This window comes from Triticum aestivum, chromosome 2A (genome assembly GCF_018294505.1).
Source record: "Triticum aestivum cultivar Chinese Spring chromosome 2A, IWGSC CS RefSeq v2.1, whole genome shotgun sequence".
Classification (NCBI taxonomy): Eukaryota; Viridiplantae; Streptophyta; class Magnoliopsida; order Poales; family Poaceae; genus Triticum; species Triticum aestivum.
The window spans coordinates 52,295,715-52,367,803 of record NC_057797.1 but is presented as its reverse complement, the minus strand read 5'-3'; the positions used below and the strand labels follow the sequence as shown (position 1 = coordinate 52,367,803).

Genomic DNA, 72,089 nt, shown 5'->3' with positions numbered 1-72,089 from the left:
GCCTGGTGTATCAGGTGAAATCCATCTAGTATATTTTTTATATATTGCTTTCTTTAAAAAGTAATTACTCCGGCTTGCAAAGTTATCTAATGCAGGACCCTAAACCGCCATATTGGTGCAAGTTTAAAGGCCATCAGAAAATTTTTGGCTTAAAAAAGAAGGATTCCGGTTTGAAATCCGGTTCAAGGGAAATTTATCTCCCAAGCTTTGAAGCTCTCAAATCCGGTTTAAGAATTTCCGGTTCAAAAAGGAATTAATTTCTCGCAAGTTGGACTTTAAAGGCCGTCAGAAAATTTCTGGCTGAAAATGAGGATTTTGGTTTAAAATCCGGTTCAAGGGAAAGATGTGTCCCATAAAGCTTTGGAGCTCTCAATGTCCGGTTTAAAATCCCAGTTCAAGAAGAATTTATCTCTTGCAAAAAGTTAAAAGTTGCTGAAGAGGACCCATTGCCATGATGTACGGTTCAAACATGGGTATCCCGCCTTATTGGCTTATCATATTATTGATCACTTGGGGGCTTGGTCGTATTCGAACTATAGCTACACCTCTTGATCGGCGCAAGGCCACCAGAAAAATCACTAGGGAGCTTGGTCATATCTGAACCATAGCTACACCTCTTGATCGGTTTCAAACCACAAAAGGGATATCACTAGGGGGCTTGGTCATATCTGAACCATAGCTACACCTCGTTATCGGTGTAAGGCCAATATGAATTCACTTCGGGGCCAAAGAGAGTGTTGCAAAAAGCACAAACTCAAACATGGGCACCCACTGAGCACAACTCAAAAAGATACTTGGGGGCTCTTTGTGCAAAGCAACAAAGAGTTTGAAAGGACCCTTGTAATTGGCTATCAAGCCAAGGCTTGGAAGGCTGGTGTATTCACCTAAAACCCCGGGTTAACCTGCCTTCATCAAGTAAGCCACTCCTCCTGTCCAGGTAATCCTGGTATGACCCGCCGAACATTTGACAAGTCAATATTGTACAGACCCTGAACTTGTCAAAGTTAAAATGACGATTGGTTAATTGGAGGCCCATCTTAAAAGGCTTTGTTAAATGGTTTAACTCAGCGGCCTGGCAGCCCATGAAAAGCCTCGATTTGGAGCCTGGCAGCTCGTAAAAAGCCTCGCATGTTCTCTTTGAGTTCTATTTGCCAAGTTTTTTCGCCTTTGTTGAGGTTCATAATATCTTCTGGTAAACCGGCGTCCTTGACCCGGCTTGGCTCTCAACTACAAGTTGTCACTACATGATCAGTTATAATCCGGCATTCATTAACCCGGTCTAGTTTTGACTAAACAAGTCGCCAGTATTATAAGGAAAATCTGGTGTTTATTATATCCCGGTGCGGTTTATTATCATAATCCGGCAAATTAAGGAAGGAGTTCTCAATACTCAAGATTGGGGTTACCACCCTCACTACAAAGTTGGTTAAACCAACGAGGTGATTCTATGTCACAGGTATCATCTATGTCATATTTGATTATCTTCAATTACAGCTTTGGTTAGAAACCCTGGCTATATGCTTGGGCATTATGACCCGCCAGCCGGGTTATAAGAATTACGGCTTACAATGAATGCGCATTCAGTTGCCATCGGCCAAGAGCCACCGAGTATTTCAACTCCGGATTTATTTATCAACTCGTAAGGTTTTCAAATCTTTAATAGCCAACATGGCTGGATTTTTATTATGGTTATCAATAACCACTATTATGATTAAAGTTTTCAAAGTCGCTTCAGCGCAATGGCTATTATTTTATCAATGGATATGATTTATTCTACAATTGAAGGAATAGTCCCAAGTCTCTACATGCTTACGACCCAACACTTAGGGGCTACATTATTCAAGTTGGGATTATATCAAATACACAAGTCTCATGTCGCTGCAAGCATGCACCATGACACTTGAGGGCTAATACAAAGTCATTGTTTGCTCACTTATTGAAGACCCAATACATCACATCGTAATAAGCCGGCCCGTGGGGGCTACCAATTGCTCCTGTCAACAATTCAAGGTACATAGATTTTCATCTATTATTGAAGGATCCACTGCTCAGTTGGTAAAGCACAAGGCTCTTAACCTTGTGGACGTGGGTTCAAGCCCCATGATGGGGGTTACATCATATGATGTTATTTTCATTGAAGAATATATCAAGTCCCAGCTCAATATTATCTTATTGAGCCGGCCCTTGGGGGCTACATATCGCTGCTGAAGTTTACATGATCATATTTACAAAGTCTCTACTCATTATTGCATAATAACCCGGCCCTTGGAGGTTTTCAAGTCCCAGGTTGCTGCAAGCATGACAACCCGGCACTTGGGGGCTACATATGTGGAATACTCAGTTCTGACTGGTGATTGAAATGAACAACCTGGATTTCTTCAAGATTGTGACATTCATATTGAAGAAAGTCTTAAGCTGTTGCTATGTTACCTTCTTAATACTTGGGGGCTACAAGTGATAGGCATATAAGAGGTATATTTTCAAGCTTGATGTTAACTACAATTATGACCTGGTGCCATCAATATTTATAAACCGGTAATGATAAACCGGCAAGTTCAAGTCTTAAACCGGCACAGTTTTACATTCTCAAACCGGCAAGTTCAAGTCTTAAACCAGCACAGTTTTACATTCTCAAACCGGCAAGTTCTACATTCTTAAACCGACTGCAGATCAGATGAGTATTTCAAAGGCCAATATTTTTTGTTAAGCATTGGAAGCTGAAGTCAAAGGAGTTATTCTTCACAATATTTATCTATGACAAACCAATGTCAGCAAGTTGATTATGAAGCTGGTCTATTGACTCGGATTTTCTACAAGGAAATGACAAGGATTTAAAGATGCTCAGGATCAGTTTAACACGGATAAATCCAAATTAAACTGGGGGCTAATGTCAGGGATATACCCCGCGGTATGACCTGGCTGGAGTTGTAAACCGGCTGGGACTTGGTAAACCGGCGGATGGTAAACCGGAGAATCAAGACAGATGGCTAAGATAGACGGTAAACTGGCTGGTGTTAAACCGGCAGATAATGTTAAACCGGCAGACAATGTTAAACCAGCAGACAATGTTAAATCGACAGACAATGTTAAACCGGCAGACAATGTTAAACCAGCAGACGTTAAGAAGCCCAGGAAGGGAAGTCAAAATAGTTTAAATTAAAGTCTGAGTTGGACTCCACATGTAACCCGCCCCTTCAACATATATAAGGAGGGGAAGGGCTCCTCAAAGGGAGACAAGCTACAAGCAAGAAGAAACAATCTTAGGGCTAGACACAAAGAGGAGAGCCGGTTTACGGTGACTCCCTCGTGATGATAATGAGACCTAGCCTCAAACAGCACATAGGGTTGTTACCGGATGATGTTTCCTGAGGCCCGAAGCTGTCTAAATCCCTGTCTTGTGTTTCGTTTCTCGATCCCGCTCAACCCCTCTCAAGCTACCACGAAGATGCGCTGGCCTCACGACTAAGTCCTCACCCTAGGACATCTGCCGTGACAACTCCATGACACCTGGTGTTCGGAAGACCGCACTAGGGGCTCTATAAGCACCTGATCGGAAGAAAAGCCGATCCATCGCATGCTGCATTGGTTATGGCATTATGCAGGAGGAACCCTTAAAGATTTTACAACCTCTCAAATAGCTGACCAGCTCTCGCCGTATCATGATAGTCAGTTTTTGGCTTTCTCTACTGAGGTGCTTGTCCGGAAGAACCGGTACACAATCGCAGTAGTTATCCCTGTGCCGCCTTAGCCGATATAGCGGAATGTAAGGTAGCAAAACATGGGAGCCGGGCAAACCCAACATTTGACCCAAGACATGATTCGGAGCTGATGCATATAATGCTATAAGTTCGTTCATGGGTTTCCCCTCCACCCATTCGTTCGTGACATCATGTATTACTATGGGATCGATTTTCATGATCTATCCCCCCAATTCCTTCCGCAACATCTCGACGTTCATCGTCATGTGCGAGGCCTTTCTACGCATCTCGCCACACTTCGGCTTATGGCTGAAGATCTTTAATGTGAAGCCCAAGGTAATGGGCGGTACTATGGGTAAAACGAAGCCCCTGGCATATTTAAGGCATATCGCGGTGTACGGATGCCATTTGACAAAAGAATTTCAATAAGAGATAACGGAAGATAAGCGTCATATAAATTCACATGTCGTATTTAAATAATACGTTGATGCGTATGAGTACATGTAAAGTAATAAAAAGAGAAAGTGACTGCGGAACATACTGAGACCAGGCGGGAAGAAGCTGTGTGCAGATCCGGAGTGCTGTCGGATGGTCATCGAGGGGAATATCTAAGAGTTCCCTTGCCCGTTCGAGCTGTTTCCCTGTCGTCGATCCTTGCCTGGGCAAAAATGAACCTATACAAAAAATGCAGGATGTGTTTGTGTGCCGCAGAGCAGTTGAGCCACGGTATGTGCCCTGTCCTGGCTTTTGCCGGAGTGTTTAATTGAGCTCTGGACGAGCCGGGCTATCCTGCCGCGAAGTAGTTCAGAGTCCTTTGGTGGTGTCCGGGAGCTTGTCCGTCGACTCGAGGTTCGATTGAAAGGTGCCACTCGTTGCTTCTGCTGTTAAAGCAGCGGTATACTCTTTGGTACCGAGGGGGAGTTCAGCCTTGCCATTAACCTTGATGACGCCATGCAGACCGGGCACCTTGAGCTTACGGTTGGCATAATGTGGCACTGCGTTGAATCGAGCGAACGCTGTTCGTCCGAGCAGTGCCTGATAATCACTGCGAAAGGGGACGATGTTGAAGATTAACTCTTCGACACGGTAATTGTCTGGTGATCCAAAGACTACCTCAAGGGCGATGGAGCCTGTACAACTGGCCTCCACACCTGGTATAATACCTCTAAAGGTGGCTTTAGTGGTCTTGATCACCGAATGATTGATGCCCATCTTGCGCACTGTGTCCTGGTAAAGCAGGTTTAGACTGCTGCCTCCGTCCATAAGGACTCGTGTGAGGTGGAACCCGTCAATTATTGGGTCGAGGACTAGTGCGGCTGATTGCCCTGATTGGTGTTAACCGGATGATCCGTGCGGTTGAAGGTGATCGGCCCTAGTTTATAATGTGGGACGACTGGTTCCGTTAAGTCGACATCCCTAAGGGTGCGCATCCGGTCAGGGTTGGGAGTGTGGGTGGCGTTTACCACGTTCACCATTTGGATTTGCGGGGGAAATTTCTTTTGCCCTCATGTATTCGATGATCTGGGCTCCTCGTCGCCATCATTGCTTTGGGACCCCTTATCTTTGTTTTCAGCACCTGACCTGCCGGCTTGTTTGAAGACCCAGCATTCTCTGTTGGTATGATTGGCTGGTGTTCCTGGGGTGCCATCAATTTGGCATGGACGGTCAAATATGCTGTCCAAACTGGATTGTCATTTTTGAATGGCCTTTTCTGCGGACCGGACTTAGAGCCACTAAATCCAGCATTGACTACCGTATCTTCGGTGTTTCCACCATTCGTGCGATGCTTGTGTTTGTTGCGTCGGGGTTTGCCATTGCTATCTCTGGCCTCTGATGTGCCAAGATTGCTTGCTGTGTTGTTGCTACGGGCCAACCAGCTATCCTCGCCCGCGCAAAAGCGGGTCATGAGTGTCGTGAGGGCTGCCATGGATTTTGGCTTCTCTTGGCTGAGCTGTCGGGCGAGCCACTCATCACGGATGTTATGTTTAAAGGCCGCTAGGGCTTCAACATCCGGACAGTCGACAACTTGGTTCTTTTTAGTTAGGAACTGAGTCCAGAATTTCCTGGCTGACTCTCCGGGCTGTTGTGTTATGTGACTTAAATCATCAGCATCCAGTGGTCGCACATAAGTGCCCTGGAAGTTGTCCAGGAATGCGTCTACCAGGTTCTCCCAACTTCCGATGGAGTTTGCTGGCAAGCTATTCAGCCAATGCCGAGCCGACCCTTTGAGTTTTAGTAGGAGATACTTGATGGCGTGTAGATCATCCCCGCGGGCCATGTGACTGTGGAGGAAGAAATCCTCTATCCATACCGCGGGGTCTGTAGTACCATCATATGATTCAATGTTCACGGGTTTAAACCCTTCTGGGAATTCATGATGCATTACTTCATCAGTGAAGCATAGGGGGTGTGCGGCACCTCTGTGCCGGGCTATATCACGACGCAGTTCATACGAGTCTTATCTGCCGTATTTGGCCCGACTGGATTTGTTTTTAGTATATCTGGCATGACGGTCATCGTCACGCATTGGGGTGCACCCCCATGATCCGTAGATCGATCTTGTATGTCCTGCTTTGTTTTCCAATACGTCTCGCAGGTCCTGCGTGTAGCCCTGGGCCTTGGTGTTTTTGTTTGACTGGCGACGGGGTGCGGGCTGGACTTCCGGCTGATATGCCGCTTTGTCTCGGCCACAAGGTGGCTGGTCAGCCACATCATACTCTGGTAGTGTAGGTTTTAATGCTTCCTCCTCGAGTTGGGGTAGCAACCCGCACTTTGGGTAACTTTTGGTTGGGCGCTCGGGTTCGTATTCGTCGGCTGCCACGACCTCGGTCCATCTATCCGCTAGCAGATCTTGATCAGCTTGAAGCTGCTGCTGCGTTTTCTTTAGGCTTTTTGCTGTGGCTATAAGTCGGCGCTTGAAGCGCTCCTGCTCGACGGGATCCTCAGGCACGATGAATTCTTCATCGCCGAGGCTCGCCTCGTCTTCGGAGAGGGGCATGCAATTGTCATCCGCTGATTTTCCATCTGTCGCCTGTTCCTTAGGGCTCGCTTGCCCATTCTCCCGCTCGAAGCCTGGCTGGAGGGGATTGTCTTCATCTTCGGCACTGTCCGCAGTGTTATTGTCTCTTGTGCCGGTATCGCTGCTTTTGCTATGGCGGGGTGAGGGAGTCCTGGATTAGGGGGTCTCCGAACAGCTGGACTATATCCTTTGGCCGGACTATTGGACTATGAAGATACAAGATTGAAGACTTCGTCTCGTGTCCGGATGGGACTCTACTTGGTGTGGAAGGCAAGCTAGGCAATACGGATATGTATATCTCCTCCTTTGTAACCGACCTTGTGTAACCCTAGCCCCCTCCGGTGTCTATATAAACCGGAGGGTTTTAGTCCGTAGGACAACGGACAATCATACCATAGGCTAGCTTCTAGGGTTTAGCCTCTCCGATCTCGTGGTAGATCAACTCTTGTAACACTCATATCATCAAGAATAAATCAAGCAGGACGTAGGGTTTTACCTCCATCAAGAGGGCCCAAACCTGGGTAAAACATCGTGTCCCCTGCCTCCTCTTACCATCCGCCTTAGACGCACAGTTCGGGACCCCCTACCCGAGATCCACCGGTTTTGACACCGACATTGGTGCTTTCCTTGAGAGTTCCTCTGTGTCGTCACCGTTAGGCTTGATGGCTCCTACTATCATCGATAGCGATGCAGTCCAGGATGAGACTTTTCTTCCCGGACAGATCTTTGTGTTCTGTGGCTTCGCACTGCGGGCCAACTCACTTGGCCATCTGGAGCAGATCGAAAGTTACGCCCCTGGCCACTAGGTCAGGTTTGGAAGCTTAAACTACACGTCCGGTATCCGCGGAGACTTGATCTTCGACGGATTCGAGCCCCTGCCTTGTGCGCCGCACGGTCACGATGAGTACGATTTAGCTCTACCATCGGACAATGTTCGAGGAATCGCATCGGCAGCCGCTCCGACCTTCAATTCGGAGCCAGTTGCGCCATCCGTGGATGATTGGATAGACCCCGCTACGGAGGCCTTATCCTCTGCGGTGACCGAGCCGGATATTGACCTTACCCTTCACAAGAGTCGTGTTGCCAAACTGGCGGATCCTTCTCCGACCACGGGCTCCGAACCGCCTGTGCCCGTTCCTGTCGAATCCGATTGGGCGCCGATCATGGAGTTTACCTCTGCGGATATTTTTTAGCACTCGCCTTTGGCGACATACTGAACTCATTAAGGTCTCTCTCCTTGTCAGGAGAGTCCTGGCCAAACTACGTCCGGCAGGATTGGGATGCGGATGACGAAGAAATTCGCCGCCCACCCACCACCCACTTGGTAGCCACTGTCGACGACTTAACCGACATGCTCGACTTCGACTCCGAAGACATCGACGGTATGGACGACGATGCGGGAGGCAAAGAGGAACCACTGCCCACAGGGCACTGGATGCCCACTTCATCACATGCCGTATACATGGTGGACACACCTAAAGAAAATAACGACGAGGAACGGAAGGACGTAGCGGAGGGTTGTTCCCTCGAGAAGCAGTCAAAGCGGCGGCATAAACGCCGCTCCAAATCCCGCCTGGGCAGAAATAACGATCACATAGACCCAGCGTTAGAGCAGGGTGAACCATTGCCCGACCACGGCAACACGAAAAATCAAGCCAAACAACCCAACCCCGTCGAAGATAACAGTCCGGACGACATCACACCGGACAGGCACCAGGAGCAACATAATGCCCACCAAAGGCTTGTTGCCATGGCGAGGAGTTTGAAAAATAGAAGCAAAGGCTCAAGGCTGCACAATACACACTCAAAATCAAATGGAGTGAAATACTCAACACTGCAGCAAAATACGGCAATAATCGCCACACCAAGAGCTACCCGAAGCGAAAGTTGCTACCTGAATTTGATGAGGAGGCCTTAGATCCTCCACAATTAAAAAATAAAATGGCCATCCGGTCGGATAGACAACCTCATAGCCAACATAAAGCGGCAATTGACGCCACACATACACCAGTACGCGATCCACGTAATGGCTTGCATCAAAAGGACGGCGCAACCAGATCCATCTATGGACCACACAGGCGCGCTCCAACATACAATGCAACACAACAAACATCCGAACACCACGGTACACCCAAATACAGGGGTGCCGCACACCCTCTATGTTTCACCGACGAGGTGCTGGATCATGAATTTCCAGAGGGATTCAAACCCGTAAACATAGAGGCGTACGACGGAACAACAAACCCTAGGGTCTGGATTGAGGACTACATCCTCCATATCCATATGGCTCGAGGAGATGATCTCCACGCCATCAAGTACTTACCCCTCAAGCTCAAAGGGCCAGCTCGACACTGGCTTAAAAGCCTCCCTGAAAACTCCATCGGAAGCTGGGAAGAGCTCGAAGACGCCTTTCGAGCAAATTTTCAAGGGACATATGTCCGACCACCGGATGCAACAATTTAAGTCATATAACTCAACAGCCCGGTGAGTCAGCCCGAAAACTTTGGAACATGTCCCTCACTAAAAAGAACCAAATAGTTGACTGTTCGGACGCCGAAGCCTTAGCAGCCTTCCAGCATAGCGTTCGAGACGAATGGCTTGCCAGACACCTCGGTCAAGAAAAGCCGAGAACAATGGCAGCATTAACAAGCCTCATGACCCGTTTTTGCACGGGCGAGGACAACTGGTTAGCCCGATGCAGCACCAGCGACCCAAGTACATCCGAAGTCAGGGATGGAAATGGGAAATCATGACGCATCAAGAATAAGCACCAGAATAAAGAAGATAGCCCGAAGAGCACGGCGGTAAACGCCGGATTTAGAAGCTCTCGGCCAGGGCAGCAGAAGCCGCCCTCCAAAGGCAACAGAGACAAATTGTCCAGCCTAAACAAAATTCTGGACCAAATATGTCAGATCCGTAGCACCCTTGATAAACTTGCAAATCATACCCACAGAGAATGTTGGGTCTTCAAACAGTCCGGCAAGCTCAACGCCGAACACAAGGGGCAGGATACACCAAGTGAAGACGAGGACGAGCCTCGCAAGCAAAGCACAGGGGAACAGAAGAAATTCCCACCAGAAGTCAAAACAGTCAATGTGTTACACGTGATAAAAGGGAGAGACAAAGCGGCACCTTTAGAGGAACATGCCCCAGGGCCTATCACTGCGGAGCCCGGCCACTGGTCATCCCAACCGATCACCTTCGACCATCGGGATTACTCGGCAAGTATCCGGTGTGAGGATGGGCTGCCTTGGTACTAGATCCAATAATTGATGGATACCACTTCACCCGAGTCCCGACGGACGGCGACAACAGTTTGAATCTGATATATCAGGACACATTCCGCAAAATGGGGATAGACCCAAAAAAATTTGCCGCAGCAATGCTACCTTTAAAGGAGTAACGCCAGGCCCAGAGGCTCACTGTAGGGGCTCCCTGCTACTAGAGGTTATATTCGGCTTCCCCGACAACCTCCGTAGCAAAAATCTAACTTTCCACGCCGCTCCGTTCCAAAGTGGCTATCAAGCACTACTCGGACGCGAAGCTTTCGCTCGCTTTAACGCAATACCACATTACACTTCCCTCAAGCTCAAGATGCCCGGCCCACGCGGCATCATTACAGTAAATGGAAATATTGAGCGCTCCTTGCACGTCGAATACGGTGCGGTCACCTTGGCCGCCGCACACTAAACGGCCTCACCAACTCAAGCATTTGACAGGTCGTTAAGACCATGGACACGGCTAGACGAGTCCGGATCAGCTATATGTAATTAATACAGGTTTGATGGCTATACCCCTATTACAATATAAGGGGCTCAACGCGCGCGCAAAAGTGGCAATAAGGCTCACCTTTACTCATTTTCAACTATATATTGTTTATTTAGTGTACCCTAACTTTTGCATGGCAACTTTTCAATTAAGTTCCTCTCTTTTTCAGATGGCCATCGTACTACACCCGTCCAGGATATGGCACAACGGAGACACAGGCGCAGACGTGCAGCAGGGACCCGTTCCAAGGATTCTTTGTAGATTAAGACCCTGCGTAAACCTTTTTTTACTGTCTCTTGTTGATTTACATCCCTCGGATTCTCATTACAACCGAGAAGGATGCTGACGTCTTGGCATGTGGCCACGCCAGAATAATGCACGTACCTGGACACCAGGGGCTTATTACAAAGGGTACTGTTTAGACCTGATTTACACCATAAAGACTGAATACCTTAGGGAGTGTTCGGCATCGCGAGTTTGTCCTTATATGCATCAGCTCCGAATCATGTCTTTGGTCAAATGTTGGGTTTGCCCGTCTCCTATGTTTTGCTACCTTAACCGCTCTATCGGCTAAGGCGGCACCAGGAGAACTACTACGATTGTGCCCTAGTTCATCTGGACGAGCACCTCAGTAGAGAAAGCCTAAAATGACTGTCATGATATAGCGTGAGACTGGTCAACCACTCGATGACCTATTGGAATCTTCAGGATTCCTCCACATTAATGAAGGGCCGTTTCCTGGCCAGGCATGTACGCACCCGAATCCAGACGAGTGCGAAGCCACCAGGGGCTATATAGTAGCCCCACTGTCAAACTCCTATGGCTAAGTGAAAGTGTTAAAGCATATAGTCCGGTTGCCTAGTTCGCTGAGCTATCACCTCCTTATTAGGACCAAGACGTTAGATTAAGTGTGGATACGCGTATTCTGCAAACACCCCCGCATTATATGCGTGGAGGCTGAAGCTGACGACTACAATCTTTCAGGTTATATACATGTATACATAAACGGCCGCACATGAGGCATCACAATACTTTCGGGCAAAAGTATAAATACAACCTTGTAAATTCAATAAAACGTTGTTTTTATAATGGGAATACATGTCACTCAAACATAACATTCTTCGAGCACCAGGCCTCTATCGTACGAGCGCCCTCAAGAACTTCTTCAAAATAGTGCTCGGCAGCCACTCGGCCTATGGCCGAACCCTGTGCCGCGACAGTGGTGGCATCCATTTCCACCCAGTATGTTTTGACACGAGCAAGGGCCATCGCGAGCCTTCTATGCACGCCGACCTCTTCATCGCATTAATGCGTGGCACCACACCAAGGAACTGCTGCACCAAGCTAAAATAGCTGTTTGGCTTTGGCCTTTCTGGCCACAGATGATCCACGACAGACCTCATGGCGAGTCTGGACAATCTATTGAGTTCGGCCCATTCAGCAAGGTGATCAGTCGATGGAAGCGGATGCTCTGGAATGTTAAATTGCGACCAGAACAGCTTGTCCACTTCACGATCTGTCTGATCTCGGAAGTATTCGGCCGCATCGATAGCGCTCGCCGCTAAGTCCAGATATGCGTCGGCTGAACTCCACAGCCAATCCAGAGGGGCATACCGCGGATTGCCGAACTTCCTCCACAGCATAAATGGCTTCCCAGCAACAATGTCCCCGGCTTCACGCAGTTCCTCCTTCTTTGCTCTCATTGCAGAGCGGGTGTCTTTGGTCGTCATTGTGGCCTTTTCAAGGTCCGTAGCCTTCGCCCGGTTTTCTTCTTCAAGAAACTGGCAGCGGTCGGCAGTGTCTTTTAACTTCACAGCCATTTTGGCCATTTTCTCTTTGCTCTCGCTATGAGCGGCCTTCTCGGCTTTCAACTCTTCGGCCGCCTTCAAAGCGGCCGCATTACTACTCCTTGCTTGCTCCTTGGCTCGGGCAAGGTCTGCCCGCAAGGCCTCCATGGTGGCAGCCAAAGACAACATATTAAAGATACTGGGCCTCGTCAAGCCGCTTGTTAACAAGCTCGATGTCGGCATCCGCCGCATCCAGTTGCCGCTTTAGTTCGGCAACTCCATCAGTCCGGCTAGCTACTGGAGCTCCATACACCTGCACATAAAGGCGGTCTGGTTATTACTAGGGACTACAATTCTCTATTCGCCGCCGTTTTCAACGACAACCAGAGTCTTAGGTGCTACTATCTACACAGGGCACACCTAAAAATGTGCGGATGCATATCATTTCACGTACCTCAAAGACCGTCAGTAGACTCATAAAGGCTTCATGCAACCTGCTTTTGGCGGACGAAATCCTTTCAATCACCGTAACCATCAATGTACGGTGCTCTTCTGAGATAGTGGCTCGCCCTAGCAGATCCCTCAGTGCGTCCGACCGCATACCAGACGGTGCCGCATTCTTTTGGTTGCTCTCTTCAAGAGCCAGATACTGAGGGCTTCGGGTGACCATGGGATTACCTTCTGGCCTTGCCGGATCCGGAGAAACTCTCCGTGATGACACTTCAAGGTCGCCCGATTCTTGAGCCGGGGAGTCCGGGGGAGGCGTTTCGCTCTCCATCAACTCCGGAAGAAGATCCCCTGAAGACGAGCTCTGCTGAGAAGGGCTCATATCCGAACTGCAACATAGATGCTTCGGTTATCTTCCTCGGAAGTAAGGTAGAATATCTTCACTATTAAGTACCTTTTGATTACTTACAACTCATTAGAGGGCTGATCCCCGCATGGACTCTGTGCGGCAAGAGCACCCTCCGAGGTGGGACCCTCTGGTGGAGTTTTCTTCTCCTGTTTGGAAACCCTGGTTTCCGGGTCATCAGAGGTAGTCCTCTTCCTCCCCCGGGGCGAGGGAATATCAGATTCCTTCCCTTGGTTATCCTCCCTCATGGAGGCGCTCATTCCCTCGGTTGGAATAGGTAGCGGTGGGGGCCCGCTTTCGCCCTCTTTATTCCCCCTTCATCTTCCTTTGAGGGCACCAGGCAAGGTGCTGGCTCGAGCATCTTTTCCGGCACCGGATTTTCCAAGCCTTCGGGAAGGGGGCTGAACACCGTATCATCTTCTCCTTTGTTATCCAGTCCTGGTCAAAAAGCGGCTCTTCAGAATGACGTCATGATAAATGAAAGACAGTGTGTTCAGCTAGAGGATTACTTACTTGGGCCGCGGTGCGGTTGCTGCTCAGGCCCGCGTCCTCGAAGGTGTTCGGACACTCTATTTGGGGTCCGAAAAACGACTTGTACATCTCCTCGTGCGTGAGGCCGAGGAAATTCTGAATAGCGCGGTCCTTCTGGGTTGAATTCCCACAGGCGGAGGGGCCGGCGTTTTCAAGGCTGGACTTGACGAACCAGCATGACTTGCACTACCATAAGCAAACTAAAATCTCCCTCGAAGAGATCCCGGATGCGGCTCTGCAGTATGGGCACATCCTTGGCTGGACCCCAGCTCAGCCCCCTGCTGATCGATGACATCAGTTGTGGTGGAGGGCCCGAGTGGAAGGCGGGGGAAGCTACCCACTTGGCACTTCCGGGAGCGGTGATGTAGAACCACTCCCGTTGCCATAATCCAGACACCTGTGGAAAGGAACCTTTTGGCCACGGAGCTCCGGCATTCTTGCTTATTAATGCACCCCCACACGCTGCATACTGCCCTTCGACCGTCTTCGGCTTCACATCAAAGGTCTTGAGCCACAGGCCGAAGTGAGGGGTAATGCGGAGGAAGGCCTCACATACGACAATAAATGCCGAGATGTGGAGAAAGGAATCCGGGGATAGATGGTAGAAATCAAGCCCGTAATAGAACATCAAACCCCTTACGAAGGGATCCAGAGTGAGGCCTAGTCCTCGAAGGAAGTGGGAGATGAACACGACGTCTTCGTTGGGTTCAGGAGTAGGGACGACCTGTCCTCAGGCGGGCAGCCGATGTGAGGCTTCGGCGGTCAGGTATCTTGCCTCCCTCAACTTCTTGATAACCTCTTCCGTGACAGAGGAGGGCATCCACCGGCCCTGGAGGCTGGATCCGGACATGATTGAAGGTCCGAAGGACCTGACCTAGGTTGTTGGTGTTAGAACTCGAGGTGGGGGAAGGATTCGATTGAGCACGGGAGGAAAAAAGTAAAAGCCTTGACCCTTTATAAAGAGGGTGAATATCAAGCGTCCTCCTCGTGGCCATTTGGTACTTACCTAAAATCTAGGAGTCCTAGGCGTGGTTGGGTTACCCACGACCGTATTGATGAGAATCCCGTAATAAGGGGACACGATCCCTGCTTTGGCAAGATGTGTCAAGAAACTGCCTCAGGTTATGTGCGGGCTGGTTAAAGAAAAACGGTTCGAATAATCACCGGGCCATGGCATAATGTCATGTTGCCAAAACGTGTCAGCAGATTAGATTTGTGAAAATATTATTTTCTCTATGGTGGTGTGTGGAACTTATTTTGTAGGGTCGGACACTATCCTTGTATTCAAATTCTTCTGTGGTGTGTTTGGAGGAGGAACCCGCCTTGCAATGCCGAAGACAATACTGCGCGCCGGACTCATCGTCATTGAAGCCTGGTTCACGGGCTACTGAGGGAGTCCTCGATTAGGGGGTCTCCGGACAGCCGGACTATATCCTTTGGCCGGACTGTTGGACTATGAAGATACAAGATTGAAGACTTCGTCTCGTGTCCGGATGGGACTCTACTTGGCATGGAAGGCAAGCTAGGCAATACGGATATGTATATCTCCTCCTTTGTAACTGACCTTGTGTAACCCTAGCCCCCTTCGGTGTCTATATAAACCAGATGGTTTTAGTCCATAGGACAACAGACAATCATACCATAGGCTAGCTTCTAGGGTTTAGCCTCTCCGATCTCGTGGTAGATCAACTCTTGTAATAGTCATATCATCAAGAATAAATCAAGCAAGATGTAGGGTTTTACCTCCATCAAGAGGGCCCGTACCTGGGTAAAACATCGTGTCCCCTGCCTCCTGTTACCATCCGCCTTAGATGCACAGTTCGGGACCCCCTACTCGAGATCCGCCGGTTTTGACACCGACATGGGGCTTAGAGCAGCGTCGATGACCCCTGTGCTTAGATTGCTTCTCGAGGGGGTTATCATCCATTGCCTTATTGCCATTGCTTTCTTTGGGGGTGTCCACCATGTATTTATCATATGATGAGGTGGCTGACCAGCACCCTGTGGGCGATGGTTCCTGTTCTTCTCCTGCATCGTCATCCATACCGTCGATGTCTTCGGAGCCGAAATCAAGCATGTCGGTTAAGTCGTCGACAGTGGCTATTAAGTGGGTGGTGGGTTGGGAATGAATTTCGCCGTCCGCTTCCCACTCAAGCTGGACATAGTTCAGCCAAGGATCTCCTGACAAGGAGAGAGACCTCAATGAATTTAGCACGTCACCCAAGGGCGAGTGCTGAAAGATATCCACGGAGGTAAACTCTATGATCGGTGCCCAGTGAGATTCGATAGGCACGGACGCAAGTGGCTCGGAGCTTGTGGCCGGGGACGAATCCAAGGGTCTGGTAACACAGGTCTCATAGGAGGTGAAGCCAGTATTCAGCTCTATCGTTGCTGAGTGTGCGGCCTCCTTGGCAGGGTCTATCCACCCGTCCTTGGATGGCATGATCTGCTCCGGATTGAGGGCCAGAGTAGCCACAGGTGTGATCTCCCGAACACCGTCCGACGGCAGATCTAAGTCATGCTCGTCGTGACTGTGCAGCGCACCTGACATGGGCTCGAATTCGTCAAAGATCAAGTCTCCGCGGATGTCGGCAGTATAGTTCAAGCTTCCAAACCTGACCTGACGGCGAGGGGCATAGCTCTCGATCTGCTCCAGATGGCAAAGCGAGTTGGCCTGTAGTACGAATCCACCAAATACGAAGACCTGTCCGGGGAGAAAAACCTCACCCTGGATTGCATCGTTGCCGATGATCGAAGGAGCCATCAAGCCTTTATTGTGATGGCATACTGGAACTCTCAATGAAAGCATCAATGTCGGTGTCAAAACCGTCGGATCTCGGGTAGGGTGTCCCGAACTGTGCGTCTAAGGCTGATGGTAACAGGAGGTGAGGGACACAATGTTTTCCCAGGTTCGGGCCCTCTCGATGGAGGTAATACCCTACTTCCTGCTTGATTGATCTTGATGATATGAGTATTACAAGAGTTGATCTACCACGAGATCATAGAGGCTAAACCCTAGAAGCTAGCCTATGATTATGATTGTTGTTGTCCTACGGACTAAACCCTTTGGTTTATATAGACATCGGACGGGGCTAGGGTTACACATAGTCGGTTACAAGGGAGGAGATCTATATATCCGAATTGCCAAGCTTGCCTTCCACGCAAAGGAGAGTCCCACCCAGAGACGGGATGAAGTCTTCAATCTTGTATCTTCATAGTCCAACAGTCCGACCAAAGTATATAGTCCGGCTGTCCGAGGACCCCCTCAGTACAGGAATCAGCTATTTTGCCGTCTGCCACGGTGGACGGCAAAGGCCTTTGCTGTCAGCCGCGGACGACAAAAGGCTCCGGCAAAGTAGGCTACGGTAAACAGCTACTTTGTCGTCTGCTTCCTGGCGGCGGATGGAAAAGGCCCTGTGCCGTCTGCGGCGGACGGCAAAGAGAGCGGACGGCAATAATTGCGCTGTCAGTCCATTAAGTGGCTAACGGCAGGCCTTTGCCGTCCGCCGCTGACAGCAAAATTTCTAGTGTCTTTGCCGTCCGCCGTATGATGTCATCTACACGTCACTACATGGCAGGTTCTTTGCCGTCTGCCACTGATTGCAAAGTGCAGGTTCTTTGCCGTCTTCCACTGTAGGCAAACTGACCAAATGGGTCAGCTCCCAGGAAGCACAACTGGATGCCACGTGTCTTCTTTGCCGTCCGCGGCAAACGGCAAAGAGCCCGTTGCCGTTGGTGGCAGACGGCAAAGAGCCTGCATATTGGCTCTTTTATCTGTTTTTTATTAAATCCAACAATTTTCATCACAAATATATATGACATATATAGATATATTTCAAAAGGCCATTACAGAGCAAACATATAAGATATCCAACACATAACTTCATCATCCAACCATATATATTACATGCATAGTTCCATCATACATAACAAGTTCAACATAGAGGCATCCAACCATATATATTACAATAGTTTCATCCAACCATACATGCATAGTTCAACGATACAAAAGAAACAGAGAAAGGGATAAGGAGCACTCCATCTATGCAAGCTTTCGTCAAGTGAATGAAATCTGCAAAATGAAAAATAAGAAAGTTATAACAAGAAGAGTAGATCAGGAAGAAGAGTAGAACAAGAAGAAGACTAGAACAAGAAGACTAGAACAAGAAGAATACTAAAGTCAAATGGATCGTTTTTGAGGTAACTAAGGTGAAATGGATCGTTTTTTAGCTAACTTAGGTGAAATGGATCATTTATGAGCTAACTCAGTTGAAATGGATCGTTTTTGAGCTAACTTAGGTGAAATGGATCATTTATGAGCTAATTTAGTTGAAATGAATCTTTTTGAGCTAACTTAGGTGAAATGGATCATTTAAGAGCTAATTTAGGTGAAATGGATCGTTTTTTAGCTAACTTGGTGAAATGGATCGTTTATGAGCTAAATTAGTTGAAATGGATCGTTTATGAGATAACCTAGGTAAGATGGGTCATTTTGGAGTTAACCTAGGTGAAATGGGTCATTTTAAAGCTAACGTAGGTAAAATGGATCATTTAGGAGCTAATCTAGGTAAAATGGGTCATTTTTGAGCTAACTTGGATGAACTGGATCATTTATAAGCTAACCTAGGTAAAATGGGTCATTTTAGAGCTAACTTAGGTAAAATGGATCGTCTATGAGCTAACTAAGCTAATTATGCAATTTTTGACATAAGTAAGCTAAGTACAGATCGTTTTAGAGCTAACTTAGGTAAAATGGATGGTTTTGGAGGTCAGTAAGCTTATTAAGTCATTTTGGAGGAGAAGAAGCTAAGTCTAGGTCATTATGGTAAGCATTGGAGGAAATAAAGCTAAGTCTAGGTCTTTATGCATGTGTTAAGCAAAACACTAGATAAACTTACCAAGATCCAGGAGGTGTAGGAGCGGGGTGGCTCGTGTCGGTAGCTGGAGAAGGATCGTGCGATGCTTGTCTGGAGTTACACTGCACCAAAGATCATTTCCAATGTCTTGTTAGCATGATGACACTCAAATGTTAAGACTAGCAAGTGATGTCCATTCAAATAAAACTCACCGTGGTCCCAAGAGCAATCACTGGCATCGGCAGAGCGGTCTGACCTGTCTTCTCGCACACAGACTGCACATTTGGTTTTGACGACTCAGTCATACTAGTTAGTAATGAGACAAACACTACATGAATGTTTTGGCTAATCTGCAGAAGAAACTTACCACAAGGAGCTCGTACATGGCCCTTGCCTGCATGTCATTCCGTGCCCTCTCCTCCTCCATCATCTTTGTCGTCCTCTCCTCCAACTCCCGCTGCCTCTCCGCCGCCTCTGCCAGAAGTTTCTCCGTTCTATCTCTCTCAGTCTGTATAGCAGCCTGCAACACCACTCACATGACCATTTGTATCATTGATGGAAGCACACACAATGTAATGGAGAAAGATAACTGAGTACGTATCACTAACCTTGATGGCGAGTTGCACTGGCCGTTCACAAGGCCTTATCTCAGGAGCGGAGCTCGACTGGCGCGCCTTGATCTCCGGGAGAGTGCTAGGACAACGGATAAGTCCATCTCCAATGGCTATGGAGCCATGGGACCTCCCGCCACCAGATATCATCACCAGCTCTGGATCAATGGGACCCTGGCTCGGGTTAAAGTCCTCCCCTTTCCTCGCCTTCCCCTCATATCTATATCTCACGAGCTTGTTGTGGGAGGAGATGTTGGTGAAGTTGTTTGCATCATCGAGGTCAGACTGAGAGAAAGCCTTGACTTTCCTGAAAGAGGCAGTGTGGGCCATGGCATACAGGTCGTACACCTCTGGCACCTTATCCGCCTTATTGTAGCGTGCCTGAAAGAGAGAAACAATGAAAATTAGTAATTAAAGGGCTTAAGCTAGCATGATGAATGAATTGCATGAATCCTGAAGCAAACCACATACCCAGTTGCGCCCGAACTGATATAAGTTGGAGCTGCCTTGATGGTGTGGCACACCTTCCATTTGGGCACGTTTGTCCTTGGCCTCGTTGTGGAGGTCTAGCCATTGTTTTGAGCACCACTCATCGACCACACCTCCCAACAATCCATCCGATCCGCACACCATCTCGGAGGCGCCTAAGTTAGCAAATAGAAACTTGAGCGCTACGGCTAAGAATTACTAAATGAAGGAACTTAAGTAGAGAAGGCCTTAAGAATTACCTTCATGTACTGCTCCTTACTCAGGAACTTATCGCGGCACGCCGGCTTGGTCTTCTTGATATCACGCAAGGCATAGTAGTCTCGAACAGCCTGCACCCGAGCCTCGTACCGTAAGTTCTGGAGTAGGCGCTTGCAGACGTTCTCGATAACATGTGCCGCATCCTCCTCGTATCCCTCCTCACACCTGTAGAATGTCTGCAATCAAATGAGACAATATTGATTAGTACAATTAATAACTAGCTAGTTGAAGATTTTTAAATGTGTAAAGGAGAAATTACCCAGAACTTTCTGATCACCATGTCTGCCCTCGTGTCGCACACGACACCGTCGATAATCTCATCCGGCGGGGCCGGGGCAGCCACGTAGTGCTCCCAGCTCAATTCAAGCTCTGGAAGCCGACCCTCACCAGGCAACGTGACAAACCCCGGGAAGTTTTGCCAGCAAAGAACTCCAAGGAAGAAGTTGGGCCGGCGGACACTATGATGGTGGTCCCAACCCCTGCATCATGACAAGGCCAACACATTAGTTATTTGAAGAAACGTGAATGCACAAGGTACAAAAATATTAAATGCACTTACGTACCTCTCCCCATCAGGGAAAATCAACCACCTTTGCTCGCGGGTCACCGGCACGGACGGGAGCCGTGTAGCACCACGCTGGTAGATGGTGCCCCCCTCCTCCTCAAGATCAGTCGGCTCCCCGCCATCATCAGCATGGCCACTCGGCTCCTCGGGCTGATCCGGCCAGGTACCCCATCCGGACGTGTGCTCCTCCGGGGTCTCGTGGGCTGAACTCTCGTGGGCCGAAGGCCAGTCGACCCGAGGCTCGTGGGCCCAAGACCCATGGACTGGAGGTTCGTGGACCGGAGTCCATGTAGCCTCCTCCTCGGACGAGTCCACCCTAGCAGTCACGTGCTCGGGTGAAACAGCTGGGGGTGGCGGCGAGGAAGGCACCGTAGCAGTCACCCTACCTCCTCTCCCACGACCACGTGCCCCACCTCCTCTCTTCCTACCTCGTCCCCTGCTGGGCACCGCGGTCGACGAAGAAGGGCCCGGCGGTGTGGCCATACTGTCCAGCAACGCTCGGCGGAGAGGTGCGTCTATAATGGAAGACCTCAGACCACGCGCCGACGAAGAAGGGGCCTTGGCGCGCTCCCGACCAGCGCCGACCATCTTTCAATACCTGCCATGACAAACAGTAAACGAAATTAGTACAACATAAAAAAGACCGACATGAATAATAATATGTGTATCACTTAAGTGTATCATCATCAAGTACAACATAAAAAAATTTAATACCTGACACTACTAATAATCTCGATCAGTATCATCAATAAATGCATAATCATCATCATCACTATAATCAATGACGGGCTCATAGGGTTCATTGGCATCAACATGTGCATGGCCACCTTGACGTAGTCGGTCAAGCATTGACAGGTCATTCGCAGCAGTAACCTCTTCTTGTTCCGGCTCTTCTTGTTCCTCCTCTGGGGTGATGTCGGATTCATTGTCGCTGTCTACTTCAATGTTTTGGGGTGAAGTATAGCGGTTCTTGAAACGCTTTTTGGAAAGACGTGTCTCTTGGAAGAATTCTCCTTCATATGTGTCTGGGTTAATGTGAGGTTCACAATCCTCTTCCTTTGGGGGAGAAAGTCTAGCACATGGCGGCACTTCATAAACGACATCCCAACCTTTCAGATTTGGATTAGTTTGGCAGGCCCACGGTAGATAGAATACTTGGGTCGCCTGTTGGGCCATAATATAGACATCAGGAACATCTAAATGAGTGCTTTGGTTGATTTCAACTAGCCCTATATGTTCATGATTCCTTCTAGTCTCCTTCGGCTGAAACCAATAACATTTGAAGACTACGACATTCGGTGGGTTTTCACCATAGAACAGAAGTTCATAAATTGCTTCAACTCTCCCATAATACTCGGTACCTCCTTCGCCGATAGCAGATACACAACAATTTGTAGACTTTCGGTCAGCCATAGATAGCTCTTTGCCATAGGTACGAAAGCGATACCCGTTGATGTCGTACTTGTCAAATGAACGGACCTTATAGTCAAAACCATTAACGACTTGTCTCAATTCGGCGTCCATAGACTCTGAATTAGCCTACAAGTTTAATATGAAAGGATTGTTGCATTATGCACAAATTAGCAAATGAAATGAAATTGTCTAATAGAAATTACCGTTTGTTTGAACCAAGAGATGAAACCGGGATAGCCACCTCCTTGCTTTGCAAGAAGCTCATACTCTTCGATGGAATCCTTTTGGATCTCCGCTCCATACGAGAATATGGCGATGTATCGACTGTATGATATATCCAGGAATAAGAGTAGTTCAAAGGAAATAGAAGTTGCGAAACAATGTACCGAGAACTTACTCGATGTACGGCCGCACTTCTACCAGGTTGTTGAAGATATACAACGAAATGGTCCGCCATTCTTCGTTATCCAAAGATACTGGATGTGAAACACTAGCTGGTGCAAGATTCCCTTTGAATAGACTGAGGTTGGATCCACCCTTTTTAGGCTCGTCAGCATTGTACCGAGGCTTCGGATTATGCAAATGACGATTTTTGGCTTCGTAGTGCGCTGTTACGAAGTTTGCTGCCTCCTCTGTGATGAATGCCTCAGCCATCGATGCTTCAATTCTACGTTTATTTTTACATTTTTCTCGAAGCGTCTTCTGCATCCTCTCAGTTGGGTAGCACCAACGATCTTGCATGGGCCCCCCCAATCTTGCCTCGGTCGGGAGATGCAAAATCAAATGCTGCATTGGATTAAAGAAGCCCGGTGGAAAGATCTTCTCTAACTTGCAGATCAACTCCGGCGCCAACTCTTCCATTTCTTCTAGCACGCCAGGCGATAGTTCTTTCACACAAAGAACACGGAAGAAATAGCTGAGTTCTGCCAGTACTAGCCATTCATCCTCAGGGATGAAGCCACGCAACATCACCGGCATTACCCGCTCAATCCATATGTGCCAATCATGACTCTTGAGACCAAATATCTTCAGTTTATCAAGATTCGCTCCCCTCTTTAGATTCGCTGCATACCCATCGGGGAACATCAACTGCTGTTGCACCCACAAGAGAATTTCCCTCATAGCTGGCCTTCCAAGATTCAACCATGCCTTTGGCTTCGTCCAGTTCTGCTTTCCTTTCGGTTCTTTCATGTTTTGTAATGGCCTATCACATAGCGCCTCCAGATCGACTCTAGCCTTAGTATTATCCTTTGACTTCCCATCTATGCCGAACAATGTACCAAAAAGTGCCTCGACGATATTCTTCTCAATGTGCATCACGTCGATGTTGTGTGGGCAAAGGAGGTCTTTGAAGTAAGGCAGATCCCATAAGCATGTTTTGTGAGTCCACGCGTGCTTAGTATTATACCCCTTGAAGTACCTTGGACGTTGTGGATCTGGCTCGAGAGCGTTTAACTGATCCAGGGTCTGTTGGCCTGTCAATGCAGGTGGTGCAGAGTTTTTGACAACTCTACCCCTGATGAAGTTCTTCTTGTCTTTCCAGAACTTATGGCGAGGATCCAGGAACTGTCTATGCATGTCGAAGCAAGAAAACTTGCGACAGACCTGAAGCCAATGAAACTCAAGAGCTCCCTTGCATGTGGGGCACGGGAACCTTCCATGCACACACCAGCCAACGAATAGCGCATACGCCGGCAAGTCATGCGTCGAGTACATGTACCAGACACGCATTATGAAGTTCTGTTTGCTAAAGGCATCGTATGTCTTGAACCCATCATCCCAGGCTTCTTGCAATTCGTCCTTAAGCGGCTGCATGTACACATTCATATTTTTGCCCGGATAGTTGGGTCCTGGAATTATCAACGTCAGGAAAATGTTCTTTCTTTCCATAATCTGTCCGGGGGGAGATTGAGTGGAAAGACAAATACGGGCCAACAACTGTATTGGGCTGCCATCATACCAAACACACTGATCCCATCCGTGCTGATGCCGACTCGAGGATGCCTCGGATCTGCCGCTTTGTCAGCATGTAATTCATCAAACTTTTTCCACGCAACACCATCCGATGTGTGTACCATCATCAGATTCCCATCTGCATCTAGTTCGGTTCTTTTGCCTGTTTTGTGCCATGTCATCTGTCTAGCCGTCTCTTCGACCATGAAAAGACGTTGAAGTCTTGGTACGATTGGCATATACCGTATAACACTAACGGGGATTTTGGTCTGTGTCTTCTCACCCATACCGTTGTCTACCACAATATACCTGGAAGACTTGCAAATGGGACAATAGTTCAAGTCCGCATAGTCAAGCCTAAATAAGGCACATCCTTTCTCACAGGCATGTATCTTCTCATAGGGCATCTTCAGTGCACGGAGGATTTTGTCCGACTGGTACAGGTTTGCAGGCATTACATGGCCTTTGGGTAGAAAGCATCCAAATACTGTCATAATTGCGTCATAGCATTCTCTGCCCAAGTTGAACTGAGCCTTCAGAGCCATTACTTGTGAGATGGCATCCAACTGACAAAGCTCAGTGTGCTCGTGGAGCGGACGTTTCGAGGACTCCAACATTTCATTGAAGGCCTTTGCAGATTCCTCCATCTCCTCGTCCGAATCCCGAGCATCATCATAGCCTTGCACCATGTTTTCCATCTCGGTACCATGCTTGTCGGTGCGACGATGATCCACCTCAGCTCGGTCACGTTGGGCAGACTCACAATGAAATGTCCACACCGTATAATCGGGCGTAAAACCACTCTTCTGTAGGTGTTTGCCCATTTCAGCCTCTGTCTTCTTTTCCCAATTGCCGCACCGGAAACAAGGGCACCAGGTTTTCTTTTGGCCGTTTGCAAATGCGGCTTGCACAAACCCCTTAGTTTTTGTGAACCATTCAGTGCTCCATTTGTTCTGACCAGTGTGACCAGTATACATCCAAGCACGGTCACTCATCTTGACTTTCAGAGCTACTGGACACACAACAATTATATATGTAATTCACCATGTATATATTCATCAGTTGATCTACTTTGTCAATTTTATTACGTCCATGCAACCTACACTTTAATAGGTAATGATAGGTCCTAATCCCACCCGTGCATGTGTAGATTGGGTTCATTTTCCCATGCTATGCTCCGGATCCGACGCAAAATTTCGGCAGCACCTCCCCGCTGTTCTCCTGATACACGTCTCTGCAATAAACAGAGAGGATGTGTACCCCAAGAACAACAGGGGAGGCACTGACGAAATATATGCGTCGGATCCGGAGCAAAGCATATGGGAAAACGAACCCAATCTACACATACTCGGGCTGTCCATGGATAGCGTTGGACAATTCGAAAGAATCAAGGTTATAAATATGCAAATGCATGCATATTTATAACTATGACGCTTTCGAACGGGAGACACATATTGGTTACGCATACTGATGATTCAAGACACATATATAGCTAGCTAACAAGTTTCATCGGAATAGATCAAATAATTAATGGGGGAGGAGGACTTGTCATTTGTGCTCACCCACGAACGAAGGGGCAGAGCTCGTCAAACGCACGGCGAGGTCGTCGAACACCAAACCTCGCAGCGATGAAACAACTGCACATTTAAAACTACACGATCAACACAATTATATATGATGTTTTTCATAACAAAATCGAAAAATATATGACCTAACTAATAATTCACAAATATATGACCCCGTCGGCCTCTGGAAGGCCAAAGAACACCTTTTCGGGAGGTGTCGGTGGTCGGGGTGTCCTGTCGGTGTCGGGGTGCCGTGTCGGGGTCGGGGTGCTGTTTCGGGGTCGGGGGGTCGGGGTGTCGTGTCGATGTCGGGGTAGTGCCGTGTCGGTGTCGGGGTGTTGTTTCGGGGTCGGGGTGTGGTGTCGGGGTCAGGGTGTCGGGTCAGGCTCGGGGCCGGGGTGTCGGGTCAGGCTCGGGGGGTCGGGGTGTCGGGGTCGGGGTCGGGGTGTCGGGTCAGGCTTGGGGGGTCGGGGTGTCGGGGTCGGGGTCGGGGTGTCGGGGTCGGGGTCGGGGTCGGGGTGTCGGGATCGGGGTCTCGGGGTCGGGGTCGGGGTCTCGGGGTCGGGGTGTCGTGTCGGGGTGCCGGGTCGGGGTCTGGGTACCGTGTCGGGTCGGGTTTTTTTCCTTTTCTTCTTCTTCTTCCTCTTCTTCCCTTTCTTCCTTTTTTTCCTTCTTCTTCTTCTTCTTCTTCTTCTTCTTCCTCCTTTCCTTTTTCCTCTTCTTCTTCTCCTCCTCTCCTCTTTTTTCTTCTTCTTCTTCTTCCTCTTCTTCTTTTTTCTTCTCCTCCTCCTCTTCTTCTTCTTCTCCTCTCCTCTTTTTCTCTTCTTCTTCTTTCCTAAAACTAAACTAAACCTAAACCTAAAACTAAAAAACAGAAAAAGGAAAAAACTAAATCTAAACCTAAAACTAAACTAAAACTAAACCTATAAACCTAAAACTAATCCTAAAACTAAAACTAAATCTAAACTAAACATAAACCTAAAACTAAAAAAACAGAAAAAAGGAAAAAGGAAAAAAAAGGAAGCAGAGAATCACCTGGGTGGAGGAGGGGGGCAGTGCGGCCTGGGGCGGCGGAGGAGGGGGGCGGGGCGGCCTGGGGCGGCGGCGCCGGGCCCGGCAGGGGCGGCGGGGCGCGGAGGTGCCGGGGCGCCGGGCGTGGCGGCGCCCAGACGGCAGGGCGGCGGGGGCGGCGGGGGCGACGGGGCGGGGGGGGGGGGGCGCCGGGGCGGCGGTGGGGTGGTGGGGCGACGGGGCGGGGGGCGCTGGGGCGGCGGCGGGGTGGTGCGACGGGGCGGTGGCGAGAGGTGGGAGAGAAAGAGAGAGAGAGGGGGGTGTGGGGCGCGGCCGTTAACGTTACGTGGGGCCCTCCCTCTTTGCCATCCGCCACCCTTTGCCGTCCGCCTTCTTGCTCTTTGCGGTCCACTAGCGGACGGCAAAGAGGGGGGCCGTTAGGTTTTTTTTTGCAGCTCGTCAGTGGGGCCCCTCCCTCTTTGCCGTCCGCTAGCCGACGGTAAAGAATCTTTGCCGTCCGCTAGCAGACGGCAAAGAACTGGCTGATGGCAAATTTGGTCTTTGCCATCAGCCAGTTCTTTGCCGTCTGCTTTTTGGAAGCTGATGGCAAAGAGCTTCTTTGTCGTTCGCTAGCGGACGGCAAAGAACTGGCAGATGGAAAAGTAGCTGATTCCAGTAGTGCCTAATCCAGGACTCCCTCAGCGGTAGCGATAGTCGTAGAAGCAATAGTTGGCGAGACTACAACGATGCTATGATGGAGATCAAGGTGTCGCGCCGGTGACGATAGTGATCATGACGGTGCTTCGGAGATGGAGATCACAAGCACAAGATGATGATGGCCATATCATATCACTTATATTCATTGCATGTGATGTTTATCCTTTATGCATCTTATTCTTCTTTGTTTGACGGTAGCATTATAAGATGATCTCTCACTAAATTTCAAGGTAAAAGTGTTCTTCCTGAGTATGCACCGTTGCCAAAGTTCGTCGTGCCGAGACACCATGTGATGATCGGGTGTGATAAGCTCTATGTTCATCTGGAATGGGTGCAAGCCAGTTTTGCACACGCAGAATACTCAGGTTAAACTTGACGAGCCTAGCATATGCAGATATGGCCTCGAAACACTGAGACCAAAAGGTCGAGCGTGAATCATATAAGTGATATGATCAACATAGTGATGTTCACCATTGAAAACTACTCCATCTCACGTGATGATCGGACTGTTGGAAATATGCCCTAGAGGCAATACTAAATTAGTTATTATTATATTTCCTTGTTCATGATAATCGTTTATTATCCATGCTAGAATTGTATTGATAGGAAACTCAGATACATGTGTGGATACATAGACAACACCATGTCCCTAGTAAGCCTCTAGTTGACTAGCTCGTTGATCAAAAGATGGTTACGGTTTCCTGACCATGGACATTGGATGTCATTGATAACGGGATCACATCATTGGGAGAATGATGTGATGGACAAGACCCAATCCTAAGCATAGCACTAGATCGTGTAGTTCGTATGCTAAAGCTTTTCTAATGTCAAGTATCATTTCCTTAGACCATGAGATTGTGCAACTCCCGGATACCGTAGGAGTGCTTTGGGTGTGCCAAACGCCACAACGTAACTGGGTGGCTGTAAAGGTACACTACGGGTATCTCCGAAAGTGTCTGTTGGGTTGGCACGAATCGAGACTGGGATTTGTCACTCCGTGTGACGGAGAGGTATCTCTGGGCCCACTCGGTAGGACATCATCATAATGTGCACAATGTGATCAAGGAGTTGATCACGGGATGATGTGTTACCGAACGAGTAAAGAGACTTGCCGGTAACGAGATTGAACAAGGTATCGGGATACCGACGATCGAATCTCGGGCAAGTATCGTACCGCTAGACAAAGGGAATTGTATACGAGATTGATTAAGTCCTTGACATCGTGGTTCATCCGATGAGATCATCGTGGAACATGTGGGAGCCAACATGGGTATCCAGATCCCGCTGTTGGTTATTGACCGGAGAGTCATCTCGGTCATGTCTGCATGTCTCCCGAACCCGTAGGGTCTACACACTTAAGGTTCGGTGACGCTAGGGTTATAGAGATATTAGTATGCGGTAACCCAAAAGTTGTTCGGAGTCCCGGATGAGATCCCGGACGTCACGAGGAGTTCCGAAATGGTCCAGAGGTAAAGAATTATATATAGGAAGTTCTATTTCGGCCATCAGGACAAGTTTTGGGGTCACCGGTATTGTACCGGGACCACTGGAAGGGTCCCGGGGGTCCACCGGGTGGGGCCACCTGCCCCGGGGGCCACATGGGCTGTAGGGGGTGCGCCTTGGCCTACATGGGCCAAGGGAACCAGCCCCTAGAGGCCCATGCGCCAAAGAGACAAGAGGAGGGGAGAGTCCTAAAGGGGGAAGGCACCTCCGAGGTGCCTTGGGGAGGATGGACTCCTCCCCCCTTGGCCGCACCCTTCCTTGGAGGAAGGGGCAAGGCTGCGCCCTCCCCCTCTCTCTTGGCCCTATATATAGTGGGGGGAAGGGAGGGCAACCAGACCCAAGACCTGGCGCCTCCCTCTCCCTCCCATGACACATCTCCCTCCTCCCGCGGCGCTTGGCGAAGCCCTGTTGGAATCCCGCTACTTCCACCACCACGCCGTCGTGCTGTTGGATCTCCATCAACCTCTCCTCCCCCCTTGCTGGATCAAGAATGAGGAGACGTCGCTGCTCCGTACGTGTGTTGAACGCGGAGGTGCCGTCCGTTCAGCACTAGGATCATCGGTGATTTGGATCACGACGAGTACGACTCCATCAACCCCGTTCTCTTGAACGCTTCCGCGCGCGATCTACAAGGGTATGTAGATCCACTCCTTCCTTGTTGCTAGATAACTCCATAGATAGATCTTGGTGACACGTAGGAAAATTTTGAATTTATGCTACGTTCCCCAAAACGGACATGGTTTAGTTGATTTGGATCACGTGATCACTTAGATGATCAGAGGGATGTCTATCTAAGTGGGAGTTCTTAAGTAATATGATTAATTGAACTTAAATTTATCATGAACTTAGTGAAGGAAATATGCCCTAGAGGCAATAATAAAGTTATTATTTATTTCCTTATATCATGATAAAAGTTTATTATTCATGCTAGAATTGTATTATCCGGAAACATAATACTTGTGTGAATACATAGACAAACTAAACGTCACTAGTGTGCCTCTACTTGACTAGCTCGTTAATCGAAGATGGTTATGTTTCCTAACCATAGACATGTGTTGTCATTTGATTAATGGGATCACATCATTAGGAGAATGATGTGATTGACATGACCCATTCCATTAGCTTAGCACCCGATCGTTTAGTATGTTGCTATTGCTTTCTTCATGACTTATACATGTTCCTATGACTATGAGATTATGCAACTCCCGTTTATTGGAGGAACACTTTGTGTGCTACCAAACGTCACAACCTAACTAGGTGATTATAAAGGAGCTCTACTGGTGTCTCCAAAGGTACATGTTGGGTTGGCGTATTTCGAGATTAGGATTTGTCACTCCGATTGTCGGAGAGGTATCTCTGGGCCCTCTCGGTAATGCACATCACATAAGCCTTGCAAGCATTGCAACTAATGAGTTGGTTGCGAGATGATGTATTACGAAACGAGTAAAGAGACTTGCCGGTAACGAGATTGAACTAGGTATTGAGATACCGACGATCGAATCTCGGGCAAGTAACATACCGATGACAAAGGGAACAACGTATGTTGTTATGCGGTCTGACCGATAAAGATCTTCGAAGAATATGTGGGAGCCAATATGAGCATCCAGGTTCCGCTATTGGTTATTGACCGGAGGCATGTCTCGGTCATGTCTACATTGTTCTCGAACCCGTAGGGTCCGCACGCTTAACGTTACGATGATAGTTTCATTATGAGTTTATATATTTTGATGTACCGGAGTTTGTTCAGAGTCCCGATGTGATCACGAACATGACGAGGAGTCTCGAAATGGTAGAGACATAAATATTGATATATTGGACGGCTATATTCGGACACCGGAAGTGTTCCGGGTGATTTCAGAGAAAACCGGAGTGCCGGAGGGTTACCGGAAACCCCCTGGGAGAAGTAATGGGCTTTATGGGCCCTAGTGGAGAGAGAGAGGGGCCGCCAGGGTGGGCCGCGCGCCCCTCCCCCTCTGGTCTGAATTGGACTAGGAGAGGGGGGGCGACACCCCCCTTTCCTTCTCCCTCTCCCCCTTCCTTTCCCCCTCCTAGTAGGAGTAGGAAAGAGGGGAGTCCTACTCCTACTAGGAGGACTCCTCCTCCTTGGCGCGCCCAAGGGCCGGCCGGCCTCCCCCCTTGCTCCTTTATATACGGGGGCAGGGGGGCACCTCTAGACACACAAGTTGATCCTCATGATCGTTTTCTTAGCCGTGTGCGAAGCCCTGCGACAGTAGAACATCAAGATCGTCACCATGCCGTCATGCTGACAGAACTCTTCCCCGACACTTTGCTGGATCAGAGTCCGAGGATCGTCATCGAGCTGAACATGTGCTAAAACTCGGAGGTGCCATAGTTTCGGTGCTTGATCGGTCGGGCCGTAAAGACGTATGACTACATCAACCGCGTTGTCATAACGCTTCCGCTATCGTTCTACGAGGGTACGTAGACAACACTCTCCCCTCTCGTTGCCATGCATCACCATGATCTTGCATGTGCGTAGGAAAATTTTGAAATTACTACGTTCCCCAACAGTGGCATCCGAGCCTGGTTTTATGCGTTGATGTTGTGCACGAGTAGAACACAAGTGAGTTGTGGGCGATATAAGTCATACTGCTTACCAACATATCATACTTTGGTTCGGCGGTATTGTTGGATGAAGCGGCCCGGACCGACATTACGCGTACGCTTACACGAGACTAGTTCTACCGACGTGCTTTGCACACAGGTGGCTGGCAGGTGTCAGTTTCTCCAATTTTAGTTGAACCGAGTGTGGCTACGCCCGGTCCTTGCGAAGGTTAAAACAACACCAACTTGACAAACTATCGTTGTGGTTTTTGATGCGTAGGTAAGATTGGTTCTTGCTTAAGCCCGTAGCAGCCACGTAAAACTTGCAACAAACAAAGTAGAGGACGTCTAACTTGTTTTTGCAGGGCATGTTGTGATGTGATATGATCAAGACATGATGCTAAATTTTATTGTATGAGATGATCATGTTTTGTAACCGAGTTATCGGCAACTGGCAGGAGCCATATGGTTGTCGCACTACAAGAAATCTGAGATACTGTGACGAAAACGCTTGTGACGATGGTTGGAAACATCACAAAAGCATGTGATGTGTGACGTCTTGGACTTGACGTCACTGATTCCCAGAAAAGTGTGACGTTCATAGAACCATCGTCACACATTAGTCGGGAAGAATGTCATAAATCACCTTCACCTGCTCGTGCCACCTGGCTCCTAGTATTTGGGACATTTTTGTGATTTGCATGACGAACATACTCCGGTCACACATGATTAAAAAAGGGTATTCTCATATTTTTGCCATATAATATATAAATGTGGGGACCCTCCATATTTGGGACAGGGATTGTCGATCAACAGAGCCGATGTGTGTGTCTTATATTAATTAAAATGGAAGAAATGGAGAATCTTCAGCCATGCGGGCGAAAGAGCATCACAATCCATATGCAAGCATGCCCTGTGTAAGACATGTTTTAGATTTTTTGTGTGTTGTCAGAATCCAAGGATAACCCAAAGTCTAGCAAAGTCATTCCTATTTACCGCGTGCTATTGCGCTCAGTGCGAAAACACGCACCTCTCGGAGTGACAATAGATCTACATGGGATGGCTTATTTTTTTACTTTCGCTGAACCAGATTTTTTGCATTTTAAAATCCTTGACATTTTTCACAAATTTGTGAACTTCTATGAAACCGCGAACATTTTTCTAATCCTCGAACATATTTTTAAATTCATGAATATTTTCTGAACCCGAGCACATTTTTGTAATTCATAAAAAAATAGAATGCAAACTATTTTCTCAATTCTTAAACATTTTCTCAATTCTTGAACATTTATTAAATCGGCCAACATTTTTGAAATTCTCAAACGTTTTTTGAATTCTTGAATATTTATCAAATCAGCCAACATTTATGAATTTCATGAACATTGTTTTGATTCCATGAACTTATTTGGAATCGCTCAATTTTTTTTGAAATTTGGGAACTCCTTTTGTAATTCACGATCATTTTTAATTTAGGGACATTTTTAATTCATAGTACTCTTTTGAATTGCGGACATTTTTTGAATTGGCGATCATTATTTGGAATTTGTAAACTCTTTTTTGAATTCACGACATTTTTTAAAACTTTCCGTGGTGGTGGAAGAGTCTGTCTGGCTTCATTTTCTGCAATTTTTTTACTACACTTCAATGTATTGGTTCTCCTTTCCTTTATAAGAAAATTTGTTTTCCTGCTGACACGTGCTTACACGAGTAAAAGAAAAATTATACAGTTGATGTGAAGAAATATTCCACGCACAGAAACAGTCAACTAGCGAACGAAACTGTGTAGGCCCAGCCCAGGCACGGAATAAATTGAAGGCGGTGAAGTCCTTATCTACTCCATCTCCTTGACTCCCACCCCACCGATCTACGCCGCCGCCGCCACGCTCACAGGAAACCTCATACGCCTTCGCCATCGAGTTCATTCGCCGCGCCCTGCTCCCAACTTCATCCCCGTTTCTCCACTCTCCGTCGTTGCGTCGACCTACTCGCCACCCGGGCTCTCCCTAATTCACCGACTTGGTCCGGCGGAGACCATAAGGATGCTGAGGAGCACCAAGCCCGTAGCGCCGTACAGGCTGAGCCAGGTCAGACCGTTTCCCGGAGTCCCCAGGGCGAGGCGGAGACGGCCAGACACATCACTCATTGGCGGCCGCGTGTACACGTAACACACGTGGAAGCGCGCCCTGGTGTCTAACTCGGCGGCTCATATCCTGATTTCCTTCCTGGTGAGCTCTCTGTCCAGATGTATCTCGTGGGCAAAGAGGATATCTCCCCAAACGTGATTTGTTTGGTTGCTTTCCCGTAGACAATATATTTCTCCTAAGATGTATGATGGATTTCAGAAAAAAATGATACGCCGGAGTGGTAGTCCTATCAGGTTTAGATAATGTTGTACTCCAATTAGCATGGAATAGGAGCACACGTTATTTAATAAAGGTCCTCGTGTATCGATTGGATTGTGATTCCTTCTTTTTACATCTTGATCGATTCTAATGCAGGAATTTTGTAGTTCTTTTGAGGTAATATTGGTCCTGATGTAGGGGAAATTGACTCCATATATGCCATATAATTGTCTTATAATTCGAGTTATCTGCTTTTTTTTCAGGCCTTCAATTCAATTGGCTGCAAGCTCTCAGTTCCTTCATCTGATGCGATGATGCCTCCTGTGTCTTTTATGGGACAAAGTGTACTCGGTAAATTGCATGCAAGCATCTTTTGTAATGGTTTTCCTGTACGTACGCATTTATTGGCTAATGAAAGTAATAATATACTCTCTCCCTCTCAAAATAAGTGTTTTTGATTTAGTACAACTTTGTAGGCACTTATTTTGAGACGGAGGGAGTATGACATAGCAGAAAACATCCGGGACATGTTAAAGAGTAAATGACTTGTTGTAGATTTTTTTGCAAGATAGAATTTCTTTTCCTGACTATATAATCTGAAACATGATAATTTCATTTTCAGATCACTACCAAGGAAACAACTTCAGGTTTATATTTGTGGATTATAGATACGTACTATGACAAGTAATTAATGCTAGGTGAGCATGTAACTTTCAGAGTTACCACTTTGTTTTTTTGTTTACTTGTCCTATTTGTAGTTCTCATGAGTTTTACTTGAAGATAGCAAGACAACCACAGAGCTCTGTCCTCACCCCCATCGATGGTCGCGGTGCTCCACCAACCGCCGCCCTCACCCCAACAGACGACAGAAGCACTCCTTCGACCACCATCACAAAATGCAGGTTGGATCACGAGTATGATAGATGTTGCTCCACTATTGCCGGTGGTTTTGTAGATGATGCATTAATTGTTGTCTCAGGCTTACACTTGAGATGGTAAAACTAAATCTACCATTTATATGAGATCTCTATTTAAATTAATTACACCTTGTTCATGTCTGAGAAGAATTGCTTGCTTGTGGCTCTTATTCATGAGGATATTTATCCAATAGCACTATATTGCGGATCTTATAATTTAATCAGCAGTTTTGCAAACTTTGTGTGTATACTATCTTGAGACACTAAATTCATGCATCCATTTGAATTGAAACTGGCTCTTTCTTTCAAAAATAATAATGGTATGCTTGTGACAGGATGATATGCAAGTCATCTTTTGGATGGACAAAGAAGTATCAAAACAATTCTAGCTACCTTTGAGAAGTCAGGAGAAGAGCCAACCAACAAATGTTCCCTATTTTGATGAAGAGAGCTATACAATTATGTCCAGTATTTAGAACTACACTCATTTGTTAATCTAGTACATACTGTCTATTGATGCAACATGTTGTATGAGGTTGGTTTGTGGATAGTGCTAATTTATTCGGGAATGTGAAATAGCCTGCTGTGTTGAGAACATATGATGTGAAAATACTATGTGGTAGACTTGTTAATGGAAAGATGGGTTGAAACAAGATGTATCCCTTACTAAATTAGACGAGGCTAGAGTCTAATAGCAAAAGTGGCCATGACCCAATAAATGGTCTGATTATTGGACTCGGCCCATTTAAAATCCAAAGCCCATCGAGAAGTTGATAATTGAGTGACGGTAGATTCGTCACTTAATATGGTAGGGCATGGTGTATTTGCCTCCATAAGATGTGACGTTTATTAACTGTCACAGAAATCACCAATTCAATGACGTTTATTAACTGTCACAGAAATTTTGAATTTATGCTACGTTCCCCAAAACGGACATGGTTTAGTTCATTTGGATCACGTGATCACTTAGATGATCAGAGGGATGTCTATCTAAGTGGGAGTTCTTAAGTAATATGATTAATTGAACTTAAATTTATCATGAACTTAGTGAAGGAAATATGCCCTAGAGGCAATAATAAAGTTATTATTTATTTCCTTATATCATGATAAAAGTTTATTATTCATGCTAGAATTGTATTATCCGGAAACTTAATACTTGTGTGAATACATAGACAAACTAAACGTCACTAGTGTGCCTCTACTTGACTAGCTCATTAATCGAAGATGGTTATGTTTCCTAACCATAGACATGTGTTGTCATTTGATTAACGGGATCACATCATTAGGAGAATGATGTGATTGACATGACCCATTCCATTAGCTTAGCACCCGATCGTTTAGTATGTTGCTATTGCTTTCTTCATGACTTATACATGTTCCTATGACTATGAGATTATGCAACTCCCGTTTGCCGGAGGAACACTTTGTGTGCTACCAAACGTCACAACGTAATTGGGTGATTATAAAGGAGCTCTACAGGTGTCTCCAAAGGTACATGTTGGGTTGGCGTATTTCAAGATTAGGATTTGTCACTCCGATTGTCGGAGAGGTATCTCTGGGCCCTCTCTGTAATGCACATCACATAAGCCTTGCAAGCATTGCAACTAATGAGTTCGTTGCGAGATGATGTATTACGAAACGAGTAAAGAGACTTGCCGGAAACGAGATTGAACTAGGTATTGAGATACCGACGATCGAATCTCGGGCAAGTAACATACCGATGACAAAGGGAACAAAGTATGTTGTTATGCGGTCTGACCGATAAAGTTCTTCGAAGAATATGTGGGAGCCAATATGAGCATCCAGGTTCCGCTATTGGTTATTGACCGGAGACATGTCTTGGTCATGTCTACATTGTTCTCAAACCCATAGGGTCCGCACGCTTAACGTTACGATGATAGTTTCATTATGAGTTTATATATTTTGAAGTACCAAAGTTTGTTCGGAGTCCCGGATGTGATCACGGACATGACGAGGAGTCTCGAAATGGTCGAGACATAAAGATTGATATATTAGACGGCTATATTCGGACACTGGAAGTGTTCCGGGTGATTTCGGAGAAAACCAGAGTGCCAGAGGGTTACCGGAAACCCCCCGAGAGAAGTAATGGGCTTTATGGGCCCTAGTGTAGAGTGAGAGGGGCGGCCAGGGTGGGCCGCGTGCCCCCTCCCCCTCTGGTCCGAATTGGACTAGGAGAGGGGGGGCGGCGCCCCCATTTCCTTCTCCCTCTCCCCCTTCCTTTCCCCCTCCTAGTAGGAGTAGGAAAGAGGGGAGTCCTACTCCTACTAGGAGGAGGACTCCTCCTCCTTGGCGCGCCCAAGGGCCGGCCGGCCTCCCCCTTTCTGCTTTATATACGGGGGCAGGGGGGCACCTCTAGACACACAAGTCGATCCTCGTGATCGTTTTCTTAGCCGTGTGCGGTGCCCCCTTCCACCATACTCCTCGATAATATTGTAGTGGTGCTTAGGCGAAGCCCTACGACAGTAGAACATCAAGATCGTCACCACACCGTCGTGCTGACAGAACTCTTCCCCGACACTTTGCTGGATCGAAGTCCGGGGATCGTCATGGAGCTAAACATGTGCTAAAACTCGGAGGTGCCGTAGTTTTGGTGCTTGATCGGTCGGGCCGTGAAGACGTACGACTACATCAACCGCGTTGTCATAACGCTTCCCCTGCCGGTCTACGAGGGTACGTAGACAACACTCTCCCCTCTCGTTGCTATGCATCACCATGATCTTGCGTGTGCGTAGGAAAATTTTGAAATTACTACGTTCCCCAACACTTAGTACCTGATAGTATTTTGCTTGTCTATGTTGTTTGTAGATAGATGGCCCATGCTGTTGTTTCGTTGAATTTTAATGCGTTCCTTGAGAAAGAAAAGTTGAAAGATGATGGTAGCAATTGAAGGAAATATGCCCTAGAGGCAATAATAAAGTTATTATTTATTTCCTTATATCATGATAAAAGTTTATTATTCATGCTAGAATTGTATTAACCGGAAACATAATACATGTGTGAATACATAGACAAACAGAGTGTCACTAGTATGCCTCTACTTGACTAGCTCGTTAATCAAAGATGGTTATGTTTCCTAACCATGGACAAAGAGTTGTCATTTGATTAACGGGATCACATCATTGGTTGAATGATCTGATTGACATGACCCATTTCATTAGCTTAGCACCCGCTCGTTTAGTATGTTGCTATTGCTTTCTTCATGACTTATACATGTTCCTATGACTATGAGATTATGTAACTCCCGTGTGCCGGAGGAACACTTTGTGTGCTACCAAACGTCACAACGTAACTGGGTGCTTATAAAGGTGCTCTACAGGTGTCTCCAAAGGTACATGTTGGGTTGACGTATTTCGAGATTAGGATTTGTCACACCGATCGTCGGAGAGGTATCTCTGGGCCCTCTCGGTAATGCACATCACTTAAGCCTTGCAAGCATTGCAATTAATGAGTTAGTTGCAGGATGATGTATTACGGAACGAGTAAAGAGACTTGCCGGTAACGAGATTGAACTAGGTATTGGATAGCGACAATCGAATCTCGGGCAAGTAACATACCGATGACAAAGGGAACAACGTATGTTGTTATGCGGTCTGACCGATAAAAGATCTTCGTAGAATATGTAGGAACCAATATGGGCATCCAGGTCCCGCTATTGGTTATTGACCGGAGAGGTGTCTCGGTCATGTCTACATTGTTCTCGAACCCGTAGGGTCCGCACGCTTAAGGTTTCGATGATAGTTATATTATGAGTTTATACGTTTTGATGTACCGAAGGTTGTTCGGAGTCCCGGATGAGACCACGGACATGACGAGGAGTCTCAAAATGGTCGAGACATAAAGATTGATATATTGGAAGCCTATGTTTGGATATCGAAAGTGTTCCGGGTGAAATCGGGATTTTACCGGAGTACCGGGAGGTTACCGGAACCCCCTGGGAGATATATGGGCCTTAGTGGGCCTTAGTGGAAGAGAGGAGAGGCAGGCAGAGATGGGCCATGCGCCCCTCCCCTCCCTTGGTCCGAATAGGACAAGGAGAGGGGGCCAGACCCCCTTCCTCCTCTCTCTCCTCCGCGAATCCTATTCCAACTAGGAAGGGGGGGGGGAATCCTACTCCCGGAGGGAGTAGGACTCCTTCTGGCGCGCCTCTCCTGACCGGCCGCACCCTCCCCTTTGAGCCTTTATATATGGAGGAAGGGGCACCCCCTAGAGACACAAGTTGATCCACATGATCGTTTTCTTAGCCGTGTGCGGTGCCCCCTTCCACCATAATCCTTGATAATATTGTAGCGGTGCTTAGGCGAAGCCCTGCGACAGTAGTACATCAAGATCATCAGCACGCCGTCGTGCTGACGGAACTCTTCCCCGACACTTTGCTGGATCGGAGTCCGGGGATCGTCATCGAGGTGAATGTGTGCTAGAACTCGGAGGTGCCGTAGTTTTGGTGCTTGATCGGTCGGACTGTGAAGACGTACGACTACATCAACCTAACGCTTTCATTGTCGATCTACAAGGGCACGTAGATCACACTCTCTGCTCTCGTTGCTATGCATCACCATGATCTTGTGTGTGCGTAGGAAATTTCTTTGAAATTACTATGTTCCCCAACAGTGGCATCCGAGCCTAGGTTTTATGCGTTGATGTAATATGCACGAGTAGAACACAAGTGAGTTTTGGGCGATATAAGTCATACTGCTTATCAGCATGTCACACTTTGGTTCGGCGGTATTGTTGGATGAAGCGGACCGGACCGACATTACGCGTACGCTTAAGCGAGACTGGTTCTACCGATGTGCTTTGCACACAGGTGGCTGGCGGGTGTCAGTTTCTCCAACTTTAGTGGAACCGAGTGTGGCTACGCCCGGTCCTTGCGAAGGTTAAAACAGCACCAACTTGACAAACTATCGTTGTGGTTTTTGATGCGTAGGTAAGAATGGTTCTTGCTAAGCCCGTAGCAGCCATGTAAAACTTGCAACAACAAAGTAGAGGACGTCTAACTTGTTTTTGCAGGGAGTGTTGTGATGTGATATGGTCAAGACGTGATGAGATATAAGTTGTTGTATGAGATGATCATGTTTTGTTGAAGTTATCAGCAACTGGCAAAATCCTTATGGTTGTCTCTCTATTGCATAAGATGCTAGTGTCCAATAATTGCTTTACTTTATCGGTATGCGATAGCAATAGTTGCAAGAGCAATTGTTGGCGAGACGACCACGTGACGACACATTGATATAGATCAAGATGATGGAGATCATGGTGTCATGCCGGTGACGATATAGATTATGACAGTACTTTGGAGATGGAGATCAAAGAAGCATGATGATGATGGCCATATCATGTCACATATTTTGATTGCATATGATGTTTATCTTTTATACATCTTATTTTTGCTTAGTTTGACGGTAGCATTTTAAGATGATCTCTCACTAATTATCAAGAAGTGTTCTCCCTGAGTATGCACCGTTGCGAAAGTTCTTCGTGCTGAGACACCACGTGATGATCGGGTGTGATAGGCTCTACGTTCAAATACAACGGGTGCAAAACAGTTGCACACGCGGAATACTCAGGTTATACTTGACGAGCCAAGCATATACAGATATGGCCTCGGAACACAGAGACCTAAAGGTTGAGCATGAATCATATAGCAGATATGATCAACATAGTGATGTTCACCAATGAAACTGCTCCATCTCACGTGATGATCGGACATGGTTTAGTTGATTTGGATCACGTGATCACTTAGAGGATTAGAGGGATGTCTATCTAAGTGGGAGTTCTTAAGTAATATGATTAATTGAACTTAAATATATCATGAACTTAGTCCTGGTAGTATTTTGCAAATTATGTTGTAGATCAAGAGCTCGCGTTGTTGCTTCCATGTGTTTATATTGATATGTTCCTAGAGAAAATTGTGTTGAAAGATGTTAGTAGCAATGATGCGGATTGGATCCGTGATCTGAGGTTTATCCTCATTGCTGCACAGAAGAATTATGTCCTTGATGCACCGCTAGGTGACAGACCTATTGCAGGAGCAGATGCAGACATTATGAACGTTTGGCTAGCTCAATATGATGACTACTTGATAGTTTAGTGCACCATGCTTAATGGCTTAGAATCGGGACTTCAAAGACATTTTGAACGTCATGGACCATATGAGATGTTCCAAGAGTTGAAGTTAATATTTCAAGCAAATACCCGAGTTGAGAGATATGAAGTCTCCAACAAGTTCTATAGCTAAAAGATGGAGGAGAATCGCTCAACTAGTGAGCACGTGCTTAGATTGTCTGGGTACTACAATCGCTTGAATCAAGTGTGAGTTAATCTTCCAGATAAAATAGTGATTAACATAATTCTCTAGTCACCATCACCAAGTTGGTAGAACTTCGTGATGAACTATAATATGCAAGGGATATTGAAAGTAATTCCCAAGCTCTTCGTGATGCTGAAATCGATGAAGGTAGAAATCAAGAAAAACATCAAGTGTTGATGGTTAACAAGACCACTAGTTTCAAGAAAAGGGCAAAGGGAAGAAGGGGAACTTCAAGAAGAACGGCAAGCAAGTTGCTGCTCAAGTGAAGAAGCCCAAGTCTGGTCCTAAGCCTGAGACTAAGTGCTTCTACTGCAAAGGGACTGGTCACTGGAAGCGGAACTACCCCAAGTGATTGGCGGATAAGAAGGATGGCAAAGTGAACATAAGTATATTTGATATACATGTTATTGATGTGTACTTTACTAGTGTTTATAGAAACCCCTCGGTATTTGATACTAGTTCAGTTGCTAAGATTAGTAACTCGAAACAGGAGTTGCAGAATAAACAGAGACTAGTTAAGGGTGAAGTGACGATGTGTGTTGGAAGTGGTTCCAAGATTGATATGATCATCATCGCACACTCCCTATAATTTTGGGATTAGTGTTGAACCTAAATAAGTGTTATTTGGTGTTTGTGTTGAGCATGAATATGATTTGATCATGTTTATTGTAATACAGTTATTCATTTAAGTAAGAGAATAAATTGTTGTTCTGTTTACATGAATAAAACCTTATATGGTTACACACCCAATGAAATAGTTCGTTGGATCTCGATCGTAGTGATACACATAATCATAATATTGAAACCAAAAGATGCAAAGTTAATAATGATAGTGCAACTTATTTGTGGCACTGCCGTTTAGGTCATATTGGTGTAAAGTGCATGAAGAAACTCCATGCTGATGGGCTTTTGGAATCACTTGATTATGAATCAGTTGATGCTTGCGAACCATGCCTCATGGGCAAGATGACTAAGACTCTGTTCTTCGGAATAATGGAGCGAGCAACAGATTTGTTGGAAATCATACATACTGATGTATGCGGTCCGATGAGTATTAAGGCTCGCGGCAAGCATCATTATTTTCAGAACTTCACAGATGATTTGAGCAGATATGGGTATATCTACTTGATGAAACATAAGTCTGAAACATTTGAAAAGTTCAAAGAATTTCAGAGTGAAGTGGAAAATCATCGTAACAAGAAAATAAAGTTTCTACGATCTGATCATGGAAGAGAATATTTGAGTTACAAGTTTGGTCTTCAATTAAAACAATGTGGAATAGTTTCACAAATTCGTGCCACCTGGAACACTACAGCATAATGGTGTGTCCGAACGTCATAACCGTACTTTATTGGATATAGTACAATCTATGATGTTTCTTACTGATTTACCACTATCATTTTGGGGTCATGCATTAGAGACAACTGCATTCACGTTAAATAGGGCACCATCAAAATATGTTGAGACGACACCTTATGAATTGTGTTTTGGCAAGAAACCAAAGTTGTCGTTTCTTAAAGTTTGGGGTTGCGATGCTTATATGAAAAAAAGGTTTCATCCTGATAAGCTCAAACCCAAATCGGAGAAATGTGTCTTCATAGGATACCCAAAGGAGACAGTTGGGTACACCCTCTATCACAGATCCGAAGGCAAGATATTCGTTGCTAAGAATGGATCCTTTCCAGAGAAGAAGTTTCGCTCGAAAGAAGTGAGTAGGAGGAAAGTAGAAAACTTGATAAGGTAATTGTACCTTCTCCCTTATTGGAAAGTAGTTCATCACAGAAATCTGTTCTTGTGACTACTACACCAATTAGTGAGGAAGCTAATGATGATGATCATGTAACTTTAGATCAAGTTACTACCGAATCTCGTAGGTAAACCAGAGTGAGATCCGCACCAGTGTGGTACGGTAATCCTGTTCTGGAAGTCATGTTACTAGACCATGATGAACTTGCGAACTATGAAGAAGCGATGGTGAGCCCAGATTCCGCAAAATGGCTTGAAGCCATGAAATCTAAGATGGGATCCATGTATGAGAACAAAGTGTGGACTTTGGTTGACTTGCCCGATGATCGGCAAGCGATTGAGAATAAATGGATCTTCAAGAAGAAGACTGACGCTGACGGTAATATTACTGTCTACAAAGCTCGACTTGTCGCAAAAGGGTTTCGGCAAGTTCAAGGGATTGACTACGATGAGACCTTCTCACCCGTAGCGATGCTTAAGTCTGTCTGAATCATGTTAGCAATTGCCGCATTTTATGATTATGAAATTTGGCAGATGGATGTCAAAACTGCATTCCTGAATGGGTTTCTGGAAGAAGAGTTGTATATGATGCAACCAGAAGGTTTTGTCGATCCAAAGGGAGCTAACAAAGTGTGCAAGCTCCAGCGATCCATTTATGGACTGGTGCAAGCCTCTCGGAGTTGGAATAAACACTTTGATAGTGTGATCAAAGCATTTGGTTTTATACAGACTTTCGGAGAAGCCTGTATTTACAAGAAAGTGAGTGGGAGCTCTGTAGCATTTCTGATATTATATGTGGATGACATATTACTGATCGGAAATAATGTAGAATTATTCTGCAAAGCATAAAGGAGTGTTTGAAAGGAGTTTTTCAAAGAAAGACCTCGGTGAAGCTGGTTACATATTGAGCATCAAGATCTATAGAGATAGATCAAGACGCTTGATAAGTTTTTTTTCAATGAGTACATACCTTGACTAGATTTTCAAGTAGTTCAAAATGAAACAGTCAAAAAGGGGTTCTTGTTTGTGTTACAAGGTGTGAAATTGAGTAAGACTCAAAGCCCGACCACGGCAGAAGATAGAAAGAGAATGAAAATCATTCCCTATGCCTTGGCCATAGGTTCTATAAAGTATGCCATGCTGTGTACCAGATATATTGTATACCCTACATTGATTTTGGCAAGAGAGTACAATAGTGATCTAGGAGTAGATCAATGGATAGCGGTCAAAATTATCCTTAGTGGAATAAGGATATGTTTCTCGATTATGGAGGTGACAAAAAGGTTCATCGTAAAGGGTTACGTCGACGCAAGTTTTTGACACCAATCCAGATGATTCTAAGTCTCAATCTGGATACATATTGAAAGTGGGAGCAATTAGCTAGAGTAGCTCTGTGCAGAGCATTGTTGACATAGAAATTTGCAAAATATATACGGATCTAAATGTGGCAAACCCGTTGACTAAATTTCTCTCACATGCAAAACATTATCATTCTTTGGGTGTTAATCACATAGCGATGTGAACTAGATTATTGAATCTAGTAAACCCTTTGGGTGTTAGTCACATGGAGATGTGAACCAATCACATAAAGATGTGAACTATTGGTGTTAAATCACATGGTGATGTGAACTAGATTATTGACTCTAGTGCAAGTGGGAGACTGAAGGAAATATGCCCTAGAGGCAATAATAAAGTTATTATTTATTTCCTTATATCATGATAAAAGTTTATTATTCATGCTAGAATTGTATTAACCGGAAACATAATACATGTGTGAATACATAGACAAACAGAGTGTCACTAGTATGCCTCTACTTGACTAGCTCGTTAATCAAAGATGGTTATGTTTCCTAACCATGGACAAAGAGTTGTCATTTGATTAATAGGATCACATCATTAGTTGAATGATCTGATTGAGATGACCCATTTCATTAGCTTAGCACCCGATCATTTAGTATGTTGCTATTGCTTTCTTCATGACTTATACATGTTCCTATGACGATGAGATTATGTAACTCCCATGTGCCAGACGAACACTTTGTGTGCTACCAAACGTCACAACGTAACTGGGTGATTATAAAGGTGCTCTACAGGTGTCTCCAAAGGGGGTTGACGTATTTCGAGATTAGGATTTGTCACTCCGATCGTCGGAGAGGTATCTCTGGACCCTCTCGGTAATGCACATCACTTAAGCCTTGCAAGCATCGCAATTAATGAGTTAGTTGCATGATGATGTATTACGGAACGAGTAAAGAGACTTGCCGGCAACGAGATTGAACTAGGTATTGGATACCGACGATCGAATCTCGGGAAAGTAACATACCGATGACAAAGGGAACAACGTATGTTGTTATGCGGTCTGACCGATAAAAGATCTTCGTAGAATATGTAGGAACCAATATGGGCATCCAGGTCCCGCTATTGGTTATTGACCGGAGACGTGTCTCGGTCATGTCTACATTGTTCTCGAACCCGTAGGGTCCGCACGCTTAAGGTTTCAATGACAGTTATATTATGAGTTTATACGTTTTGATGTACCGAAGGTTGTTCGAAGTCCCGGATGAGATCACAGACATGAAGAGGAGTCTCGAAATGGTCGGGACATAAAAATTGGTATATTGGAAGCCTATGTTTGGATATCGGAAGTGTTCTGGGTGAAATCGGGATTTTACCGGAGTACCGGGAGGTTACCGGAACCCCCGGGAGATATATGGGCCTTAGCGGGCCTTAGTGGAAGAGAGGAGAGGCAGCCAGAGATGGGCCGCGCGCCCCTCCCCTCCCTTGGTCCGAATAGGACAAGGAGAGGGGGCCGGCCCCCCTTCCTCCTCTCTCTCCTCCACGAATCCTATTCCAACTAGGAAAGGGGGGGGGGGGGGAATCCTACTCCCGGAGGGAGTAGGACTGCTCCTGGCGCGCCTCTCCTGGCCGGCCGCACCCCCCCTTTGAGCCTTTATATACGGAGGCAGGGGCACCCCCTAGAGACACAAGTTAATCCACGTGATCGTTTTCTTAGCCGTGTGCGGTGCCCCCTTCCACCATAATCCTCGATAATATTGTAGCGGTGCTTAGGCGAAGCCCTGTGACAGTAGTACATCAAGATCGTCACCACGCCGTCATGCTGACAGAATTCTTCCCCGACACTTTGCTGGATCAGAGTCCGGGGATCGTCATCGAGCTGAATGTGTGCTAGAACTCGGAGGTGCCGTAGTTTAGGTGCTTGATCGGTCGGGCCATGAAGACGTACGACTAGATCAACCTAACGCTTCCTTTGTCGATCTACAAGGGTACGTAGATCACACTCTTCACTCTTGTTGCTATGCATCACCATGATCTTGCGTGTGCGTAGGATTTTTTTGAAATTACTACGTTCCCCAACAGCAATTACACAGAGTGGGTCTGTAACTTGAGGATTATCCTCATTGCTGCATAGAAGAATTACGTCCTGGAAGCACTGCTGGGTGCCAGGCCTCCTACAGATGTTGCTGATGATGTTAAGAACGTCTGGCACAGTAAAGCTGATGACTACTCGATAGTTCAGTGTGCCATGCTTTACGGCTTAGAACCGGGACTTCAACGACGTTTTGAACATCATGGAGCATATGAGATGTTCCAGGAGTTGAAGTTAATATTTCAAGCAAATGCCCAGATTGAGAGATATGAAGTCTCCAATAAGTTCTATAGCTGTAAGATGGAGGAGAATAGTTCTGTCAGTGAACATATACTCAAAATGCCCGGGTATCATAATCACTTGACTCAATTGGGAGTTAATCTTCCTGTTGATAGTGTCATTGACAGAGTTCTTCAATCACTGCCACCAAGCTACAAAAGCTTCGTGATGAACTATAATATGCAAGGGATGAACAAGACAATTCCCGAGCTCTTCACAATGCTAAAGGAGGCGGAGGTAGAAATCACGAAGGAGCATCAAGTGTTGAGGGTCAACAAGACCACCAGTTTCAAGAAAAAGGGCAAAGGGAAGAACAAGGGGAACTTCAAGAAGAACAACAAACAAGTTGCTAATCAAGAGAAGAAACCCAAGTCTGGACCTAAGCCTGAGACTGAGTGTTTCTACTACAAACAGACTGGTCACTAGAAGCGGAACTTCCCCAAGTATTTGGCGGATAAGAAGGATGGCAAGGTGAACAAAGGTATATGTGATATACATGTTATTGATGTGTACCTTACCAGAGCTCGCAGTAGCACCTAGGTATTTGATAATGGTTCTGTTGCTAATATTTGCAACTCAAAACATGGACTACGGATTAAGCGAAGACTGGCTAAGGACGAGGTAATGATGCGCGTGGGAAATGGTTCCAAAGTTGATATGATCGCCGTCTGCATGCTACCTCTACATCTACCTTCGGGATTAGTTTTGGACCTAAATAATTGTTATTTGGTGCCAGCGTTAAGCATGAACATTATATCTGGATCTTGTTTGATGCAAGACGGTTATTCATTTAAATATGAGAATAATGGTTGTTCTATTTATATGAGTAATATCTTTTATAGTCATGCACCCTTGAAGAGTGGTCTATTTTTGTTGAATCTCGATAGTAGTGATACACATATTCATAATGTTGAAGCCAAAGATGCAGAGTTGATAATGATAGTGCAACTTATTTGTGACACTGCCGTTTGGGTCATATCGGTATAAAGTGCATGAAGAAACTCCATACTAATGGACTTTTGGAATCACTTTATTAGGAATCACTTGGTACTTGCAAACCATGCCTCATGGGCAAGATGACTAAAACGCCGTTCTCCGGAACTATGGAGCGAGCAACAGATTTGTTGGAAATCATACATACTGATGTATGTTGTCCGATGAATATTGAGGCTCGCGGCGGGTATCATTATTTTCTCACCTTCACAGATGATTTGAGCAGATATGGGTATATCTACTTAATGAAACATAAGTCTGAAACATTTGAAAAGTTCAAAGAATTTCAGAGTGAAGTGGAAAATCATCGTCACAAGAAAATAAAGTTTCTATGATCTGATCGTGGAGGAGAATATTTGAGTTATGAGTTTGGTCTACATTTAAAACAATGCGGAATAGTTTCGCTACTCACACCACCCGGAACACCACAGCGTAATGGTGTGTCCGAATGTCGTAATCGTACTTTACTAGATATGGTGCGATCTATGATGTCTCTTACTGATTTACCGCTATCATTTTGGGGTTATGCTTTAGAGACGGCTGCATTCACGTTAAATAGGGCACCTTCAAAATCCGTTGAGACGACACCTTATGAACTACGGTTTGGCAAGAAACCAAAGTTGTCGTTTCTTAAAGTTTGGGGCTGCGATGCTTAAGTGAAAAAGCTTCAACCTGATAAGCTCGAACCCAAATCGGAGAAATGTATCTTCATAGGATACCCAAAGGAAACTATTGGGTACACCTTCTATCACATATCCGAAGGAAAGACATTCGTTGCTAAGAATGGATCCTTTCCAGAGAAAGAGTTTCTCTTGTAAGAAGTGAGTGGGAGAAAAGTAGAACTTGATGAGGTAACTGTACCTGCTCCCTTATTGGAAAGTAGTTCATCACAGAATCCGGTTCCTGTGACACCTACACCAATTAGTGAGGAAGCTAATGATGATGATCATAAAACTTTAGATCAAGTTACTACCAAACCTTGTAGGTCAACCATAGCAAGATCCGCACCAGAGTGGTACGGTAATCCTGTTCTGGAGGTCATGTTACTTAACCATGACGAACCTACGAACTATGAGGAAGCGATGATGAGCCCAGATTCGGCAAAATGGCTTGAGGCCATGAAATCTGAGATGGGATCCATGTATGAGAACAAAGTGTGGACTTTGGTTGACTTGCTCGATGATCGGCAGGCCATCAAAAATAAATGTATCTTCAAGAAGAAGACAGACGCTGATGGTAATGTTACTGTCTACAAAGCTCGATTTGTTGCGAAAGGTTTTCGACAAGTTCAAGGAGTTGACTACGATGAGACCTTCTCACCCGTAGCGATGCTTAAGTCCGTCCGGATCATGTTAGCTATTGCCGCATTTTATGATTATGAAAATTTGGAAAATGGATGTAAAGACTGCATTCCTGAATGGATTTCTAGAAGAAGAGTTGTATATGATGCAACCTGAAGGTTTTATCGATCCAAAAGGTGCTAACAAAGTGTGCAAGCTCCAGCGATCCATTTATGGACTGGTGCAAGCCTCTCGGAGTTGGAATAAACGTTTTGATAGTGTGATCAAAGCATATGGTTTTATACAGACTTTTGGAGAAGCCTGTATTTACAAGAAAGTGAGTGGGAGCTCTGTAGCATTTCTAATATTATATGTGGATGACATATTGTTGATTGGAAATGATATAGAATTTCTGGATAGCATAAAAGGATACTTGAATAAGAGTTTTTCAATGAAAGACCTCGGTGAAGCTGCTTACATATTGGGCATCAAGATCTATAGAGATAGATCAAGACGCTTAATTGGACTTTCACAAAGCACATACCTTGACAAAGTTTTGAAGAAGTTCAAAATGGATCAGGCAAAGAAAGGGTTCTTGCCTGTGTTACAAGGTGTGAAGTTGAGTAAGACTCAATGCCCGACCACTGCAGAAGATAGAGAGAAAATGAAAGATGTTCCCTATGCTTCAGCCATAAGCTCTATCATGTATGCAATGCTGTGTATCAGACCTGATGTGTGCCTTGCTATTAGTTTAGCAGGGAGGTACCAAAGTAATCCAGGAGTGGATCACCGGAACGGTCAAGAACATCCTGAAGTACCTGAAAAGGACTAAGGATATGTTTCTCATTTATGGAGGTGACAAAGAGCTCATCGTAAATGGTTACGTTGATGCAAGCTTGACACTGATCTAGACGATTCTAAATCGCAAACCGGATACGTGTTTATATTGAACGGTGGAGCTGTCAGTTGGAGCAGTTCTAAACAAAGCGTCGTGGCGGGATCTACATGTGAAGTGGAGTACATTGCTGCTTCGGAAGCAGCAAATGAAGGAGTCTAGATGAAGGAGTTCATATCCGATCTAGGTGTCATACCTAGTGCATCGGGTCCAATGAAAATCTTTTGTGACAATACTGGTGCAATTGCCTTGGCAAAGGAATCCAGATTTCACAAGGGAACCAAGCACATCAAGAGACGCTTCAACTGCATCCGGGATCAAGTCCAGGTGGGAGACATAGAGATTTGCAAGATACATACGGATCTGAATGTTGCAGACCCGTTGACTAAGCCTCTTCCACGAGCAAAACATGATCATCACCAATGCTCCATGGGTGTTAGAATCATTACTGTGTAATCTAGATTATTGAATCTAGTGCAAGTGGGAGACTGAAGGAAATATGCCCTAGAGGCAATAATAAAGTTATTATTTATTTCCTTATATCATGATAAATATTTATTATTCATGCTAGAATTGTATTAACCGGAAACATGATACATGTGTGAATACATAGACAAACAGAGTGTCACTAGTATTCCTCTACTTGACTAGCTCGTTGATCAAAGATGGTTATGTTTCCTAGCCATAGACATGAGTTGTCATTTGATTAACAGGATCACATCATTAGGAGAATGATGTGATTGACTTGACCCATTTCGTTAGCTTAGCACTTGATCGTTTAGTATGTTGCTATTGCTTTTTTCATGACTTATACATGTTCCTATGACTATGAGATTATGCAACTCCCGTTTACCGGAGGAACACTTTGTGTGCTACCAAACGTCACAACGTAACTGGCTGATTATAAAGGTGCTCTACAGGTGTCTCCGAAGGTACTTGTTGAGTTGGCGTATTTCGAGATTAGGATTTGTCACTCTGATTGTCGGAGAGGTATCTCTGGGCCCACTCGGTAATGCACATCACTATAAGCCTTGCAAGCATTGTAACTAATGAGTTAGTTGCGGGATGATGTATTACAGAACGAGTAAAGAGACTTGCCGATAACGAGATTGAACTAGGTATTGAGATACCGATGATCGAATCTCGGACAAGTAACATATCGGTGACAAAGGGAACAACGTATGTTGTTATGCGGTTCGACCGATAAAGATCTTCGTAGAATATCTAGGAGCCAATATGGGCATCCAGGTTCCACTATTGGTTATTGACCAGAGAAGTGTCTCGGTCATGTCTACATAGTTCTCGAAACCGTAGGGTCCGCACGCTTAACGTTCGTTGACGATATAATATTTATGAGTTATGTATGTTGGTAACCGAATGTTGTTCAGAGTTTTGGATAAGATCACAGACATGACGAGGAACTCCGGAACGGTCCGGAGATAAAATTTGATATATCGGATAATAGTGTTTGGTCTCCGGAATTCACCGGAAGGGGTTCCGGATGTTTCCCGAAATGTTTGGGTACGAGAACACTTTATTTGGGCCAAAGGGGAAAGCCCATAAGGTTTTTGGAAAGCACAAAAGGAAGTTTCGCGAAGTCCAGGGGCCAGACGCCAGGGTCCCTGGCATCTGGGTCCAGACGCCAGGCACCCTGGCGTTTGGCCCTGGAGTCCGAGAAGGACTCTTGCCTTTCGGGTGAAACCGACTTTGTGGAGGCTTTTACTCCCATTTTCGACCCCAAGGCTCAACATATAAATAGAGGGGTAGGGCTAGCACCCAAGACACATCAAGAAATACCAAGCCATGTGCTGGCAACCCCGTCCCCTCTAGTTTATCCTCCGTCATAGTTTTCGTATTGCTTAGGCGAAACCCTGCGAAGATTGTTCTTCACCAACACCGTCACAACGCCGTCGTGCTGCCAGAACTCATCTACTACTTCGCCCCTCTTGTTGGATCAAGAAGGCGAGGACGTCATCGAGCTGAACGTGTGCTGAACGCGGAGGTGTCGTACGTTCGGTACTAGATCGGGACGGATTGAAGGTGTATGACTACATCAACCGCATTGATAAACGCTTCCGCTTTCGGTCTACGAGGGTACATAGACATACTCTCCCCTCTCGTTGCTATGCATCACCATGATCTTGCGTGTGCGTATGATTTTTTTTGAAATTACTACGTTACCCAACACCAACCACACCACGGCCGCAGGAGTCTGGCAAGCTCTGGTGGAAAGCTTCTCTATGCAGTCCCGGGTGCGCCAGATTCAGCTCCGCTCGGCGATCGGAACGCACGCAAGGGCGACCTCTCTGCTACCGCCTACTTCACAAAGATGAAGGGGCTTGCGGACGAGCTCGCTGCCGCAGGAAAACCTCTCGATGAAGATGACGTCGTCTCACACATCTTGGAGGGTCTCATGCATGAGCCCGACTACAACGGGTTCGTCACCGCCATCTCTACGTGCGCTGTCACCAATAAACCGATCGGCCTCAGCGAACTCTTCTCGCTGCTGCTCTTCACAGAGTCTCAGATCATCGCCCAGCACACCGCCTACACCTCCCATCACTCTGCCAACCTCCCTGCAAAGGGTGGTTGAGGCGGCTACGGCGGCGAGCGTGGCGGTCAGGGTGGTGGACGCGGTGGCTACAACGGCGGCAACTACAATGACAACTCGGGCGGTGGTGCGCCACGCCAACAGGGTGGTGACCGCGGTGAGCGCGGTGACCATGAGCGCTGCCAAATCTGCAAGGAGGAAGGCCACGGTGCATGGCACTGCAGGAAACGGTTCGACAAAAGCTACAACAACAACATGTGCAACCCCGGAGGCGGAGCTGGTGGCGGTGGACACGGCGGTGGTGGGCGTGGCGGCGGCGGCGGTGGCAACCCTCACTCCGCCAACTCTGCCCACTCCTATGATGTAGATACCAATTGGTATCTCGACACCGGCGCCACTGATCATGTCACCGGGGAGTTGGAGGAGCTAGCCGTCCGAGATTGCTACACCAGCACCGACCAGATCCGCACAGCAAGTGGGCAAGGTATGGACATAGCACATATTGGCCATTCAATATTATCTACTCCCTCTGGTTCCTTACACTTAAACAACATACTTCATGCTCCTAGTGCCGACCAGAGCCTCCTTTTCAGCTTATAATCTTATGCGAGATAATGATATTTTCATTGAATTTCACCCTGAATTCTTTCTTGTCAAGGATCAGGCTACCCGGAGAACAATCCTTCAAAACAAGATTAGATGGGGTTTGTTCCCCGTGACCGAATGGCAAAGTTCCCCTCAACGCCAAGTCCTTGCTGCCATCAAACCATCCATATCTCGGGGGCACAAGCGCCTTGGGAACCCCGCCCTTCCGGTAGTTCAAAAGATTCTTCGCGACTTCAACCTTCCTGTTTCAAATAAACAAGATCGCCTCCTAGTGTGTGATGCATGTCAGATGGCCAAGAGCCATCAGTTACCTTTTCCTGTTCAACTAGTGAGTCCACAACTCCTTTAGAGCTTATTTTTTCAGATGTTTGGGGTCCTGGATCCGTCTCTGTAGGAAGATAGAAATACTATGTCCGTTTTATTGATGATTTTAGCTGGATATATTTGCTCAAAAATAAATCTGATGTCTTTGAGAAATTTCGTCTTTTCCAAGCTCATGTTGAACGTCTCTTTGATCGCAAGATCATTGCCATGCAAACCGATTGGGGTGGGGAGTACCAATGGTTGAACTCATTTTTTGAATGCATTGGCATCACACATCACATTTCTTGCCCACATGCTCATCAACAGAATGGCTCCGCAGAGCGGAAACATAGACACATTGTAGAAGTTGATCTCTCTTTACTTGCTCATGTATTTATGCCACTCAAGTTTTGGGACAAAGTGTTCCTCGTTGCGGTCTATCTTATAAATCGCATCCCTAGCAGAGTTATCCAGAACCAAACTCCTCTAGAACGACTCTTCGGCACCAAGCCCAACTACTCCTTTGTTCACATCTTTGGGTGTACCGTCTGGCCAAACATGCACCCCTTAAACAAGCATAAGCTTGAGTTTAGGTCCAAACAATGTGCTTTCCTAGGGTACAATACTCTTCATAAGGGCTACAAGTTTCTTGATATCTCCTCTAGTCGTGTCTATGTTTCACGTGATGTTGTCTTTGATGAGCAAGTTTTTCCTTTCACAAGTCTCCACTCCAATGCCGGCGCACAACTTTGCAAATAATTGCTTCTTCTGCCCTCTCATCTCTTGCCATCTCCTAATTTTGCTCAAGGGGGTGATGATTTTGCTGCTGACAATATGTCCTTGTCCCATGCTAATGACCCAACTGAAAGTGTGCAGGAAACATGGCAGCCAAACATTGAGGATTTTGGTGAAAATTCGTATGATTTATGCAGGAAACTGATAACTCGCATGTAGCCATAGAAGATCCTCAGGCGGCCTCAGGATCGGCGGCTGCAGCCACGCCAGGCGAATCAGCCGCGGGATCTGCCCGTGCAGCAGCGCCAGGCGAATCCACATCGGGATCCACATCTACAGGTAGGTGGCCAGGCTGGCGCCCCAATTCGCTATCTCCGCGTGGGCCAGTCAAGCGTCCCACCGCGTCGTCCTCAGCATGGGAGGGCATGTGGTCCCCTGGCGGGTCGACCAGGCGCGGCCCCCGTGCCCCCCACGAGGCAGGGCGTGCGGATCCTGGCGCGACGCGGTCCCCCTCTCACCCTGTGGCCAATTCCAAACTGCCAAGTGGCAGCTCGTCATCGGCTGCTGCACCAGATCCACCTGGCTCGCTACAGGCAGGGGATTCGAGATCTTCTGCTCCTACATCTCCTGCGTCCGACTCTGCTGTCTCCTCTACACAAAATCGCCTCCAAATACAGCAAGCTCGACCAGCTCCACCTCCTCCTGCCCGGTCACATACTCGGTCCCAAAGTGGTATTGCGAAACCCAAGGTATATAAAGATGGTTGTGTTTGTTGGGGCTCTTTTTGTGCCACAGGTGAACCGAAGAATCTGCATGATGCTCTTGGTGATCCCAAGTGGAAGCAGGCCATGGATGAAGAATTTTCAACCCTTGTAGCAAACAAGACATGGCACTTGGTTCCACCGACTAGAGGGAGAAACATGATTGACTGCAAATGGGTGTACAAGGTAAAACACAAATCTGATGGCACGATTGACAGGTACAAGGCACGTCTTGTGGCCAAAGGCTTTAAGCAAATGTACATAATTGATTATGAGGATACCTTTAGCCCCGTGGTAAAAGCTGCTACTATCCGCTTGATTCTTTCCATTGCAATATCTAGAAATTGGTGCATACGACAACTAGATGTAAAGAACGCATTTTTGCATGGTGTTCTGGAAGAAGAGGTGTTTATGAGGCAGTCTCCTGGGTATGAAAGTTCAGCTTTACCACGACACGTTTGCAAGCTTGATAAAGATATCTATGGTTTAAAACAAGCACCCAGAGCGTGGTATTATCGTTTGTACTCCAAGTTATAGTCCCTTGGCTTTGCTGCTTCCAAAGGAGATACCTCGTTGTTCTTTTATCATCGGCATGGAGTAACTATTTTTATGCTTATTTATGTTGACGATATTATCGTCACCAGTTCCTCCTCTCGACCAGTTGAAGCCCTTCTTCAGGATCTTCGCATGGATTTTGCGCTCAAGGATTTGGGCGCCGTTCATTTTTTCCTTGGCATTGAGGTAAAACATGTGGGCAGTGGCAATATTTTATCTCAAGAAAAATATGTGCAAGACATCCTTGAGAGAGTGGGCATGAAAGGTTGTAAACCTTCTCCAACTCCATTGTCTACGTCAGAAAATTTGTCTCTTCATGACGGAGAGGTGATTGGAGCTGAAGACTCCACCAGGTACAGAAGTGTTGTAGGAGCTTTGCGGTATTTGACTTTAACCAGACCACATATCTGTTTTTCAGTCAACAAGGTTTGCCAGTTCTTGCATGCACCTACTAGTACCCATTGGACAACAGTTAAAAGAATACTTCGCTATCTCCAAGCAGCCAAGAGTCATTGTCTCAAACTTGCCAAGTCAGACTCTACACTTGTTAGTGCTTTTTCAAATGCAGACTGGGCAGGTTGCCCTGATGATCGGCGATCCACTGGGTTTTTGCAGTGTTCTTTGGAGGTAATCTGATTTCTTGGAGTGCACGTAAGCAAGCTACTGTGTCTCGGTCAAGTACAGAAGCTAAGTACAAGGCCCTAGCAAATGCCACTGCTGAAATTATTTGGGTGCAGAATTTGCTAACAGAGTTGGGCATTTGTCACTCACCTACAGCTTCCCTTTGATGTGACAACCTTGGAGCTACTTATCTCTCTGCCAACCCTGTTTTTCATGCGAGGACGAAGCATATTGAGATCGATTATCACTTTGTCCGTGAAAGAGTTGCCAACAAGCTTTTAAACATTCAGTTTTGTGCCTACTGGTGATCAAGTGGCAGATGGCTTTACTATACCATTATCACTACGGCAGCTGGAGGCCTTTCGGCGCAATCTCAACTTAAATAGTTGTGAGTGAGGGGGAGTGTTAAACATTGTACTCACGGTGTTTTGTATAAACCATGTTAGTTGTGATATATGGCGCGTGTTGTAGCTTGTTAGGATAGGTTAGGCATTGAGATAAGATCCTGGTAGTTAGTTAAGAGATCGATCTCTGCCTAACATAAACCCTAACCTTCTGTACTTATCTGCGCCGCCTCCTGGTGGATATATTAACACGCAACGCGCCCCTGCTAACGCATGCGCTTCATCACCTCGTTTCACAAACGTAAATGCCATCCCCTCCTAGCTACCCGTCCAGTACGCATTCTGGGCGGAACCATTATTTCATCATTGCTGCGAGAGACGTTCTTCCTCCTCCCATCACCCACCATGGAATAGCTCTGTGTAGAAATCTCGTCCATTTATTTAGGAAGCACTGTGTTTTTGTATTGTTTGATGCCCGAGGACATCGAAACAAGATATCAGGTTTGTGTCTACTGCTAGAAATCTTCGAGTTCTATCTAGATCCAAACCCTGCTGCAATCTATGGTATTTTGATTTGGTCTTTATATGTACTAGCTCTTGATCTATCCTTCCTTTCGTATGTTTGGGAAACTAAGCAGAAGTGTGCGTACGTGTCTTACAGTGCGGCGGCGTCGCGTCTGCTACCTCTTGAGCACTGCGTTGGTTTTCCCCGGAGAGGAAGGGATGATGCAGCAAAGTAGCATCAGTATTTCCCTCAGTTTTTGAGAACCAAGGTATCAATCGATTAGGAGGCTACGCGTGAGTCCCTCGCACCTTCACAAAACAAATAAATCCTCGCAACCAACACAAATTGGGGTTGTCAATCCCTATAGGGCCACTTACGAGAGTGAGATCTGATAGATATGATAAGATAATATTTTTTGGTATTTTTATGATAAAAGATGCAAAGTAAAATAAAGGCAAAGTAAATAGCAAAGGAAATAACTAAGTAGTAGGAGATCAGTATGATAAAGATAGACCCGGGGGCCATAGGTTTCAGTAGTGGCTTCTCTCTAGAGCATAAGTATTCTACGGTGGGTGAACAAATTACTATTGAGCAATTGACAGAATTGAGCATAGTTATGAGAATATCTAGGTATGATCATGTATATAGGCATCACGTCTGAGACAAGTAGACCGACTCCTGCCTGCATCTACTACTATTACTCCACTCATCGACCGCTATCCAGCATGCATCTAGAGTATTAAGTTAAAAACAGAGTAACGCCTTAAGCAAGATGACATGATGTAGAGGGATAGACTCATGCAATATGAAGAAAACCCCATCTTGTTATCCTCAATGGAAACAATACAATACGTGCCTTGCTGCCCTTATTGTCACCGGGAAAGGACACCACAAGATTGAACCCAAAGCTAAGCACTTCTCCCATTGCAAGAAAGATCAATCTAGTAGGCCAAACCAGACTGATAATTCGAAGAGACTATCAAAGATAACCAATCATACATAAAAGAATTCAGAGAAGATTCAAATATTATTCATAGATAGACTTGATCATAAACCCACAATCCATCTGTCTCAACAAACACACCACAAAAAGAAGATTACATCGAATAGATATCCACAAGAGAGGGGGAGAACATTGTATTGAGATTCAAAAAGAGAGAAGAAGCCATCTAGCTACTAACTATGGACCCGTAGGTCTGAGGTGAACTACTCACACTTCATCAGAGGGGCTATGGTGTTGATGCAGAAGCCCTCCGTGATCGATGCCCCCTCCGGCCGAGCTCCGAAACAGGCCCCAAGATGGGATCTCGTGGATACAGAAAGTTACGGCGGTGGAATTAGGGTTTTGGCTCCTTTTCTGATCGTTTGGGGTACATGGATATATATAGGAGGAAGGAGTACGTCGGTGGAGCAACAGGGGGCCCACGAGGGTGGAGGACGCGCCTGGTGGGGGTGGGCGCGCCCCCTACCTCGTGGCCTCCTGTTTTATTTCTTGACGTAGGGTCCAAGTCTCTTGGGTCTTGTTTGTTGAGAAAATCACGTTCCTGAAGGTTTCATTCCGTTTGGACTCCGTTTGATATTCCTTTTCTTCGAAACCCTAAAACAGGCAAAAACAGCAATTCTGGGCTGGGCCTCCGGTTATTAGGTTAGTCCCAAAAATAATATTAAAGTGGATAATAAAGCCCAATAATGTCCAAAACAGTAGATAATATAGCATGGAGCAATAAAAAATTATAGATACGTTGGAGACGTATCAGCGTCCGTTCAATCGCTAGTGAACTGCATGTTTTTCTTTATTATTTCTTCCACCGCTTTTTCAGGTCTCGCTAGTCCCACCACATCCACGAGTCGTTGTTCTCCACACCTCCTCCCCTGCCTCTCGGCTCTCGTGTCTCTCCTCCTCCCATGCTTGATTATTATTTTTTCTGTAGCTCATCCAAATCCCCCATCCATCAGGGGCCGAGAGGGCATGGGATCTGTTCCCTGCTGGGCATCAAGGGCAAGAGCCACTATAGTGGGGGAAGGAGAAAGAAGTGGTCGGATGGACACAGGGGATCCCCGACTTTTTTGCATCTCAGCGATGCGTGTTTTTTACTTTCATGGATTCAGCTAGCGGCCGCTAATTAGTGCTGCCTTTTTCTCTCAGCGCCCCCATTTGTGTTTGTTGTACACTTACCTAGATTTTTCAGTTTTTTGGCAAGTAGTTGTAATTAATATGGGGAACTGAGCTTTTTTTAGCCTATCAACTAAGCATTTTCAGCATATCACTTAACCCCGCAAGTGAGCAGTTTTAAGCATGTCAACTAAGAACTTTTTAATCTGGAAACTAAGTAGTATCTTTTCTGGCTGGCAACTAAGAACTTCTAAGCATTTTTGGCATGTCACCTAAGAACCTAAATTGGCATAGATCTTCAACTATCATGTGTAGTTCTATCCCCTTTTAAATTCAATGGATGTGTTTGGCGGAGATGTTGGTGTCTCTTTTATGGATCTGCTACGCGTTGCAGATCCCTCAATTATCGGGAGGTAATTTATTTGAACTTTTCCTTGAATCCAATTAAATATTTTTTCTTTTTATCCTCTACCATTTAAACATTTCCAGAGTGCAGTGTGAAGAGAACAATGCTTTGGTTGATTCAACAGTGCCAATCGAGTCGGATAAAATAAATTACTCTAACGATGAACACTTGCCCAGGCTAGTGAAGTATAAGTGTATAACTCTAAGAAATGCGTGTGGAATATTTTGCACTTGAAATGTTCTATAAAATTGACTTAGATTCTGTTATTATAATATTATATTTGGTTTATCTATTTAGTGGGGATTGTCAGGAGAAAATAGCATTGGTAGATTCACATGTACCAATAAATTCAGAGGTAGAAGAGTACTCAAATGATTCAGACTATTCCAAGCAAGCTATATTTCTCCATGTGTCAAAATATATCGTTTAAATATAACTTAATGTAAACCCGGATGTATGCTTAACTATTTTAATGTCTGCAGGTTGGAACACAACCACAAATCATGTTGTATCCAGGATAACAAGGATGATCCAGCCTCCCTAACTGAAAATGACCAAAATAGAGAGTTGTTATGGGAAAATTTTATGGTGCATTATAATACACCCGAGCACGTGTATTATATGGGTGATCTAACATATGAGAATAACTAGGCCTTTTTTATCCCAAGGGTATTTTCAACCTAAAATATTTTGTACCTTTAATCGGCCCAATTAGGTCCAGGGGTATTCTCGTCCTAAATTTTTCGATTAAATTAATTGCATTAATAAAGCACTTAATTATACAGGTCCAATCATCGTGCGTACTCTTTTGAATTTCGGTTCGAGCGGTTCGTCCTCTCTCCTCCTCTCGAGCCCTAACCTCGGGCGCCCTCGATCGCCGCCGATCGCACCCGCCGTGTCTACCCCTCCTGCTCCTACTCCCCCTCCCCCTCCATCACAAGTCACCCCACGAGCCGCTAATCACTCCTTCCCCGAGCGGCCGCCACCTTCCCCGACATGAGAGGCCACATCATCCTCATCGACGTGCATCAACTTTTTCACGCCGGATATTCGCTATAAGTGCCTAGCCATCTCAAATCTTTTATGGTCCCTTCTGCATATAGCACCAATAGGGGTCAAATGTGATTCGGCTTTAGGATATGTCATGTGAGGTTTAGGGTTTATCGTTTCAGAAAGTTGTGATGAGATTTCAATCGGATTTGGTTAGGGTTTAGGATATGCCATGTGAGGATTAGGGCTTATGTTTTCAGAAAGTTGTGACGAGATTACGACTGAAAGGAAGTGTAAGTCGGATGTAGCTAGGACATATTGAAGGACTTAGTTAGGGTTATATGGCATGATAAAGTTGTCAGCAGATTTGGATTCAAAGAAAGTTATTTTGGATTTAGTTAGGAGATACTTTTGAATTGAGTTTCGAGATATTTTGGATTTAGTTAGGAGATAATTATTTTGTATGGAGTTTGGACTTATTTTGGATTTAGTTAGGAGATAATTTGGATTTAGTTAGGAGATACTTTTGGATTTTGTTAGAAGATAATTTTGATTTTGTTAGGACATAATTTTGAATGGAGTTTGGATATAATTGATCTATCAAGGTGGATCTATCAAGGCATTTGAAGGACTCGTCGACTTTGGATTTAGTTAGGAGATCATCAGTTAGAGCTAGTACAATCAATTACAAATTTCTAGATTTAGTCAAGGCATGTTTACTTACAGCTTTTCAAGGACTGAGTTAGGTACATGAATCCGATATGAAAAATTAAATCAATTATTTAAGAAGAGTAGTGCATAATTTCGGTAACGTATGCTATCCATCCGTAACATTGACTATCTGTTTTCGCTAGCAGCGTAACGACATGGATGATAAAGGCAACGATGGCAAAAACTTGGGTGATACAGGCAAGGATGACAAGGACATGGGTCATAGAGGCAACAAAGGCAAAGGCATGGATGATAAGGACAATGATTTCATAGCCATGGACCCCAAAGGAATGGATGGTATGTGCATGGATGATAAGGATAACGAGGATGCATGCAAGGATGGCATGGACATGGATGATGTACACATGCAAGGTAAACACTACAAAAAACACTTCCGTGATGATACGTGTTTGTCACAGTAGGTCGCTTTTTTGCCATGCATGTACATCCATGACAAAATTTATGACAGAATCAAGATAGTCATACCTGTGCTATCGTAGAAGTGTTCCATGACATTACCAAAATTATCATCACGGAAGTGTCCACTTCCATGACGATAAATCGCACGTCACAGAAGTGCTTTTGTCAAGGGTGACCGACACGTGGCATCCACCATAACGGAACACCGTTAAGCTATCGGGTCAGGTTTTGGATCCGATAACCCGTTAACAGCCCTGAACAATGGGGATTTTCCACGTGTAAAATCATCATTGGCTGGAGGAAACACGTGTCGGCTCATCGTTGTGACAGATGTCAACCACTCATTGGACAGAAGGCTCCTATGATACGTCGACACATGGCACGGCCCAACAGAGCCCCATTCCTGTGAAAAGGCCGACCCGTTTGACTTGGTCAAAAGCTGGCAGGCCGGCCCATGGAAAGCCTGTTAACGGCCTGTTCGAATATAACCCATTTACAGCCCGCTAACCCAAGGCCCGTTACGCCCTATCCGAATTAGGCCTAGTAGCGTCATCTGGGCCATCCAATATGATTCCAGCCCGTTTTCACTTCTGGCCCAAGACGTCTTTCGGCCCATTTGAGGCCCTATGTAACTCTTGGCCTACTAACGGCCCGTGGTGAAACTGGCCCGTAATGAATAGTGTATCACTTTACACCCATTAACGACCCGTGGTGAAACTGGCCCGTAATGAACAGTGTATCACTTTATACCCATTAATGGCCCGTTATTCCATTGGGCCGTTTCCAGCCCATGTTATCTTTCGGCCTTCTCAGAGCCCATTTATTCTTGGGCTCATTTCCAGCATTCGTTTACTTACGGCCTGTTACTGTCATTTTCTGCTTGTCAGCCAAATTCAGCCCGTGGTTACAGTCGGCCCATTTGTGGTCCGTTAATACGTTGGGCCGTTTTCATAGTGTCATCAAATCCGGCCTATTAACGATGGCCCGTTATGGTCGGCCCATGTCGGGTGGTAGGTGCGACATATGCCAACGGGTGGCTTATCATTGTGGGAGCCAGTAAGACATCGCCGGTGCCTGGAAACGGGATGAGGCAAAGACATGCACGCCGACGGATCTTACCCAGCTTCAGGGTTCTCCGTGGAGATAACACCCCTACTGCTGCTCTGCGGGGTCTCCGCATGATCACTAGATGGACAAGTAGCTACACAATGCTCCTTGAGCTGTTCTGGTGGAAGGAGGAAGAAGGGCACAGCTAGCCTGCTTCTTCTCCTCGAATGGTGTCTAAAACTAGCTAGGGGTCCAACCCTTTGCATGGGTGCCCCGGGGGGTTTATATAGGCCTACCCCCCGGGGGTACAATGGTAATCCGACTGGGCGCGGGCCCCAGCCATCTGTGACTGCACTCGCCGGCTTCCGCGCCGACCGCTGGGGCCCGCCGACTGGTGGGTCCCGCCGGCTGCCAGATCTTGGTCGACAGGCAGGCCCCACTGGTCAGGGCCTGGTCGGCGGCTGGTTACTGTTGCCCTATTCTGATGACATAGGCTTCGTCGTGGTAAGCGTGGCTACAGTACCGCCGCCTGGCGCGCGATTACTGTAGCCTCACCGTGTCTTGTCTCCTTACTGGGGCGCCCCCTTCGAGCACGATGACAAGCCGGCTGGGGGAGCCGGCTCTCTCTTGGGCCGACTGAGGGAGGCGTGGCCGCCTTCGGGGTCTCTCTACCCGAAGGAACCCACCGCCCGTGGGCGCGCTGGTAGTCCGTCGTGGATGGCGTCAGGGTCGACATGGCAACAGTGTTGCACGGGGAAGGTCATGGCCACCCGTACGGCGCACTATGCCGGTCGTGCTCCAGGATTCGGGGGCGGCAGGCTTCACTGTAGCTACACCCCGTCTCATCGCAGTTAGGTAGATGCAAACTTTGAGGGTACGGTCTCGACCACTTTATGGGAGCCGGCCTCTCGGAGTCGGCCTTCTCGCGGCCGGCTTCGTGAAGCCAGCTCTCCCAAGGCTTTCTTCATGAGGGCTGAAGTCGGGCCGCCTCCCGAAAGCTGGCCTGGATAACAGCCGGCAAGGGGAAGGCGGCCCCACGTCTTGGATTCTTGAGAGCCGGACGGGCTTGTAATTTTTTTAGAAGGGCCAGGGGAAGCCGACTAGGCTACCCATGGCTATTTACTCCGACAGCCCATGAACGGACGATTCCAACTCTAGCCTGTTTACAGCCATAATGTGGCCTGCTATTGGCCCATGTTTGGTAATCGATCATACTGCCCGTATAAGGCCCATTGATGATACGGCCCATAGAAGGCCCATTGATTGTACGGCCCGTAGAAGGCCCGCTGTTTTTACGGCCTGTAGAAGGCCCACTGTTTCTACGGCCCCTAGAAGGCCCACTGTCACTACAGTAAATATTAGCCCATGGTTATTGTGGCCTAGTTTTAAAAAATAGGTTATTGCAGCCACTAGCAAACCGCGGAAAAAGAACTGCAATGACTAGAAGCAAACAAATAAACAAGACAACAATTAAATAAATAAGCAAGCAACTTATGCTAGGCTATCATGGCTATCCCACATATTACATCCACTGGGCATCAAAGTTCCCCACCAGTGCAAATAAACACGCCGACAAAAGAATATACAAAACTAAGAGCACTTCAGAAGGCACTAGGCCTGGCCATGTCGGGCCCCCCCAAACAGCTGAAGAAGCTGAGTAGACCTCAGTTGTGTCAACGATAGATGCATCAACACTAGATTTAAGGCATGATGGTGCACATGGCAGTCCTCCGACATCTTCATTGCATCTTTGACTTCAAGTCGGAGCTGAGCTGAAGCAAGCCTCTCCGCTTTAAAATGAGACAGAAGAAGTCGAACTGATTGAGGCAGCGACTGCACAGAGGTTGTCTCACACCTGCTGGTGAGTAGCTTCAACTCACTGTCTTCATCAAGACAGGACCTTGGGGTCATCTCGCTGTCCTCAAGATGGTTTGGCTCACTATCTTCCCTAAAGTTCTGCCTGACGTAAGAGATACGAGTCTAAAAGAGAAACAAGGACACACGTAACAAGTTTCACAATTATATAAGAAAATAAATGGATCTGTTCTGCATAAGGAACATGTTTTTACAACTACAATTTGAAACTAGTAGTTGTTGCAAACATCCAATCAGATGTAAACAGCAAAGCAAACAACAGTGGAGGAAATGATGCCTATCCAAATCTATACTAGAACAAAGTTTGAAGGCTTGAGAAGGATGAACTTACATTACATGTTAACACGGGCTGGACAAAGTCCTTCTCCATGTTGATGGAAGGATAATTCAATAAATTCCCCAAAGAAAATTCTTTATAAGTGTTGCCATTATTCTACATTTTGCAAAGAGTAAATATAGATCAAATAATATTGGAAGAAACAGAGGATAATGAAGCTTAGGTGCAGACCGATGATACATAATCAAATAGCAATTAATTAAGTACATCGTTACAAGGCAAAAGGGAGAGAGGTACTGACAAGAGCAATGCAGAGCCCATTATTGTTTTGAGATCGTATGATCCTTTGACCAAGGAGATTCATCTGAAATTAGTTTTCATACAAGAGAGAAGGTAAGGCACAAGAAGAAATTTAGGAGTTCAAATTTTGAATTGATATCATAGACAGTACCTGGCGCTGGGCTCCCAGCAGTTCTAATAGGGGTTAGGCCACTGGAGTATGGGTAAAGTGTGGTACAGTTGGGCCTGTGTTTTTTGTGGCTGCTAACCTATATGATTTAACAGGTATCACTACCTTTTCCAAATACCTAGTTTGTACTCCTTGACGACCTACACTCACCCTCTTCCTTTTGGACACCTATTACGAAAGAACAACATTTGACTGGAAAATGACACATGGAATAGGTACAGAAAATGGATAGGTATGGCATATACTCATATATGATGCTTAAACTAAGCAGATGGTGTAACAAAGTAGAAGTAATGCAAGAGGTCAGAAGCAAAATATGTGCGACCAATACAACTTTGCAAAGTTAGAGCAAGCACCTTGATGGGTGAATAAGATAGGCCATCCTCCACCATGCCAAGTTTGTTAGGCAGTGGATCATTCCACAATATTACTCTCGTGCGCCCATTCTCATATTCATTTTGATAATGTTCAATATCCGACATGCATGAAAACATAAAAACAAGTGAGATTTTCTGTGTAATGCAGAAGTGATTCTAATCCAATACTGCCTCCCTGTAAACCCCTTTGTGTGCTATCTCTGCAATTCTTTTAAAAGATGCCATGCATGCTGTAATTTGTTGTGTGCATTAATATAATGTGGCCTACTACTCAAAATATGAGAGCTCCAAAAGTGATGACACTTCGCAGATGATAGCTTCAACATATTGTAAAGAAGAACAAGTCGACCTGACCTGACAGATTCAAAATATACTAAGGGAGAACAACTCGACCTGACCAGTCAACCACAAGAGAAGAGCAGAAGAGCAAGCAGATTGAAGATATTACAAGTCTTTTAATACAATGTCGGTTGGCCACCCATGATGAACCAGAGCGCACAGAGAAATACTATTCTTTCCGGTCTCTCCATATGTGGTTCACATGCATTTCGAAACTAAAGTAGGAACATTTAGCTAACCAATTAAACATCTCTCAGTTTTACTAATATCAGCAATAATATCAAATATGAATTTATACAACTTAGCTTGTTTAGCTCGATGGGTGGAGCAGTGCTATTACGACACGAACCACGTAGGCTGATTGTGGTCATCATAAAATGGGAAAAACATAAGCATGATGAGTACAATGTTGACCGTGGCAGTGGGATGGCAGATCTGAAGCTGCAAACCGCGCAAAGGGTAGTTAGCAACCGATGTTTGCTTTGAAATAACAACTAAGATTTGGTATGGACAAGAAAGTACGGTCAACAAGTGACAAACAAATGCAATTATGCTGTCTCTCTATATGTCGCGACATGCATTCGGAAACTCAAGTGGGACCTTTAGCTAACCAATTAAATGTGTCGGTTAACTAATATCAGTATCATATCACAATCATATTTGAACAACTAAGCTTTCGAATTCTGAGTGTTGTGTTGTTTAGCTTGAAGGGTGGAGTAATGCTAGTACGATAGAAAGCACCTATGCAGATCATAGTAGAGTAGATAAAAGGGGAAAACCCTAAGCATCAAGAGAAAAATCAGGAAAGTGGAACTAGCTGGACCAGTGGGTGGCACACATGCTTGTCGAAACGAATATAGGAACATTAGGTGACCAATTAAACGTTCTCTGTTTTAGTGATATGAGCATCATATCAGATTTGTATTTCAACACGTAAGCTTTGGGTTGAGGTCTTGAGGAGCATTGCTAGCACGACACGAAGCACCTACGATGATGGTAGTGAATATAAAGGGGGGAAACCATATGCTTTACGAGTATAGTGCCCGTGCCATGGCGGATCTGAAGGTGCAAACCGGACAAAGCTACTTCGCAACCAATGTTTGCTTTCAACTAGCCACTATGATTTGGTACGGACAAGAAAAGTACAGTAAACAAATCACGATCTATTTTTCGGGTGAGATCAATAACTTAAGCACATACAGAAGAGTATCACCTCTCTTGCGACGCCGTGTAGGCCTATGCTGATACGTTGAGGGTGCTGCGGGTGCGATGGCTGTCGGCAGCGGGGAAGAAGACTTTAGACGGCAGACGGCCGGGTCGGGGGATATATCCTATTGCCATGGACAAGGCGGTCGTAGGAGCGGTAGCAGCAAGGTGGACAACGGCGCCGATGAAGCGAGAGGAGGCGATGAAAGGATGTTGGTCCAGCACCGTGGATGAGAGACGTCCATCTCTTGCAGTGGACGACGGGGTAGGGGTAGCGGCTCCGGCAAGGTGGAGGATGGGGTGGCGGACGGAGGAGGCTGGCCGCAGTGCGGAGGTTGTCGTGCCGCCGATGGTGTATGAATGGGGAAATGGAGGGGAGGGGGGATCTCAAACTTTGGGACGCGCTTCTCTGAAATGGGGGAAAGTTATGAACTTATCCCCCGTTTAAAATTTCGGACATCGCATCGGTTGGGGATAGGACGGTAATCTCGCATCTCCGAAATATTTGCCGGTAACTATTTCGGGCGAGGAGAGCGTGTTTTGCCGCCCACGGTTGGCGCCCATGGTGTATGAATGGGGCTGACAGTTAGGACGGTTGTGTCATGTCTGATGGAAGTTACACATCTGCCCCTATTTAAAATATTAGCCTACATCGATTTCGGGCGAGGAGAGGGTGTTTTGCCGCCCACGGTTGGCACCCATGGTGTATGAACGAGGCTGACAGGTAGGGCGGTTGTGTCTCGTCTAATGGAAGTTACACATCTACCCCTATTTTAAATATAAGCCTACATCGATTTGTGACGAGGAGAGTTTGTTTTGCCGCCCATCGTGTATGAATGGGGAAATGGAGGAAGAGACACATGTCTTTCGGACGAGCTTGAATCAAATGTGTTTTGCCGCCCATGTTTGGCGCCCACCATGTCTGAATGGGCTCAGAGGACTTCGTGTCACGTCTGATTGAAGTTACTAGTCTACCCCTATCGACATCAGTGTAAATCCTGTCGATAAGGATGTCAAGTGTCAGGGGTAGACAATAATTACCATCTCGCAAACACTTGCTTCGAGCAGACCACAAATTATAGTGGGTGTTTAGCCTCTTCGTTCAAAACTTGGGAGAATTAGCATTCACGTTTGCCCTGGGACCTGGCAAACTAAATTCAAATCCAATTTGTATTCGATTACGAATATCCACAGATAATTATACGTTTTGTTATTTATTTCTTCAAAACCACAACAAAGATTTATTCCACCTTTATATATGATTATGATTTAGAAATGCCGTGATCTTTGAATTCAGTAGGTTGGATACACTCTGAGTCAAACAGTTATTTCATCCAATACAATATGCTCACACGACAAATAGTTCACCTTATGTCAATCATATAAGTTCTGAGGATTACCTCGGCTAAAAAATTCGGATCATTACAACATATGGACAACATAGGGGGTCTTGCAACATAATCCATTCGGAGACATGACACAACATGCAAGTACAATAATCTAATAAAAATTTGAACTGGTATCTAAAGAAGAACCGGGATTATCTTGGGCTTCAGATAGCAGAAACAGCAGGACCTCCTTCGTCTTCAAATGCAACATTCTTACTTCCTCCAATTCTTGGGTTGCTTACATAATGCGTGCCGCTAATTCCGTAATTTCCAGCCTCAAGATAAATATTACCTCATTCATGGCAGCCACACCATCTCTTTCTGCCTCTAGTAGAGCCTCAAGCACTATAATATCTGTGCTCAGACTGCTCTCCGGCGGTGTTGCGTCTAAACTGCTACCATCTGGTAACATGGATGGCGCACTGCTTCCACAAATAGATTCTGGGGTTGTACATTGTGTCCTAGTGTGAACGGCATCCTGAAAGGTTTCCGCTGGACATCAGTAAGAGATAGTTATCGTATGATCCAGGGAGTAAGCTTACATGGTAAACGACAGATGAATTATTGCCGAGCATGGTAAACTATATTTAAATGGTTCGAAGCAGCATCAGCCGAAAAGAAATTAAAATGGTAAGATGAAACTAGGGATGTAAGTGGCAAATAAACAAAATCCGCCAGTCCCATCTAGTTAGTTTTTGCTACCTCCCTAGTTCATTTTCCTCAAAAAAACAAAAACTCTTTTGAACTATCATACCACTAGTGGACTTTAATCGGGATTAAACCGGACCCAGTTGACATCCCTAGTTGAAAGGGAGTGTACACGCTATATTTAAGTTGCCAAGGCATCTAAGCAGTTGAAATAATCTGAGAAAGCACTTAACAGTGTGGCCTCATATAAACTACGAAGACAGTCTTGTGATGAAGTTGAGAGGAAAAGTTAAGGACTCAAATGAAATAGGCATGCATTTCTTTACGATAGTACATCTGGCACTGCTGACATATTGGCCAACTCAGGTATAGCGTAACAACAAATAAGCATTCGAATCAAGCAATACAACAAAGCAGACAACTGAACTATTTGTAATTCGGTAGGATTACACGTTGAGGGCACAAGCCAAGAAAGCAACCCACTCGCATTACATTTCACATGTACTAAAACACACTGGCTTACCATATGTTGCTACAAAGCCTAGCTGTTGTTGCAATGTTCTTTGAAGATATCGTCAGTATCCCGTGGTTGCAAATCTAGTTGTTGTAGTTTATTCTGCACCATCTATTTAGGTAAAATTAATTTTAATCACATGCACTGGTCCGAATTGATCATCAATGGTTCATCTAAACTAATGAAAGAAGGGTGTGTGCATACACGACAATTCTCACTCTGATTATTTTTACTTTGCGTATAACTTTTTCTCAGTTTTCTCGTATTAGTCTGCGCGTTGCTGATTCCTAGCGCTAGTTTCCTTTTGTGCCCCGCCCCATCTGCCTCTGCCCTAATTAATTGGCAAATTAGTCCATAAAAATTAAACCAGTGTCCTCCTTGGTATGCGGGTCAAGAGTTATGGGCAGAGTAAATAGAATCGGAGCGAGTATATCTGCTTTCCTCTATTTTTATGCTTGTTCGAGGTGCCATCCCCAAAAGAACAAATATTTTGCTTGATGGGGTTGGCAGCTCCATAATTAATAGAAGCATCAAATTAGTCATGCAACTTGGGAAGATCAAGAACACAAAAACAAGTAATGGACAGAGGCTCGGAGCAGTGATGTAATAGCTAGCATCAGAAAATGTAGGGTAAAACGAACAAAAAGCAGCGGAACCACATGCTAGTTTGTTGATGTGTAATTAAGCATAGAGAATATTAAGCAGTCTGATGGAACCAACAGGTGGCATTAGAACAAAACTAAAGCATATTAACTATATGTGCACTGGTATGTAATTTAGCACATGTAACATGTTCACTGCCAGAAGTATGGCCCTACAGGTGCAAGCAGAATAATGCGTCTTATGAAAAACTGAATGATGCCCTGAAGAAATTCAAAGGTGCGGTGCTAATGCTAGGAAAGTGAACGTAGGCGCTGACCGTTGGATAATAGTACCTGATTCTCAGCGGCGTATGGGTATCGTTGTCATACTTGATAGCTAAGGATCGTCGATGGTGCTCGTGTTGCAGTTGAGTTTGGGCCGACTGTCGCCGTTGCTGAAGCGGCTCCGGTGCTATGGTTGCGGCGCCTGTCGACATACAAGAAAGCTCATTTGTGGTAAGTGAACAGTTGCACGATAAAGTGAAAAACCAAAGGAGTACACATCGAAATAACCTGATGAGGCTGCGGCATCGGTAAAGCAGGGCCGGTGGAGTTGAATATGGCGTCCGTGGAGCGGGTCCGGTGCATTGGACGAAGGCTTCGGCGGGCGCGTTGTACAGTGCTTTCGGTGAGGCGGATTTGTTGCGGCGGACGAGGGCTTGTATGAAGGGCCAGCGAAGGGGCGGATGAGGGAGTCAGTGAAGGGCCTACGCAGTGGTGGGCGAGGGCGCCGGTTAAGCAGATCCGATGCGGTGGACCATGATGGCAGTCAAGGATATCTGGAGCGGTGGACAAGCCAGTCGCTGAAGCGGCTCCGGTGAAGTGGTGAGTTGGCAGTTGGGGGTGAAGCGGCTCCGGTGAAGCGGATCCGGCGGGGTGTGAGGTCCACCGCTACGGCGGAGGACTAGATTCGGCGGCTTGCCATGGTTGGGGGTCGGGGTGGGGAAGGGGAGGGGCTCTGGGGAAGAATGTTGGGGGCAAAGAGGGGAAAACAATGGAGTTACCAAAGCAGCTCTTTTCCGTTCATGTGGCAGGGGTAAAACAGGAATATCGCAGGGCTAAACTTTCGGGCACGTGATATTTCGATGTGAGCGGGAAGTTTGAAAGCTTTTGGCACCTAAAATTATAGGTACTCTGCTCTCGTACGGCCGACTATGATATCATGGCCGACAATTTGTTTGTTTTGCACGCAAAAAATGTGCAAGTTTTGAAAATCAATGTCTCCAACTCGAAACTTAGGTTGTCCATTCAATTCAAATATGGATCATTGAGCTACTACAAGCAAATACCGTCATACGGTCCAATTCAAATGAAATTCCAAATGTGTTTATCCTAAAGAGGATGACAAAAGCAAAAATGTGTATGTGTATGAATAAAGTGGATGATTATAAAGTTTGAACATGCCCGTATGTGTATATCTCTAGGTTTGATATATGAATTTGAAATCACAAAATCCCGGCTTAAGAAATCACTACAAGCAATATGTCAACTAGTGACCTTCTCTCAGTGACCCTGGAAGAAATGGTCATAGATCTATGACCATTTCAGACCAATTGGTCAAAAGCTGTTCCGGGGGCTCCAAACCCTAAACCATTGCGACCATTTTGGTCAGAAAGGTCATAATTTTCTTACATGAAATGGTCATAAAGCAAACAGCGCTAGTCCGCTGCCTTATTTCTAGTTGTTAACGACCAATATAGATGTTCATAGCCTTGTAAATTGTGGTGGGTTGCTATGACTAGGCGCCACCTCATCAGTTTTGCCTATGTGTCATGTCCATGTGGCAGTTTTTGCCCTAGGTTGTGAAGCAACCTATATTTCTGTCATTCCCAAAATTCCCAAAAAAATCTCATAAATTCTTTGGGTCATATCTTCGTCAAATATGTAAAAACCTTCCTTGCCTAGTTCAAAAATATTCATTTTCCTATTCTGTTCAGAACAACAGTTTGTGAAGGAAGTACCACTTTGGCATGTCCAAATAGTATCCATTTTCTAAAGTGCTTTCCTATGCCCAAATAACCATCCTCCACCAAATGCCAGCTCAATCCATTTATTATTTTGAGCCGAGCTTCAACATTCGTATTTATGTCTAGTGTGGTAGTTTGCAAAGCAAGTACCACCTAGGCTTCTCCTTTTGAGCTAAAAATTTGTGAAGACGGTCTTCTTAGTAACTGATCATCCTCAGCCAAAACTCACGCCCATTAGCCATGTACATTTCCCGTGCCGCTAATCAAACACTTCGCTGTTAATTAGTGTTTGAGCATCGATCGGTCTCCTCGTGAGAATCTTATGTTGTAATTTTCTTCCTAGCACCTACCTGGGGAGTGCCCAACCCACTAGACATGCCTAGGCCGCCC

At 46.0% G+C, this 72,089-nt stretch overlaps 1 long non-coding RNA gene across 2 annotated transcripts; it reads left to right on the top strand.

The window, feature by feature from the left end:
- Window positions 1-32,991: 32,991 nt before the first annotated feature.
- On the top strand, window positions 32,992-35,074 carry LOC123184661 (uncharacterized). Of its 2 annotated transcripts, none has more exons than XR_006493044.1 (5): window positions 32,992-33,387; window positions 33,768-33,855; window positions 34,127-34,202; window positions 34,289-34,406; window positions 34,757-35,074. It is a non-coding gene; the product is annotated as an uncharacterized lncRNA (long non-coding RNA). The 2 variants fall into 2 exon arrangements; XR_006493043.1 differs by having other exon boundaries at window positions 34,285-34,406.
- The last annotated feature ends 37,015 nt before the right edge of the window (window positions 35,075-72,089 follow it).